Raw genomic sequence first — 72,089 nt, 5'->3', positions numbered from 1 at the left:
CGTCGAGCGTCAGCGGGCGGGCGACGGCGAAGCCGTGCTCGCCAGCAAAACAAACAAGGAGGCTTGCCTCTATGGTACGTAGAGCTAATACCAAGACTTCCAAGGGAATGGCCTCCTCAAAACGGCCAGAGCGGGACCCTACGCCTGAGCAAGCCCCGCCTCTCAGGCTGAGGATCCCTGCCCCTTCGGAGGAGGACACCGACCGAGACGGAGGCACGTGCACCTCATCACCTGGTAGCGTTGGCTTTGAGAGCGCAGCTGAATCTCCAGTGGCTCAGGCGATAGGCGACTCCACAGAAGGGATCCCTAGTTCCGCAGAGTTCAGGAGTGCGGAAAGCTCTCCACAAACTGAGGGCAGTAGGGCGCGCAGAGGTAGTGAAGGTGACATTTTTCACACCACCTCTACTCCAATTCCGATAATAGAACCTGGGACGTCACCGGCCAAGCCACGGTCGGAGTCTTCCTTGCTGCGTATCAGAGCGCAGCTGAGAGCAGCGGCTGCAGCCGAGATAGAATGCAGTGTCCGGCAAGCCGAGGAGCCGGCAGATGAGGCAAGGGATGACTCCTTCATGTCGGATCTGTCAGCCGTCGGTGGAGGGGCGCTGCATGATATGCCTCGCCTTGCTAATACTCTCCTTCAGAAAACAAAAACCAGGCTGGAGGAGAGTAGAAACTTGCATAGAGACATCAGGGAGGATGTCATTAGCGGCTTGCACGGCCTCCAAGAAATGATCTTGCGCTTGGCAGACTCTCGTAACCGACATATTGCTGAAAAAGAAAAACAGCGGGCCGGATACGAGCGACGGCTAGCGCAAATGGAGGCCAAGCACGGTGCCTCACTCCTGGAAGTAGACAAAAGACATCTGGAGCTGATGGCTGAGGCTAAGCTCAAAATAGAGCACACGTTTAAAGAAGTCGAGGCAGTCAGACACTTGGTTTATGAGTTACAGGACCAGGTAAAGAAATATAGTGTGGGAACCGACCCAACGGCGCCATGCCCCGTCCTGGAGATGCGCAGGGTCCAAGAGGACATAGCAGCACTAAGATTGGACGTGGGAACGCTCACTATGACCCTTGAGGAGAATAAGGTGCAAGAACCAAGGGTCACTGAGCAACCGCAAGGAGCACCGTGGGCCCAGAAAACATTTGCAACAATATTGAAAACACCTAAGCCGTCGACGCAGACAGGGCCGAATTTCCCTCTGCTGGTGGAGTCCGCCGACCCCCGGGATACCAGTGACGACGTAGTTAAAGCAATTAAATCAAGCGTAGACGTCATTGGACTAGGGGTTGGGGTCAGCTCCATCAGGAGACGGAAAAACCAAAAAGTGGTCCTGACCTGCGACTCAGCTGAAGGCAGGTCTAAGCTGCAAACAGCGCTGAAAGACGCCTCTCAAAAGTTAACTGTGGCGCAAATTACAACCAAACGCCCGCTCCTAAGGCTTCCAGGGGTCATTAACGACACTTCGGATGCACAGGTGGTGGAAGCGATCATGAGGCAAAATACAGGGACTCTGGGGGAAGCAGTGTTGCTGAATGAAAATATCAAAGTAGTGAGGAGAACTAAAGGGAGAACCAAAGACATTAGTAATGTCATAATCGAGGTCTCCCCTGGTCTCTATAAAACTCTCCTGGACATGAGATTGAGAATTGGCTATCAGGTGATTGTAGCACAAGACCAATCACCGATAGTCCAGTGCTACAAGTGCATGGGCTTTGGGCACTTCTCGAAGGAGTGCCGGGGTGAGGAGTCGTGCGGACATTGCGCGGGAAGTCACGACACGCGGCACTGTCCGAGAAGGGCGGAAACCCCTATTTGCATAAACTGCTCAAACAAAGGGGAAAAGCCAGAGACCTGCACCCACGGAGCGTATAGTCAAAGCTGCCCGGAATGGCAGAAATGGGACCGAATAGCTAGAAGTTCGGTCTCATATTGCTGATACGGGCAGCCAGGACAATAACGAGGGAGTATTAGACTCACAGCTCTCAGAACCTCAGAGCCCTAGCTCTACTACTAGGGGAATTGATCAACTAAAAGTAGCGCAAATAAACTTGGGCAGGGGATATGCTGCCCAAAAAGAATGCCTTCAAGCTGCTTACGACCTCCAAATCGCTATTTTATTAGTTCAAGAACCGTATGTGGGCTCGGACGCACAAATTAAATGTAACTGCAGAGTTATCCAGAAAGACACCATGGACCGATCCAAACCAGTTAAGTCGGCAGTTCTTGTCACTGACCGTAGCTTACACTTAATCGTGAATCCAGAATTAATTACGGAGAATATTGTGGCATGCAAGGCTAGGGTTAACGGTGTCCTGGTAGGCTTTGTCTCCGTCTATCTAGAAAAAGATGCGGACATTGATATGGACCTAGACTTCATCGCGACAGTGGTCAATAACCTCGGTACGCCGAATATCATCATCGGTGGCGATATCAATGCTAGGAGTCCCTGGTGGGGCTGTGAGGAGGAAGACGCTAGGGGCTCTGCTGTGATCCAATCTCTAGCTCGCTTCAACCTGACTGTCTTAAATGAAGGCAATGAACCAACCTTCTTTGCGATCAGAAACAACCGAATATACAGTAGCATAGTGGACGTGACCTTTGCGAGCCATGAACTACTACACAAAGTCAATAATTGGCATGTCGATTTACAAATGGTCACGCTATCTGACCATAGAGGCATCCAATTCAATCTGACCTCTGACAGAAACAAGTCCGGTAAGGCCCAAAGGAATTCTACCAGAAGATACAACACATCTAAAGCGGACTGGGGAGCGTTCACTGCTGCCTTGAATTCTCAACTGGCTGAAGGATCAATTAACATTGAAAATATTCAAAGGATACAAACTACGGCTGAACTGGAGGACCTAGTCTCTATCTACGTAAATAGTATTGAAAAGGCCTGTGAGATGACTATCCCCAGGATTTCAGCCAGTGTAAAATTAGGTAAGAGTGAATGGTGGACACCAGCGCTCACGTATAAAAAAGCAGAAGTTCTAAGGAGGAGGCGAAAGATCTCCAAATCAAATCCACGAAGGAGACCTTTTGTAGTGGATGAGTATCTTACAGCCCTGGCGGAATACAAGGAACAGATCCTGAATACAATAACCAGCAGCTGGAAGAATTTTTGTACTCGTCAGCACAAGGATACCATGTGGCAGAACATCTATCGTATACTCAAAAAGGATAGTAAGCACAGTGAAGATAAATTGCTGAGATCTCCTACAACAGATACAATTTTGGACCCCCAACAGTCTGCGGATTTGCTAGCAGAAACTTTCTACCCACTTGATGATGCCTCTTCAGATTCGACCGTGCAAAGTTCATTTAGAAATAAGGTAAAACAGCAGATTCAGGGGATTATAGAAAACGGACAGAAGTGCATTATCAATTTCACTGCAGAAGAGGTAGAGGGTGTTCTGATGGATATGAGTCCCAAGAAGGCCCCAGGAGAGGATGGACTCACGGCCGATATTTGTATTAAAGCATATCAGGCGTGTCCAAAGGAGCTCCTAGCAATTTACAATAGGTGTCTCCATCTATACTGTTTTCCAAAAATCTGGAAGAGAGCCATAATCAAGATAATCCCTAAACCCCAAAAAGAGGATTATGCATCCCCCAAAGCTTATCGACCCATAGGCCTACTCCCAATTCTGGGCAAGGTACTGGAGAAAATGATGGTAAACCGCCTCCTTTGGCAACTTGGAAAGGAAGAGGCCCTGAATAAGCAGCAATATGGCTTCATGCCTGGAAAAAGTACGGAGGACGCCCTTTATGACGCAGTACAAGTTGTGGAAAGTGCCTATTACAATAAAAAGATATCAACCCTGGTGTCATTAGACATAGAAGGCGCGTTTGACAATGCCTGGTGGCCAGCTATCTTGAATCAGTTGATTAAGAAGAAGGTGGACCAGTCCCTCATCCTCCTAATAGCTGACTACCTTTCGTCCAGAGAAATAAGCATTAAATATGCAGGAGCTCTAGCATGCAGAACAACAAATAAAGGTTGCATCCAAGGTTCTACGTGCGGCCCCATCTTTTGGAACATTCTCTTGGACAGTCTATTGGAAGAGACGACTGGTCACGGAGTGCATGTGCAGGCATATGCCGATGACATCCTAATAATAAGCAACGCAAAGGACGGGGAGTCCATAGAAAAACTTCTGAACGACGTACTAGCCAGGATAAATATGTGGGGAAAGAACAATAAACTTAGATTCGCCCCTCATAAGACCCAAATCATGACGGTTACCAGGAAGTTAAAATACAAGGTACCTAAGGTAAAAATGGATGGTTTTGAACTACAAGAAACTGACACATTACGAGTACTTGGACTTACGCTGGATAAAAACCTAAATTATGTACAACACATAAAGGAAGTGACGGCCAAGTCCATAAAATTGTACAAAAAGGTTTCCAGAACAGCACGTGCACATTGGGGTTTAAGTCCGGAGATCCTCAAGACAATTTATATATCAGTTGTGGAACCAACTATGCTGTACGCAGCTAATGTATGGGCTGGGAAGAGCCAGACGGCCCAGGTGAAAGTGCTTCTCGATCGTGTTACAAGGACGTTTGGTATAACTATATGCAAAGCACATCGAACACTTTCCTTGGAATCCAGCGCTATACTAGCTGGTATATTGCCTTTGGATCTGAGAGCGGTTGAGAGGTCTACATTATACAGAGTCAGAAAAACAGGAAAGGAATTGGATCTACTGCCAGGTCGGGAAGCTGAAATTACCATAAGCCCATACGACCTTCCACATCCAGCGAAAAGACGGAGCATTAATTATGGACTGGTAGAGGACCGACAGGACCTGGAGAAGCTTCTGCAGTTGAAAATGCCCATAATTTACACAGACGGCAGCAAAATCGAAGGGAAGGTTGGGGCAGCCCTATCCTGTACCATTGAGGACAAGGAAATTCTTCAGAAAAAGTTGCCGCTGGCAAGCTACTGCTCCGTATATCAAGCTGAAGCAGTAGCGCTGCGCGAAGCGGTTAAGACAATGGTAAAGGATAGAAGATTCAGAAAAGCATTCATTTTGTCGGACTCTAGAGCCACTCTGGACAGCCTTCGGAACCCCTCAGTCCTACATCCAATCATTGCGGAAATAAAAGACCTTATAAGTAAGTTGAATGAGATGGAAGGGGAGGCACAGTTCTTTTGGGTGAAAGCACACATAGGAATAGTAGGAAACGAAAGAGCAGATGAGCTTGCCAAATTGGCGGCTACAAGCTGCAAAACTGTTCCTGTGTGTGACAGATTCCCTGTGTCCTTCGCCAAGCGTCTCATCAGGGACTCCACGCTCGACACTTGGCAGGCAAGATATGCCGAGTCGAACAAAGGAGCCACAACGAAGAAGTTCTTGCCTGACGTGAGACGGGCCTACAGGATAATCCGTTCGCTTAAGTTAGACAATAAAGTTGCTCAGTTATTCTCGGGGCACGGAGGTTTTCGAGCGTACCTACATAGATTTAAACTGGCACCTGATCCATTCTGCAACTGTGATGGAGAAACTCCACAGACAGTAGAGCACGTCATACTTGAATGCCCTAAATTTTTGAGGGACAGGTACGACTGTGAATGCAGGATGGACCAGGTGATTGCACTGAGTAACCTGGAAGAGTTACTAAGCGACAAGAACCACCGTGGCGTTTTTCTCGCATTTGCCTTGGAAGTGGTGAAGAGCACTGCGAGAGCCAATGGTTCAACGTCAGCTTAGGGCTACTGGTAGATTTGAAATGTAATTGTGGAGCTGAGGTTAAGTTAAGTATAATGATGTGGGCGCAATATAATATATAGTGTATCTGTATTATGTATGTAAAATATATATATTATGTATGTAAAAATGTATATATGTATGTATACTAAATCATAGGTTTAAATTTTAAAATAGTAGTAGTAAAATATGGATGCAAAGTTGTTGCATAACTCATAGCAACAGGTAAGTGGGCCGCTGGTGGTTTTAGTGGGTAGTTCAGTTTCTGGGAGTCCCACATACCCTGCCGGGACTTGCATCCTCCTCTTAAGACGATGCAGGTCTCGACAGGGATGCGTAAATGCATTTCCACCAGCGGGATATAAAAAAAAAAAAAAAAAAAAAAAAACCTAACCTAACCTAACCTAACCTAACCTAACCTAACCTAACCTAACCTAACCTAACCTAACCTAACCTAACCTAACCTAACCTAACCTAACCTAACCTAACCTAACCTAACCTAACCTAACCTAACCTAACCTAACCTAACCTAACCTAACCTAACCTAACCTAACCTAACCTAACCTAACCTAACCTAACCTAACCTAACCTAACCTAACCTAACCTAACCTAACCTAACCTAACCTAACCTAACCTAACCTAACCTAACCTAACCTAACCTAACCTAACCTAACCTAACCTAACCTAACCTAACCTAACCTAACCTAACCTAACCTAACCTAACCTAACCTAACCTAACCTAACCTAACCTAACCTAACCTAACCTAACCTAACCTAACCTAACCTAACCTAACCTAACCTAACCTAACCTAACCTAACCTAACCTAACCTAACCTAACCTAACCTAACCTAACCTAACCTAACCTAACCTAACCTAACATAACCTAACATAACCTAACATAACCTAACATAACCTAACATAACCTAACATAACCTAACATAACCTAACATAACCTAACATAACCTAACATAACCTAACATAACCTAACATAACCTAACATAACCTAACATAACCTAACATAACCTAACATAACCTAACATAACCTAACATAACCTAACATAACCTAACATAACCTAACATAACCTAACATAACCTAACATAACCTAACATAACCTAACATAACCTAACATAACCTAACATAACCTAACATAACCTAACATAACCTAACATAACCTAACATAACCTAACATAACCTAACATAACCTAACATAACCTAACATAACCTAACATAACCTAACATAACCTAACATAACCTAACATAACCTAACATAACCTAACATAACCTAACATAACCTAACATAACCTAACATAACCTAACATAACCTAACATAACCTAACATAACCTAACATAACCTAACATAACCTAACATAACCTAACATAACCTAACATAACCTAACATAACCTAACATAACCTAACATAACCTAACATAACCTAACATAACCTAACATAACCTAACATAACCTAACATAACCTAACATAACCTAACATAACCTAACGGTCAGCCATTGGCCCTTAAGTTTACAAAGTTATATATGCTGTTTTCTTCTATAGAGTTTGTTTGCAGTAACCATCCTTCTCATTACACGTTAACTTGGTAGCCTATATCCCTTAGGATAGTTTCCTCATATGAGTCTTTTTCGGTACAATAGCAATGTTGTGCTTTGTGCTAATATACTATGACTATGCACATTTTTCAATTTAAGGGTTTAGGAGATAAAGGTGATTTAACAGGAAGTGACGTCACAGAGCCGTTTTATCCTGTGTGTTATTGTAATGGTGCTGCGATATTACGTCAAGTCTTAATGAATTTAAACTTTTTTGTTTTTGCAAAGGTTGTATTGTCAGGTATGTTTCATGATAATTCTGTGAAGATTTTATGTTAACAGGGCTCTCTCCGTCACTCGTTTCTACTCGTTTCATACAATCGTAGTTCCAATTTCATTTGAATGTTAAGCAACCAAAGTCCATGAAATTTTGCAGACAAATTCTATAAACTAATATCTGTGTCTGTGGTGTTTTAGATTTTTCTAAAAATATGTAGTTTTAAAATTACAGGGGCTCAAAGATTTGTATGAAAATTTTAAGACCGCGTAACTTTGAAACCGAAGATTTTAACAGAAATCTGGAAAACCACAGACATAGATATTAGTTTCTAGAATATATGTGCAAAATTTCATGGACTTTGGTTGCTTAGTATTCAAATGAAATTGGAACTACGATTGTATGAAACGAGTGGAAACGAGTGACGGATAGAGCCCTCTTAAACATGTTTCATAGCGAGAAGAATGATAGAAAGAACCTCAAAAGATGATAACATAAAATTACTCGTGATTAATAATAACCCTACACATTTTTTTAAATAATATAATTGGTATATACTATTTTATTTCATCCATTTTCACCCGACTGCGGCAAAGCCCCAGGGATGGGTTATAATTTTAGCAGTCTATGTATGTATGTATAGATACATATCTATGTATCTATGTTTGTATCCAGATTCTATGTTCCACCATAGTGTCTAAACTACTGGGCCGATTTTGATGAATGAGATGTCAATTGATTCGTTGTAAAGGTCTAAGTGACATAGGCTATATTTTATGCTTAAACAATTGACCACTGTCAATGTTACATCAAAAAAGTTGGGGTTTTTTGTGCTTGTGTATCGAATGATGTGTGATCAAAGAGGACAAAATTCTCAACTCATGAATAGAACAACATTAAAATATACCAAGCGACAGAAAAACAATTTTACTCTAATATTTCAGCGTTTATTAAGACGATCGCAGTCGGGTTTCAGTTTTCAACTTTATATTGTAATAATAATATGAGTTCGATATTTAAAAAAAAAAAAAACATCTTGGTACCTTAACTAAGTACTCATTGCAATTCTTCGAATAGGACTCGGCATGGGGGAATAGTAAAAGTCATAGATTGTAAACAAACGAGTTTATTTCGTCTCTATCAAAAGAAATTCGACTTATCTTCGATCACGTTATTTCGTCGTATAAACTATTTATAATATAATATAATTTTATTTACAATAATAATATCAATATGGTAGTGTCCGTGTGTGTGAGGGTGTGTGAGGGTGTGGGAGGGTGTGGGAGGGTGTGTGAGGGCGGGTCAGCGCGGCGGCGGGGGGCGCGGCTTGGCGGCCGCGTACGCGATCTCGGAGAGGCGCACGTCGATGGGCGCGCGGTCGTCGTACAGCGTGGGCGCCTGCAGGATGATGCCGGCCGAGCCCACCAGCACGGCCAGCGTGAAGATCCACAGGAACAGCCGGTCCAGCACCATCGCCACGTACTTCCAGTCCTCCTTCACCTGCAGAGCAGACGGACGGAGCGTTAGCGCGCGCGGAGAAGCGGAGCGGAGCGGCGCAGAGGGCGCAGTGCACTCACCCGCGTGGACTCCTCCTCCTTGAGTGTCTGGTCGGCGATGTAGTTGATGCCGTCGATGGCCTTGTGCAGCTCGGGGCAGCGGTGCCAGCGACGCAGCGCCTCGCACAGCGCCGGCGCCGCCGCCGAGTGCACGCGGCACGCGCCCGGCGACGGCGAGCGCTCCCCGTCCGCGCCGCGCGCCGCGCCGCTCGCCGCGCCGCCCGCCGCGCCGCCCGCCACGCACACCACCGGCGACCAGCCCTCGCTCGACACGAGGCCTGCACTGGAACATCGCCGCCGACTTAACTTCCGCCGCTTCGAAATGGCGGACGTGATGGTGTCGATCGGCGAGTGGAGATAATTGCTATGCAATTAGTTTCATAAATACAAACTTGCTGAAGTAAGAGGAGGTGGTCGAGATCTGAACCGGAAACGCGTTTTCAAACCTTTTATTGTAAAATGAAAAAAAAAAACTATTAAAAATCATATTTTTATTACGATTCAAATTTCGTTTATTCGTGTGTTTTCGCTACAAGTCCTGAAAATAATTAGACAGCAAAAAATTATCAAGAACTATGCGACTCCTCTTACTATCATCACACTAATATTATAAAGGAGAAAGTTTATATGTGTGTGTGTGTGTGTGTGTGTGTGTGTGTGTGTGTGTGTGTATGTTTGTTACTCCTTCACGCAAAAACTACTGGACGGATTGGGCTGAAATTTAGAATGGAGATAGATTATACCCTGGATTAGCACATAGGCTACTTTTTATCCCGGAAAATCAAAGAGTTCCCACGGGAATTTTAAAAAACCCACATCCACGTGAACGAAGTCGCGGGCATCAGCTAGTATTTAATAAATCGCTGGTTGACGGGGTTTTCCCTACGACATGGAAAACTGCTCTTATACAACCTGCCTTTAAAAATAGGCATAGAAGGGATATCACTAAGCTGCGGGCAATTTCTAAGTTGCCTATATCACACTAATATTATAAAGGCGAAAGTTTGTATGTGTGTGTGTATGTTTGTTACTCCTTCACGCAAAAACTACTGGACGGATTTGGCTGAAATTTGGAATGGAGATAGATAATATCCTGGATTAGCACATATATAGGCTACTTTTTATCTCGAAAAATCAAAGAGTTCCCACGGGATTTCGAAAAACCTAAATCCACGCGGGTGAAGTCGCGGGCATCGGCTAGTTTTCAAATATTTGAGTATCTTGTATACCTTCACATTAACTGGCACATAAAATCTATTTCAGCTGCGAGACAGCACGGCTTCTATGAACATAGATCCACTTCAACGAATCTAGTCAAGTTGAAATTCAACCTTCTCAGGTTCATTGAAATATGCAAGTAGACTTTATATGGACTTCTCAAAAGCGTTCGACCTAGTCGACCATCACCTTCTTATTATTAACAAGCTAAAATATAATGGTTTTATAGGTAAAATTCTTAATTCGTTTGCCTTTTACATAATAGACTTATGACAGTAGTTTTGGGAGGTTTTGAATCTTCTATATCGTATACTCACTCTGGAGTGCCCCAGGGTACTATTTCTTTCTTAATAAACTACTTAATTCTAACTAATTCTTTTTTAACATATTTATCAATGGCATAGCAAATTGTTTAGTCAATGCGGAAGTTTTATATGCCATGGTGTGTGTCTGTGTATATAATGTGTGTGTGTAGTGCGATGTACGGTGTAGACTTACAAGCGGCTGCGGTGCGGGTCGAGGCGGTAGTGCGGGCGGCGCATGACCAGCAGGCGCGGCAGCACGTGGATGAACACGCGGCGCACCCACGGCGCCATGGTGTGCGTCTGCGGCGAGCGGAAGTGCACGTTGAGCACCACCACGGTCACGCAGATGCTGAAGGTGTCCAGGATCATGGTGAACAGCACGAACTTGCCCAGCAGCGGCACCACCAGCGACGTGGGCGGGATGATCTCGGCCAGCAGCAGGAAGAACACGGTGAGCGACAGCAGGATGGAGATGGACAGCGACACCTTCTCGCCGCTGTCGGAGGGCAGGTAGAACACCAGCACGGTAAGGAAGGAGATGCCCATGCAGGGGATGATGAGGTTGACGGTGTAGAACAGCGTCTTGCGCCGCATCGTGATGTTGAACGTGATGTCGAGGTACGGCTCGTCGCAGCACGTGTAGAACTTCTCGTTCCTGCCAACATTCCTCATCCGAAACTATTGTCTAACAACATGTCATTAACGCATTTTTATACTGTTGAAGATTTCTTTATGGCCGAGTTCCATAGAAGCACAGTTGCTTTTTTTTTTCTTTCGAAAAGAGTAAATTATACTGAGAATTAGTAAGGTGTCAAAAATTAACATATCTATTCAATATAATATTAAATATAAAAAGGTAAAAATATTTGTTTGCATTAAACCCCATATTGCCTATGTAGAATTGCTATAAAATTATGACAAGGCAATTGCTAGAAATTAGATACCCACTAAATTGTCGATGTAAATTGCACATGCGTTGTTTAATATTACCTACATCATCATTACATACATACGATATCATCATTGATTGATACGTAAATATTTGAATTCGAATATTGACGTATTGTTGTCATATCATTCATAGGTTGCTATTATGTTGTTTCCTGATTTATGTCAATAAAATCGAAAATCGCTTGCACGCAAAAATATTAAATATTTTTCTGTAATAAACAATACTAAGATATACGATTCTAACCATGTTTGACACCTCTACTGAGAATCTCTTCTCAGTAGGATCTACTTCCACAGGCCAGTGTAGTGGCACAGACTCCAGACGGAGGCTAAGAAGTTGTCCTAGATGAGTTAATTAAGATATTTGAATATGATTATACATATGACGTGTTGAGTTTCCGTTAGTCAGGATGGCAGGTATGGTGGCGGCGCAGCGCGTACCTGACCGCGGGAACTTCGAGTATGTCCCACTCCACGGAGGTGTAGAACTCGCTGAGGTCGACGCCGAGCTCCACCACGTTGGTGCCGCGCGCCTCATCGATGTGCCGCAAGTCCACCTGCCGACAGACAATCGCAGTCCTGATAACCGATATACAACTACAGAAACCGTTATATCATATTTTTCATGAATAACGATGCTTAAGTGATGACTTTGTCGCTTCAGTTTCACAGCTTAGTTCATTAGATCTCTTTCCCTCGCAACATTTTTTTTAACATAATTAATTTTTGACATTGTACTATTTGACTAATTAACAGGGCTCTCTCCGTCACTCGTTTCCACTCGTTTCATACAATCGTAGTTCCAATTTCATTTGAATGTTAAGCAACCAAAGTCCATGAAATTTTGCAGACATATTCTAGAAACTAATATCTGTGTCTGTGGTGTTTTAGATTTTTCTAAAAATATGTAGTTTTAAAATTACAGGGGCTCAAAGATTTATATGAAAATTTTAAGACCGCGTAACTTTGAAACAGAATATTTTAACAGAAATCTGGAAAACCACAGACATAGATATTAGTTTCTAGAATATATGTGCAAAATTTCATGGACTTTGGTTGCTTAATATTCAAATGAAATTGGAACTACGATTGTATGAAACGAGTGGAAACGAGTGACGGAGAGAGCCCTCTTAATTATTATATTAATTACTATATTTGCATGCCAGAAATGATTGAATACATTGGACTCATTGTATGCTCTTTGTACCACCTTTTTTACCTGTATTCAGCAAATAAAGAATATGATTATGATTATGAACAAAGGTGAGCTGAACGGTGAACATGAGGGCGGGTACCTGGAAGCCGTCGTAGGTCCAGGAGCCGAACTTCATGATGCAGGTCTGCTGGTCGAAGGGGAAGTACTCCACGTCGATCTCGCACGAGGACTTGTAGATGGCGGGCGGGCGCCAGTCCACGCGCCCCGTGTAGTTCAGCGTGGCCTTCGTGGCCAGCGTCACCTCGAAGTTGCCGTCCGCGCTGCGTCGGAAATTGTAACGGCTCAACCAATGCACGAAATGGATCAAGTGGCTATCTAAAGGTCACAAATAACTGCATTTAACGGGTTAAAATGACTGTTTATCCGTACAATTCCGAAATACTTGAACCAATTTTGACGTAGATTTTTGTAAATATGTTACGCAAGAAATATAATCGCGTCGAATGAAGCTTGCTCGCATAATTTGGATCGAACTTCACTTACAGGTAAGTTCGTTTGATCATAAATTTTAGTTTACTTTTAGCTGAGGTAGCAAGAGATTCCTTGGGAATTAAAAAAAACCAAAATCCCAGCTGACGAAGTTACAGCTAGTAGCTGATTTGAAAATAAGAAAAGAGATCGACAAGACGACATGGTAATAAAAGCAGAAGTTAGCGATGAGTTTTCTTTAACAAGTATTATCGTAAAAAAACCTACGTACTTAAGTCTGGCAAAGTGTAAAGTGGTGGTACGGCTGCCAGAGAAGTATGAGTGAGACAGCAGAAGTCCTTTACAGCTCTTGTGGCGAGTGCGTGTGACCATTGCTTGTGGTCGCGTCACATACATATTGTTTAAGTGTGCGCGCCTCGCACCAATTAGTCGGACCAAGCGCTCCCAATTATTAACTTTACTTATACCGATACGACAAAACAAGCACGAGCCACGCGTACTGCAAGAGCTAATAGTTACTGTCCACAGCAAGATGTCTCTGCACACACATACTTGTTGTACAGCACGATGTCGGGACGCCAGATGTGGTCGGAGGGCACGTGCAGCATCTCCACTCCGCCGTACTCGCGCGGCTCCCACGACAGTTCGCAGTCGTACCGACTCTGCACACACTTACTTGTTGTACAGCACGATGTCGGGACGCAAGATGTGGTCGGAGGGCACGTGCAGCATCTCCACTCCGCCGTACTCGCGCGGCTCCCACGACAGTTCGCAGTCGTACCGACTCTGCACACACTTACTTGTTGTACAGCACGATGTCGGGACGCCAGATGTGGTCGGAGGGCACGTGCAGCATCTCCACGCCGCCGTACTCGCGCGGCTCCACGACAGTTCGCAGTCGTACCGACTCTGCACACACTTACTTGTTGTACAGCACGATGTCGGGACGCCAGATGTGGTCGGAGGGCACGTGCAGCATCTCCACTCCGCCGTACTCGCGCGGCTCCACGAACAGTTCGCAGTCGTACCGACTCTGCACACACTTACTTGTTGTACAGCACGATGTCGGGACGCCAGATGTGGTCGGAGGGCACGTGCAGCATCTCCACTCCGCCGTACTCGCGCGGCTCCACGACAGTTCGCAGTCGTACCGACTCTGCACACACTTACTTGTTGTACAGCACGATGTCGGGACGCCAGATGTGGTCGGAGGGCACGTGCAGCATCTCCACGCCGCCGTACTCGCGCGGCTCCACGACAGTTCGCAGTCGTACCGACTCTGCACACACTTACTTGTTGTACAGCACGATGTCGGGACGCCAGATGTGGTCGGAGGGCACGTGCAGCATCTCCACTCCGCCGTACTCGCGCGGCTCCACGAACAGTTCGCAGTCGTACCGACTCTGCACACACTTACTTGTTGTACAGCACGATGTCGGGACGCCAGATGTGGTCGGAGGGCACGTGCAGCATCTCCACTCCGCCGTACTCGCGCGGCTCCACGACAGTTCGCAGTCGTACCGACTCTGCACACACTTACTTGTTGTACAGCACGATGTCGGGACGCCAGATGTGGTCGGAGGGCACGTGCAGCATCTCCACGCCGCCGTACTCGCGCGGCTCCCACGACAGCTTGTAGTCGTACCAACTCTGCACTCACACACACACACACACACGCAAAGATTGTATTATTGTTTATTCAATGACAAGGGCTATCTGGACTTCGTCTGTGGTGGCGTTTGCTGGCGCGCGTGTTGTGCTTTTTTGGAGTGTTTTTTGTTAGAAGTGGCCGGTTTTTGTGTTCTGCTGGTGTTTATTGGTGGTGGAACTGACTGGGGAGCGCTCTAAAGGGGCACCGCATGTGTGTCGGCGGGCGCCGGCACAGACAAAGTCCATACTTATACATATAGTTTCCCTAACTTGTAAATAACTAAAAACTTGACATTGACTAATCAGTGTAAAGCCAGACGAGAGAGAGAAAAAAAAAGAAAAAAAAAGGGCTATCTAGATTGCGACCTCACCGATGCGAAGAACTAGTGTAAGATGAAAGCGGGCTAACCTGGAGGCAGTACGGCAGTTCTGACCGGTTTGAACATGCTGGTGTCGTGCTGGAGCAACATCGTTTTGCGATATCTCTTTGCCTGTCGGCTCGTCGCTATAGCCTCGGCCCGAATCGAACCAGATCAGATACTGGCATTTCAAAATACAAATAAGTCAAAAGACAAATAGTCAAAAGTGATACCTACAGTTTTTTAAGTGGTTCATAAATAGTTATAATCAATTATTGTATTGTTACATCTAAAATAAGAATTAAATATTTACCTGTTCCACCCACAGGTTTGTGGTCATAATCTGATTTTTCAAATTCTGCAACAAAGTTCTTTGATCGATCATCGGTTGCTGAATACAAAATGGCGAGCGATAAAGTACATAAGTTTGTTTCGCATTTTTAAAGGAAGCCGTACTTTATTGCTCGCTAGATTATTTAATTTGTGTTTTTATAAGAATTTAAATGAATAAGTGAACGATAACTCGTTTATCTCAGAAGGAAGGGACGAGGTTCATTTCTGCCCTGAATATGGGCAGCAAATTCATAATTTGGAATATTTTACATTAATTAAATCTAGATTTTTGATAATTACTTACTAGAACTAATCAAAGCAAATGCATATCTGTGGCATAGATCTATAATGCTCAGCAAACGATTATAATTTAATAAAAAAAAATTTTTTTTAGTATATAAAAGACCTGACAAAAATTATTATTATTAGCCAATACTTTTGAAAAGTATCAAAAAGTCCGTCTGCTATTTTTTTGCTTGTTTTGTGTTAAGAAAAATAGTTTTTTTATTCTTACAAAATCCGCTTCTTTAAATGAAAAACGAAGTATTAGTTCAAAATATAGGTCTTTTAAGCTTTGGAATGAACTGTATGCAGATGTCGGTGGCGGCCGTGTCTGGTGAGGGCATGCCTCTACACTGCGCCGGTCTTCGTCCTCTGCGTGGTGCAGTCGGCAAGATCAATAAGGAACAGTTGGCGTTCCGTGGATCGAGTCAGCGGCTGTTGTTCTTGCGACAGGGCACACACTCACCACGTCGATGAGCTGGCTGAGCTTGAGCTTGATGCGCACGGTGAGCGCGTCGCTGACGTTGAGCACGGGCCGCACCAGCTTGTTGTAGTTGCTGAGCAGGTCGTCGTACAGCCGCTTGGCGTCCGGGTTGCCGGCGCAGCCTGCAACAGGGGTGCGGTCAGCAGCGGCGGCGGGGTGGGGGGTGCAGCCACGCCACCCATGCGTGATGCGCGCCACTCACCGGCCAGCAGCAGCGCCAGCAGCAGCAGGCGCGCCGCGCGGGCGGGCACCGCGCGCGCGCGCATGGCGGCGCGCGCATGGCGTCAGCGCATCGCGCGTCGCGCGCGCGCCGCACGCCGCCGCCGTCCGCGCCGCCCGAGCCCTGCGCACCAACCACCCGTCAGCGACGCCGAGCGTTGCGACAACTATTTCCTCTATTTCTTATTTCACATACATTTGGTGCGCGAGTCTGACTAGCACTTGGCCGGTTTTTAAATTGTTGTTTTCAGTATGTGTTGTTTAAACGCGGTATATGGTACGTAATATACCGAAATTTCCTATTCCTAACTAGTTTTGTTTTGAGATAGCCCCCTTCATAAAAATGGTCTAAAACTGACAACTTGGCGGCCTTCCATTTCCTGATTTTTTAGATTAAAAATAAAAATATGTTCGTACTCTTCTTAATGAGTTCTAAACAATGATACCCAACATGCTAGGGCAAGAAAAAAAACTTCCGGCTCTTTTTTCATGTATGGGAGTCCTTCTGGGAAATAATTTGATTGAATTTCTAATTCAATATTTGGTTTTGAGTTAACGTTTTACACCAATTATGCCAAATTTCAGGTTTGCAAGTCATTTAGTCTGTGAGCTAGAGACCTGTGACACGCAGACATACGGACAGACATACATCAGAGTGACATCAACAGGGCTCCGTTTTTACCCTTTGGGTACGAAGTTCTAAAAACGCGCTAAAATAGCTAACCAAATTGGACTATACAGCACTGTAGGTTCGGTTAGCCCCTGATAGTAGATATTGTTTGTGTGTGCCTCGCCGGCGTGCTGCAGCTGCAGTGCGCGAGGGCCTCGCCCGCGGGTCTAAGTGCTTGTTACAAATTGCAGCAATCGGTCTATGATCAGTTCATTAATGATACAGATTCTTTGAAAATAAAGCCAATATTCGAGTAACAACAAGAGGTATACATAACAGGTATATTTGAACTGACTTCCGCATTCGAGCGAAAAAACAATGTTTCTTTTTCACTGACTGCATGACAGTAAGCACAGGTGTTGCGCCTGTCGTCTGTATCACCAGCGGTGGGTGCGGTTCTGACAGGCTGGCGCGACGACCCCGCGCAGTACACGACGCCGAGTGAGTCGCAAGAATGTGACGTGGGAAAGTGCCTAGCCCACGCCCAGACGTCTCTCGCCTAAAATGAGCTTTTATTACTTAATGTTAGTTTCGCGTGTGCATCCGCTGTTATCTTAATATATCAACACCACGAAAATGGAGAATTCAGGTCACGCTCATAATAATAATTATAACGATGTTTCTTGAACTTTTAGAGGCCGAGGTGAGCTTACAGTGAAATATAAATTGTTTTTTTTTCAAATAAACTTTTACAGGTGCTTTCGAATCTTCCAAATAATCTGCCACTGGGTCGGAATGTCTTTTCTACCGTGAAGAACCAGCGAGAAACTCGGCGGTTGCTCTTTTTGAATATTCAATAAGTGCACTACACAATAATGTCATACATAAGTAATTGTAGTTCGGCGCATCGCTGAAGGAGTCAAATTAATTATCATTATTCGCATAATTGTTGATTGTATCATAATATTACTATGCCTTTTAGGAGCATAGTCTTATACTTGATGTTATTAGCAGTTTATATCCGCCAACGTAAACTCAGCTCGTTATCGCCAAACGATGATGAACGGGCGAGTCGCGGCAGATGCTATGGCATACGTTCACTACAGATCTGTTCGTATTCAATTGTGGAACAATAAATGGTATAAAAATCATTTGATTTGGTGAACTCAGCAACCGTTGCCTTGAAAATGGGGATTGAAAATAAGTTCAGCAGCTAAATTATGGAGAACCCTCTATCTTTATGAATCAAGCAAATTGCGGCGCGGTGATACCACGTCGGCCTCCTGTCGGGAAGGCGGGGGTTCGATTGTGTTTTAAGCAATAATAAAAATAAAATATCACTTTTTAGGGTTCCGTACCCCAAAAGGAAAAACGGAACCCTTATAGGATCACTTTGTTGTCTGTCTGTCTGTGTATCTATCTGTCTGTTCCGTCCATCCGTCTGTCCATCCGTCGTGTCTGTCAAGAAAACATATAGGGTTTTTCCCGTTGACCTAGAATCATGGAATTTGGCAGGCAGGTAGGTCTTATAGCACAAGTAAAGGAATAAATCCGAAAACCGTGAATATGTGGTTACATCACAGAAAAAAAATTAAAATGTGTTTAAATTTTCAAAGTCAGATAACTATACCAAGTGGGGTATCATATGAAAGAACTTAATACCTACCTGTATATTCTAAAACAGATTTTTTTTTATTTTTATGCATAATAGTTTTTGATTTATCGTGCAAAATGTCAGAAAAATACTCGAGTACGGGACCCTCAGAGCGGTCTTTCTTGGTCGGTTTTTTTACAGTGAAGGAATCATCGTGACGGAAGCTGCATACTTGAGATCGCCATACCTAATGTTCTCAAAGATAAATATTATGTGGTTTTGCACTCGGCCAGCGCGTGCTAGTCTGTGGTGAACGCTTCTTCATTCTGAGAGGACAGCTGTGCTCAGTAGTGAGGGCGACGACGGGTCGATGCTGACAATGATTACGTATGCGGACGCAGTCGCGGGAAAATGTGAGTAATTATAATAAAACTTATGGTCTGTGATTGTAGGAGTAATTTATCAGGTGCTGTCATTGTATAGTGTGTTAAGTTTATCAGGGGGCACGGCAGTGCCCCCGCCAAGACGAGCCAAACGGCGGCCGGGGCGCTACGTACCTTTTTCTCGAAGTGTTTCGCCGTATTTTCGACCCGTCATAACTTCGGTCTGGATGACGCTAGAAAGCTGAAATTTTCAGTATAAGGTGTCCTTAGCAAATTTACCAAATATACCAAGTATCAAATATCTAGCTTTTATGGTTACGGATTTATTGATACCTAAAATACGCCGATTTCGTCCCTCACTGATGATCATCAAAACCTCTACTCAAAACCTCTAAGGTACTTCCCGAAGTCCTAGAAGACTGAAATTTGGTATGTAGACTAGAAATTGACTACAAACTACAGGAAAATTAAGAAATTGGAAATGCCCCCCCCCCCTCTACGCCTCTTATGGGTGAAGCAAATCTGTAAATTCTGTCGTTAGAATGCTGATATTTTCAGGATAAGATGTACTGGGCAGATTTATTAAACGCATTGAGTATCAATTGTCTAGCTTTTATAGTTTCAGATTTATTGACAGTCAAAACTTCTAGTCTGTAATTCTAGGGTACTTCCCGAAGTCTTAGAAGACTGAAATTTGGTGTGTACACTAGAAATTGCATACAAACTACAGGAAAATTAAGAAATTCAAAATTTTCCCCCTCCAATCCCACGTATGGGGGAAGCAAATTATTTGTAAAGTCTATCGCTAGAATGCTGATATTTTCAGGATAATATGTCCTTGACAGACTTATCAAACGTACCAAGTATCAATTGTCTACCTGTTATGGTTTCAGATTTATTGCCATTCAAAACCCCTCTAGTCAAAAGTTCTAAAGTACTTCCCTAAGTCCTAGAAGACTGAAATTTGGTATGTAGGCTAGGGATTTCATTCAAACAACAGAAAAATAAACTTTTCCCAGTCTGTACATTTAAAAAATGTGTTTCCTGAAGTCCTAAAAGACTGAAATTTGATATATATATCTGCTTTAAAATTGAGTTGCAAGATTCCACCCAAACAAACATAGTTACATACATTGCAAGTGGAATAAAAGCTTTTAAAAAAAGAGGTAACGATAGAGAGCGGGCCATGAAAATGATGTAGGTACCTACAAAAAATAGATCCAAAAAAAAATCTAAGGCACCTGCCAAAAAGAAATGAAATCGCACCAAAAACATTTCATGTATAATGTTGCCAAGACTCACAAGTTCATAATGCTTTTACTGTTAAAAATTTATGAGATCTCTAGTAGAGCCAAACCCCTAGCTGAGCTTAGAATTGCGCTGCCCATGGGACCTATCCCAAGTCCAAAGTATATAGCTCTTAAATGCTCTTGAGTATATCACATTTATAACAATAAATAACAAATAACTCTACTTACAAGCTCTGATTTTACAAACCCTAAATCTTGGTTAAAAAAGTACGGCTTGGCCGTTTAATGTTCGTGAAACTATTACATGACATAACATATTATATTAAGGTCATAAGGAATAGTTTGTTCGACAATCACTAATTTTTATTATACTTCATGATTGTCGCACAAGCTATTCCGGGCTTAAATGTCATATCAGATAAAAGTACCACGAAAATTAAACGGCCAAGCCGTCCTTTTTTAACCAAGATTTAGGGTTTGTAAAATCAGAGCTTGTAAGTAGAGTTATTTGTTATTTATTAGAGATCTCATAACTTTTTAACAGTGAAAGCATTATGAACTTGTGAGTCTTGGCAATATTTTACATGAAATGTTTTTGGTGGGATCTCTATTTACTAAATAACGGAATACTTGCAGCACACAAGTTCCGAGTGCGCGCCACTCGCTGCCCGAGCGCCACAATATGACGAAGTGAGTCTCTACTTCTAATACCCCTTTGAAAAAATTAGTTCAAGAAGAATCAACTGATTAAAAACCTCGTTCGCTGTTCATAATATTTGAACATGCTCAATTACATTTCCCTTTACGAGCGCGACTCACGATTACCTTAAATACCTTTCATCCAAGGGAGCCAAATATAGTGCTTTGCAGTGTTTGTACGTGTGTATGTTTTTGTTTAACCGTTTCCCTTCGTCCATGTCATCACATATCTATGATGTCATCACATCCGATTCAATAAATTGTTATTCGTATGATTACGATTATCATCTCAATATTGAGTTGAAATGATGTGTATCGCAGGTACGCGTTGTTGTGTATCGCAGGTACGCGTTGTTGTGTATCGCAGGTACGCGTTGTTGTGTATCGCAAGTACGCGTTGTTCACGAGAGTTTCGGTATCATCTACTCGATAGTGCTCACGACTTCTTTTAAAATTGATGATTTTATATTTATTTATTGACTTAATGTAAAGTGAACATGAATTTACACCGCACACGCACCGCACCGCAAATATAAAGTCGGTTAAAAGTCAAGTTTTAAATGGGCTCGGCCAGAAGACTCGCTTCGTCGTCCCTTCACTCGACTTCTCTTACTTGAGCTTCGGACGGCGACGTTGGCTCGCTTCATCCAGAAGCTGCGCGAGCTTCTGGCTTCACAAAAACACTACGAGTAGGGTAGACGAGACTACTGACAATCCGAGCGATGTGTTTTCGTGTTGGGCTCCTGCAGTCGACCCGTCGACTATATTACTGTCCCCCTGACAGTTCGACTATAAACAAGCCAAACCCAAGCACTCCAACTCCACGCGAAACCAAAAGCTCACGAAGGAGACTTTGAATAGAATAATAAGTCTCCGAGGCCGAATGAAGCGAAGGGAAGTGGTAGCGAGCGCGGCGAGCTGGTGGCATCCGCAATGGAACGCAGGTCAATTAGGTAAAGCTTCATTAAGGGGACAATCACATCTTCTGGCGTAGCTTATTTAAAAAATTTGATTTTTAACCATCACATTTTTGGGAATGTCCACCGATCCAAGCCCACATCCTCACCCTATGACACTTGCGATTAACGCGGTTCACGCGAGCCTCGTTCAGCCGGTTTAATGAACGTTGCGGTCAATGATTTGTCGACGAAGTTTCAGATTTCCGGCGATGTAATAGCACAGGTAACAGTCCAGTGCGTCCAATTGAAGTCAGCGACATTTTGAGCGTTACATTACAAGTTACAACTATTTGGCGATAGATATAATATTATTATACGTGGTTCTTTTATGACTTTATAGTATTAATAAGCGGATGCCCAGCGTGTGCTAATACGCTAAAAAAGGAATGTGCCTAATGTAGTCGAAAACCATTTTCGGCTGACGGATATGACATTTTTTGTGTTTTATATACGAGTGTATTGGGATTCGGAATTTATGGATATTCTATTTTAGCGTTATTTAAGTCAGAATACATTTCATTAACGGAAAATATGCTCGTATAGAGTACGAGGTATTAATCTTCAGTATTATTTAATAAAATTATTTTGGGCATTCGCCCTTTGGATTCAGCGAGAGCGTTGCGTAAAATTTTAACCGCTCCCAGTTTAAGCGGGAAGCAGCTTTTTCTCAGGAATCCTTTTGTGCCGCGCGTCTCAGTTTCTTTTTATTTTGTACTAGCCGATGCCCGCGACTTCGTCCGCGTGGATTTAGGTTTTTCAAAATCCCGTGGGAACTCTTTGATTTTCCGGGATAAAAAGTAGCCTATGTACTAATCCAGGATATTATCTATCTCCATTCTAAATTTCAGCCAAATCCATTCAGTAGTTTTTGCGTGAAGGAGTAACAAACATACACACACACACACACACACACACACACACATACACACTTTCACCTTTATAATATTAGTGTGACAAGACGATGCAGTTCTCATGTCGAGAAGGAAACGACTCAGACAATATTAGGCTAACAGAAATAAAACGGGGTCTTATTTAGCTACGAAAAACAAATCGGAGCCGACTCTAAAACATCATTGTGACATAGAAGTCGACAGATCCTGGGTTCCTTGAGATCCTGGGAGTCCCGTCGCGCTAGGGGTCAGGCTGGCGTACGAACCCTGTCCCTTGAGCAGCGGAGCGACGAGCGATATCACAACAGCATGGCGGCACGCGAGCACTGGGCACTGCACTGCACGGCACGGTGGCGGTCGCGGCACTGCGGCTCGGCGCCGCGCACTGCACGGCACGCGCGCTGCGGACGGGCGGACAGTCGCGCGGCTGGCGGGCGACTGCGCCCCGCACGCGCGCCGCGCGCCGCCCGCCCTCCGCCGCCCTCCGCCGCCCTCCGCTGCCCTCCGCCGCCCTCCTCCGCCGCGTAGCCCGCGTAGCGCTGCTACGCCGCGTGCTACGCTGATCCCACGCCCGCAAGTCGCTCCGTGTTCACGATACATCTTCTACGCGAAGTAAGTTGACCGCGACCGTCGATTAAGTAGCGGAAGTTCCCGACCCGATAGACCGATACATAGATGCCTTCATTTTGGAATAAGTACATGATTATATCGGAGACTGCGTTTTAAGATCGACCTCGGAACTCGGATGGGGATTGGTGACTTCGAGTTTAACTTTGATCACGGGATTAAAAAATGGACGTGATGAACTGGTATTAGATATACCTTTAATACCAATAATGTAACACTGGTTCACAGGAGCGCAAGCGCAAGTTTTAAATCAAGAATTTTCAGCGAGAAACGAGCTCAGCTATAACAAAATTTTGTATTTTATTAACCCCCGACCCAAAAAGAGGGGTGTTATAAGTTTGACGTGTGTATCTGTGTATCTGTGTGTCTGTGTATCTGTGTATCTGTGTATCTGTCTGTGGCATCGTAGCGCCTAAACGAATGAACCGATTTTAATGTACTTTTTTTTTGTTTGAAAGGTGGCTTGATCGAGAGTGTTCTTAGCTATAATCCAAATAAATTGGTTCAGCCGTTTAAGAGTTATCAGCTCTTTTCTAGTTTTCTTATAGAAAAGAAGGTTAGATAACCGTTAGGTTCATAATATTATGTCAATTGACAAATGTCAAGCTGTCAAGATGGACGTTGCCTAGATACATAATTATTTATTTCAAAATGATGTTTTGGAAAACTCAGATACTTTGTCGGGGGTGTTATAAATTTTTAATTTACACTTGTAGTACTTTTTAAATAAATAAATTACAGTGGGATGAAATCCATATCCCTACTAGTTAAAAATGCGCAGCTGCACATCTATTTATTTTTTACAGCTCCTGCACAGAGGAGGCTCCCATCGACGGTAAACAACAACCTAGGCTACCTAACTTTTATCCCGAAAGTGAGCGCTTTTTTATATAATTAAGCATCAATAATACATTTCAAAAATAATTTTGCTTTAAATCTGGGATTTCGAAAGAGTGGAGGGGAGGTTTGGGTCCCCCACTCCAATCTGGCTACTGGAACTGCCACGTTCATAACGACGCTGTTCAGCTCAGCAAGGATCGCCACTCCCTGTCGACTAGTACAGTAAGCCAGAGTTAGGGTAATTTTCATACAATATATTATTTTATATTAATTCCCCCTGGAAATTGTGTTTAAAATAAATATTGCTAAGAAATAGAGCTAATGAATTTATTACGAACGAGTTTTAAGGTAACGATACTTGTGTATGGTTAACTATGCTCGAAATGTGAAACTTATTACATCGCGCCTCTTGCCTGCGCGACGCGCGGCGAGCGTCCCCGGCGGCCTCCTCTGCCGTGGCGACGCGAGGAGACCGGAGTTCGCAATACTAGCTTTCAATGATGGCAAATTCACGCACGACCAGCATTCAATACAAATGTTGCATTGGAGAGTCATGTCTGGCATCGGGGGCACGGCGCGTGGGAACCGGCGAGTGGCATTGGCAGGATGGCAGTGGGGCGCCGGGTCTTGGCCGCGGGACGGCGATGTAGGGTGCGGAGGGATGGGGGGGGAGGGGGAGGGCTCTGACCCTCCAGCGGCGCCCTGCAATATCGAGGCACAATAAACACGCGAGTGTCAGTGTGTCACTTTACTACCAACTCACATATCAGTCTCAGCACTTTACGCCTACACCACTTAACTGTTTGTTAGATAATAATCTCTACTATTACTAGAACTCGTAACGGTCTGTCTGTTTTTAGGGCTCTGTAGTAAAATAAAGGAACGTTTCGTCCAGTCCATATGTCGGTCTGATTCCGGAAAATCAAACAGTTCCTAAAATCCCAAATCCTCACAATGTGTGCATCATCAAGTTCAATATAAATGACAAAACTTTATCATTTGTTGCTTAGACTACACTCGGCTGCAATCAGTCACTGCTGCATCGTCAAGTTTCACGCCGCACCGCACCGCACCGCACCGCACCGCACCACACCGCACCGCACAGCACCACACCGCACCGCACCGCACCCGTCGCCCGCGTCTAATGACTGGCGCCTCCTCAGCAAAGTCTCGGCGGGCAATTAATTAAGTAGCAGTTTTGTCGCCCGCACCGTTCTGACGTTAATGATATCCGCCCAAAAAATTGGCCATTTTAAAATCACTACTGTAACCTACTATATGTATATTTTGGTTACTTTACACCTTAGATTATTACATTCCAGGTTTGGTCCAGCGGCGACATCATGTCTGTAACTGCTTAGACGGGACCGACTCCTCAGACATCGGCTGGTTCACCGGAGAGCCGTGAAGCAGCCGTCTCTGATCTCCGCGATTACAACTACAAAGTTAGTATATATCTGATAAAGTTAGTTAACCGCACAGTAACAATGGGGCGATCAGAAAGGGTCGGAGGTTATCCCACTAGATCCACTTCGCTTCATTCATATATAGATACAAGTTAAAAGATAATAATATTAATATAGCTGTACCATTATCATCATTAATGAGCTGCTCATTAGCTCCAAGCGTGCGACGCATGAGCGTGTTGCCCCGAAGTCACGTGTTTCTTCCGCGTACACTTCGATTAATGACTTGTATTAAACCCGTCAATCTCTACCCCGTTTGAGCCAAATGCCGCGGAAAATCGCGTGCCAAATTATTTTAACCCTGAAATAGATATCAGATACGCGCCATATCTGCCCGATAAAATGCCAAAGAATCGTACAAACGGTAGACAGGCAGACATCCGCGAGTAAAGTCTGCCCACTAAATAAGTCCCCGACTGAAATCGAATAGACGCCATGAGCTAGCTGCTGATGTATCACTAAATTAGCATACACTACCGGCTGACTTTAAACTGCAAGGGAATTTGGTCAGTTACAATTTCGAGTTACAATTTGGAATTCGCACACTTCCCGAAGTCTATTTACAGCAATTAATCTTGTAGGTAATTAGTTAAAAAGTACAACGCGCCTCCACTGTTGCGGTTAAGGACGCGGCTCTACAGACACACGCGGCATCGTCCGTCGCGCGGCCGCGAGGCGGTGCAGCGCAGGTGCGACGTGACGAGCAATGACAACACTACGTATGAAGAATCCGAAGGCGGCCGGCGAAGGAGGGAACTTGACGTTTGACGATACGTTTCAAACAGCGGTACCGTTCAGAATAGCTGCCGCCGCTTGATCTGATTCGTGGGTAGATGGTGTTCAATCGGGGCGAGTGTCGGAATCATCCAATTAATGTATGCATGTCTGCGGTGCGGCGGAGGCGTGCGTCCCCATTGCTGCCCTGATGGCTGTGAGGCCGCCATTAGCGACGCGACGCTCCAAATTCCCGCGCGTTTGAATAATTGACAGTTTTTTATATCAGCCGCGAGAGCTGACGCCCGGCGAGCGGAAGGAAAGTATAGATCTTCGCTTGGATCCCTCGCAACACGCGCGGGCGATCGCTTCTACTTCATAGGCCTCTCTATGACTAAAGGTCTTTGTGACTTAATGATACACTGCGTAACCCGCAGCGCAAAATAGTTTACATTGATTTCGTAACCAACGGCCCCTGCTGCGGCCGAGCGAGCCTCACAATCGAGCCGATTTCCACAAACAATCAGTCGTATAGTTGTCCGACAATAGCATCCGATTTGCATCCGTGTAAGTGATCTCCGCGCGCTTTGTGCGGCGCGCATTGTGTCGCCGCACAATGGCGGACTTGTCGCATTGTGGCGGCGGCGCGTTTGTCACCTCTTCCTGCTTCACTGGCGGGCAGAGGCCTCGGCGACACCTCTCACAGCCGCTTTGTTCCTTTGACGAAGACTCCTTCGACACGGAGACTTTGTAAAGTTACTTACGTCATTTTAACACTACAACTTACATGAACTGCAACCTAGCTGCTACTAGAGGGCGGCTATGAACATTTGCTCAGCCGGAGAACGGAACTCCTCGATGCGCTGCGGCAGGTGATCAGTACCGTGGTTAAATGAACAGTTGTATCTGAAGCCGCAAAAAAGGCTAGAAATGAAAGGAAAGAACCAACAGGAGCTCTTCACTTGCTGGGCTCGCGGTGCGTGTTCATTGCGTCGTCGATGCAAGTGAACGACACAGTACAATATACTGTGACTATTTCTACAATGTCTTAATAACTTTGGATTTCAAAAAACTGTTCCATTTGGAAGTTGGTATGTTATTTAAGGGTGCTCGTTTCAGCAACTTTTTCCGCATAGTTTAGTTAAAAAATCCGCTGAAAATTCATTTTTATTCGGGATTCACGTTACAAAAAGCCTACGTTTCTTAACGCAGCACAGCAGTATAAATTTAGCCGTAATTCGCACGAGCGTTAAAAACGCGTTGCGTCAAAACCCGGCGTTGCGCTGAAAATACAAAGTGCGCGTTAAAAAAGCGTTGACGTGTGAACACTGAACAGATACTTGGGAATGCATTTGTTCTATTTGAACGCTTTTTTAACGGACGTTAAAAAAGCTCTTGTGCGAATGAGGCCTTACTGTAGTTAGTACGTTAGTTAGTTTATTCTTTCATATGTATACATAGGAAAATAACACAAAAGACTTGAGACAAAGATCAAGAGCTTTATTAGCGCGATAGTCTTCTTCCCACCGGATGCCGCTACAGAATCGCTACGAGCTAAGAGCTACGAGCTAAGAGCTACGAGCTAAGAGCTACGAGCTAAGAGCTACGAGCTATGTGTGCTACGAATGCTACGTAAATTTTAGATTCTGTATAAAATTTTACATGCTGGCTGGATCCCAATAATATAATAACATTTTATTTGGTTGCTCGCCCGAATCCGGATACCCGTATGAATTGTTGTATAAGTTACATATAGAACGTTAGCGGGAGTGGCTGCCAGACAACGCACAGCCTGAACCGCACCACCTAGTGATCCTAAAGGAGGATCATCAAAAAAAGTAAATTTAAGTCACAGGAATACGTTAGTTTATTAAATAAAAGTTTCATTAAAACAAACCGCTTTGCCTGTCGGGAGTCAAGTTGTTCATACTCGTATGTCATGAATCCATGAATGCTCCCAGCCTCCCAGCCCTTCCTGCGCCGAGGTGGCTTCTACTACTCAATCTGTGCAACTTTCAATTTCTACAGAGTAGAATTCTACCTATGTGTGTCCATTGTAATTTGTGAAGAAATCGCATCTGAGCATCAATGAAATCTGTGTCTGTTGATTTGAGCATGGAATCAGCTTAGCTTTTCACTATCGTGGCATATACTCGTAGTAGAGTCGCCAAGGACATTGCTCGTCGAGGTAAGAGCCGAGTTGCAGGAAGCTGAATTGATACGCTCGCGGAAGATTTCGCGAACTGATTTATTCCACGTATTCTCAACAATGGAAACTTAGTTGGCAGTCGCCGCCGCGTCGCGCGTCGCGCGTCGCGCGTCGCGCGTCGCGCGTCGCGCGTCGCGCGTCGCGCGTCGCGCGTCGCGCGTCGCGCGTCGCGCGTCGCCGAGACTGTATCTGCTAGTTCGATTTCAAGTAAATTCTCGATTATCCGTGGTCATCGAAGTAGATACGCTCTACTGCGATGACCACGGATAAATAATAATTAAATAATTATTTTCATTTAAAAAGAGAAAAATACAAGAAGATTTATTTTATTTATTTATTTTATTTATTTATTTCACTAAGACTTATTTATATAAAAGAACATTTTACACCAATTGTTGTAGACCAAAGCACTAGACAAAAAACCGAGACTGGTGCTTGCAATTATGCAGCCCAAATAGATCGTAGTCTGTGCTAGGGCTGACAAAAAAAAAGTTTGGAAAAAAAAGATAAAAATCGAGAGTGATAAAAAAATTAAGCCTATATTTACATTTTTTCAAAAATATATATATGTATTTTAATTTTAGTTAACAATAGTGCATCAGTGTTAAATATATAATATATAATAATATTTCAAAATATATAAGGATAGGATAAAGTGTTTAAGTAATTTCAACAGATCTTGTCATAAAGGCATTTAAAACTTTCAAAGCCGGATTCTAGCAAAAATTTCTTTATATAGACTTTTAGTTTTCCCTTTAAGGATTTACGCTGGGCATATAAAAGCAGTTTGAATATCTCCAAAGGAAGATTATTGAACAGTTTTGGCGCCGCAGCTGTAAAATGCCTAGTCGTGAATGCAGATTGCAGATGTTCGTCGGGGAACTGAACATCTTTGTTGCCTTTGCCTAAGGTGACCGAGAGCTTGCTCAAACGTAAAGTCGTCTATATATTTTGCCATATACATTGTTAGTTGCCATATGTATATTTTTCTTGGTGTTAGTACTTTACTCAGCTTAAATAGTTCTTCTGTAGGAATTCGACGATTTTTTCTTAAAATAATTTTGAGATTGAGTTTTTGAGCCTTATTGATTTTGTCTAAGTTGATCCACATGAACCCCATGCTATAATGCCATACAATATTAACATAAATTTATTTTTTCATTTGCGCTTGCCTGTCATAATTAATAGGTATTTTGCTGTTACTTATTCAATCCATCGTGATGTTAACCATTGCGGTAAACATCACACAGCCAGCAGTCTAATACTCCGCCGTATCCTCCCGCGGTCGGCCAACGCATCGCGGCCGCGAATTAAATGTAAAATGTAGACTTTGTACCGCTTTCGCTGCTTGGTGTTGTGCGGACAGAGCTTGATGAGCGGGCGAGGGGGGGGTGCGGGGGGTGCGGGGGGCGCGGGGCGAGACAGCAGCGCTTATTACATTCCTGTCGACGACGCGCGGTAAGCTGCTTATGCGCGTTCCATCTCTCAATCCAATAACTGAATCACCCCCCCCCCCCCCCACCCTCCCCCCTTTGAGCTCTTCCCCCACACCACATGTGTATAATGAAGCTTATGCTTAAAGAACAATCCAATTGTACATGCAGATTTAAGCGGAACGAGCCGAAGTCCAGTTTTACTCGACTTGTGACTTTGAAGCTTGTGAGTGAGCTTTGAAGCCCAGGAGGTAGGTAGCGGGTGTTGCAGGACGAGACCTTGCATCTCGGAGACGTACAAAGGTTACTTTTGTATCCCAGGAAATAACACCAATCCCACAGGAAAATAGCAATTACATGATTAAAAAATTCATAAACACACGGCACAGTATGGGGCGACGGCTAGTAGAGTGTACATTAAAAATATATACCTAAATAGGGAAAAGCGTTTGTATAATAGGTAATTTGTTTTCGTCGGTAAAACTGCGAAATGCAATAAATACTGAAACCGCAGCGCGTCGCCCGACGCGCTCGCTTGTCTGCATTCAAACTAAATCAAACAAAACATTTGCTATTCCATAACTTAAGAAAAAAATTTAACGCCGTTGATGCGCCGATGTTAAGGTGCACTAAACGAGTCTAACTGCGAAATTCAAAATTAATTTGATTTTTCGCAATTCGTAAACTAATACGACAAAGTAGGCTTATGACATTCTAATTGCGCCAATGCATCTTCACAGATTTATAAAAAAATCTTCACTTGAAAGTGTTCAGTTTAAGAAATTTCAACTTAGTCAAAATAATGAGTTTACAAATTAGTCGATACTCTGACTGATTTCTTAAACGCACGGACATGTCGAAAAAAGGAGTAGGTACAAAATATTTTATTATCAGATCATGACTCGGCTGGAAAATCCCTCGCGCGCCACAACAGCGAGTGATCCGTCAGCTGTCAGCGAGCCGAGCGATGCTATCTGCAATCCCGTGACGAACGCCCGGCGATATAATGGCAGGCTATAAATTGTGCATTTTATTGCGCACTCGATGCGTGTCAAACGATATCGTCAATTTTATTGTTTAAATAATATATTTATTTGTTTTCCGCGCACAGCAATTGTGTGATCGACGCTGGCTGGTAGCCGCGGCGCGCGCGGGCGCGGCCCTGCCCGCCCTGCCCGCCCGGGCGAGTTTAGTTGTTTGTTGCACAAAATGAGTAATTCCGACCCTAGTTTTTTTCTACCTATTAACAATAAAGTTGTTTTAAATTAAATTAAATTAAGTTAGTTGAGTTTATTGTGTTTTTATTATTTTATTAAATTGCTTCGTTTTTTCGCAACTGTATTAATAGTCGTTCAGTACACGTGCGGAACCGTCATTGCAACTTGTGCTGACTGTCAACCCTCGCCTTCGGCTGCGCCTCGGCTCGGGTAGACATTTGTCGGAACTCTTTGCATTGACAGCCTTTCCACACTTGTAATTTTGCTTGTTAGAGAGCAGCCGCCGCCGGTGTGATCTGTATACGACCTTCCACTACATCGTCAGGTGTGACGTCACGTGGGACGGACGACGGCAGTCAAACGCCAACTTGTCATCCAAAAAAAAAATGCAATCCTTCACAAAGTGACAGTAGATAAAGTGACGAAGGTAAAGTGACGAAAGAACTTTAAGGTAACGAAGCTAATTTAGCATCAAAGCCTCTCGTTGACACTGCCCGTGCCTCTCGCGGAGAGCGCAGCTTCCGGAGCGCAACAAAAGACGCTCCACACGAGAGCCGGCACTCACATCAGTATCAAAGTGCGAGTGAAGCCTGTCTGCACGAACACTTGGCTTGTAAACTCACATGAGGACGGGTTTAGTTCCTCTTGTCTAAGTGTGAGCTTTGATCTCTTTGGCGGAGGTGCTCGTGAAAAGCTACGCATGAAATGCATTTAGTCATTTGTGTCGCTGAAGCACGTCTTTTACAAACAACAGCTTCAGCACTGCCATGAACAAACAGACTGTGATATTTCATGTTCAAAGCAATCAATTGCATGTTGGAATAGGTCGTTGTTAAGGCATGTCATTACATTTGATTTAACTCACCTGTAATTTTGCTGATGCTCACGACAACTGACAAGGGAAAGAAGGATTAAAATATATTGTTGTTTATTTATTTCGGGTTAACATCATCGATGTATAGAGATTAATGCTTCCATAATTTTCGATGATCACGATTGACGTTGCATTTGTTTGACGCAATATTTACTGGAATTTTAAACGCATAATTCGGTATACCGAATTATGCGTTTAAAATTAGAATTTTTAAATTAGAATTTTAATTTTAAACGAATTAGAATTTTAAACGCATAATTCGGTATACCGAATTATGCGTTTAAAATCACTATAGTGATGTTATGACCACGACGCGTGACGCGCGATCTGTACATATTGGATACGCATAGGTGTAATTGTGATTGGTCATAAGAATATTACATATATGTAGGTAGTTATAATGAATTATAGTGAGGACATCGTTTGATGGAGCTCGGTACGCCGCGCCGATACTACAACATGTTCACACGACCTTACGAATGTATCTGTGACAATCGTTTCATCTCGATAGCACCTTCACTTAGCTACTTAGCCAGGCGAACCCGCAGGTGGGGTCTACCTTGTATCTGGATAAAGAGCGCTTCATTATAATATTATGGTTTATGGCAAGTGGATATCCCACATCTTTTAATGATTCGAGTATTACTTACTGTAAGGTCTTTACTTACGGAACGAGCCGGCTGACAGCATGATCTCAGTCATAAAACAATATTGATGCGAAGGAATGTTGGCGACGCGGGGCCGGGGAGCATCTGCGGACGATCGCGAGCAATCAAACAAGTTTTGTTGTGAAAGTGCCGGGAAATGTTCCAGAGCAGTTTCGCGACATTTTTCCTCAATTGATAATATTCGCAATACTGTATAGCTACGCTAAATGAGCCACTCGGAAATAGAAACAAAAACTCACAATTGCGTTATGTTTAGCTATAATGTGTTGGGACAGTTACGAGATGATGTGCTAGCATCTATTTGTAAATATCAGGCTACTGAACAAACGATAGTTTATTTGTAGCTTCATACTGACCACTGTGTGACTGGTAGAGTATAGCCTAGAGATTTCAATTTGAGAGGATAATATATTCCTTGAGTTCCAATGTATCCCAAGTTGAGGTAGGATTTTAAGAATTTTGAAAGTTGGAATTTCTCCGCGTGAACGAAATCAAAAGAATAGGCTGTAGTCTGACAGTGACTTTGCCAGCTAGATTGTTCCGCTTCCGAAAACTGCTAATCCCTCAAACTCCCAACGGAGCCGCTGTCCTCTGGAACTATGGAGCGTTTAGTGAAAAGTGAGCAGAGGTATGCAGCGGGTATGCACGTGCATTGATTTGTATTGAAATAGAAAAGTAGGTCGTGCGCCGCTCGCCGCTCCCGCCGCCGCCCGCGACGCGCCGGCACCCGAGGCGGTCGGTGCGGGTGCTGATTAGCGATATCTGCTCATATGATAATACCTGAATGCACCACATCCGTTGCTATAATTTTATTATCATTGTTTAACATATTTTTAAAATTTACATAAGTACCTACCAGCTCTTGGCTGTCATCGGCCAAGAGCTGGCAGATGACGACGCGGCCTCAGAACATATCGCCCGACGATGCTACATTAACACGATGTCTAAGTTCCCTCCACTACCTTTTAGTTTACTTCCTGTAACGGATTTTTCGAGTGTAAAATCTATTTCAAGTTATTATGAGTTAAATTGCAACATTCACTATTTCTAAGACAATCACAATACATATTGTAACCAAAGAATTCCAGAGCACAAGTTTTCCAGGCGAGAACAACACAATGACCACTCCATAGTTTTTTCTTTTGGCTCATGGCTGTGATAAACAAGATGAATAGATCCAGCAATAGCCTGGTACTGTAACATAATAATATCTACCTATAGGTTCCGTGTTCTGGGACACAACGTTCGCCCGTACGGCGAAACCAAGTTAACGCCGCAAAAGGCTCGGCCTCCTCTCATCCGGCGAGCGTCGCCGGGGCCGCTAATTATATTACGGCTCATTGAATTTCCGCGAGAGCCGCAAACGAGCCTCACCGACGCTGACTGACGGTGATCTTGTCTCGTTATTCAATTTGTGTGGGAAAGAGTTAAAAATCTTTGGAATTGATACAACTACCTATCTAACTTTTGAAAGAGTGACTCGCCTGCTTTTCTTCATAAAATCTATCGCCTCCAGAGAATGAAAACGTCAAATTCCCTAATAGAAATGTCAAGTTTTGGCGGCTAAAAATTTTTATTTAATAACCCGTATTTTCACATTTAATTAAATATTCAATGTGAAAATACGGGTGGTGGCTCTCCCAACATCAATAACTGGTCCGATGTTCAGCTGTGTTATCGATAACCTGTGTATATGTACAGAGAACGCAAGGTTTTAATTGTTAAATTAAACTGAGCTTTTATTTATTTTCGTATTATACGGTTGAAAATTTTATAGAGAAAAAAAAATACGAAAGGGACTCAAAGGCAGCGCTGCCGTCGTCTAGCAAAGTAAATAAAGCTTAGTTTGAGTCTTCGCCATAAAAGCGCCGTGCCCCGGCTCCTCTCGCCTCTGCAGGTATGCGCTGCACCGAGGATTGTCTGTGTGAAATGTTTATATTTAGGTATGCGATATAAATATGAGTTATCGGCCATTATTGCTGCGGTTATATCAGCTGGCAGCGCTTAATGCACGCTAACGAAACGTTTGCAGTCACGGCGCGCTATCGCATCGCTCAAACGACACTCGTTAGGCGACGCAACGCGCCGTGCGCACATCCCGCTCGCAACATCAACACGTGTATAATGTTGCCGGAAATGTATGTAATCCGTCATTGTATACAATTCCTAGGAAATGTATGTAATTCCTAAAATCGCACGGAAATGTTTAAAATAAATTATATTAGACACATTTCCTAGAAAATCTATACATTGTCTAAATAGCAGTCGGCAATGTAAATATTTGAGATATCAATGAGTATGCCAGGTAACCTCCCAGTGTGCCTGGATGCTGATGGTCCCTTTCGGATGCGTCCGAGGGGAAGAGCAGTGTGCGGGCCGGTGCGCCCCGGTGACATGGCTAATAATTTCTCTTCGGAGATATTGTTGGCTATGGCTAATGACCTGGCAGGGGGGGAGGTTTCTCCGCGTGTCCCTCTGACTAGCAGAAGGCACAGTGGACGAAGCGTAGGACGGGACGTGGGTGACGTGCGCGCGTAAATTGCATTCCCCAGCGTCAACAAAAAAAAAAAAGGTTAGGTTAGGTTAGATTTTTATACATTTCCTAATACGATATTGGAATTATATACAATTCCTAGGAATTGTGCACATTTCCTAGGACATTTATGTATTAAATAGTTTTTGAAACAATATTTTATACATTTCCTAAATAGCTTCGGAATTATATAAAATTCCTAGGATTTGTATACAATTCCTAGATTTCATACATTTCCGGTACACCATGAGGTAAAATGATGCCGGCTATTTTGTACACAAGAAGTTGGAGTAAAATATTATTAAATATTCATCTTTTTACTTTCAAATGCAAATAGTACTTAATTACTTTATGGGTATAACCTTTCCCGTGAATAATTATTCCCGTGAATTTAAAAGTAAGTTCAAATATTTTGTACGGCGTTCGTCTGCCTTTCCACTAGGGATTCAGCAGGGATTATGCAGGACACGCGTAGCGAGGCGCGTGAGACATTGGCATTATATCTCTCTGATGTGAGACCCACATTATAACATCAGTTTAAATTCAGACCGAGTCAAAAGTGCTCCGACCAACGTTACCATGTATTTTCCTTTTACGCTTACGCCTGAAGCGATCGCCGTTCGGGATAAGGCCGCCTGTGGTTCAAACATCAGTATGTACCATCCAGAATCTAGTGTCTGTATTATGGCGTACAATAAAGTATGCTTTCACTTTTTCTTTTGTTTACAACATAGGCCAGTCATTAAAGCCAAAACCCGAAAGTAATTAGTAACTAAAATTTTAGGGGTTTTTAAAGAACAATATACGTTACAAAACGGTAAAATCAACTTAATTATAAATTTGCAGCGTGTTACTACTTTTTTTACCCCTGTTATTAACAAATTTCATTGTTTTTTAATAATAAACAATGTTCCGTACGTTGCAAAACGCTGCAAATTTAAAACACGTTACAAAACGGTAAGAACAACCTAATTCCAAATTTGCAGCGTGTTAATATTTTTTTTACCCTTGTTATTAACAAATTTCATTGTTTTTTAATAAAGAACAATGTTCCGTATGTTGCAAAACGCTGCAAATTTAATACACGTTACAAAACGGTAAGAACAACCTCATTATAAATTTGCAGCGTGTTACTATTTTTTTTACATTTGTTAATAACAAAATTTGTTTTTTAATAATAAACAATGTTCCGTATGTTGCAAAACGCTGCAAATTTAATAAACGTTACAAAACAGTAAGAACAACCTTATTATAAATTTGCAGCGTGTTACTAATTTTTTTGGCAATGTTATTAACAAAAAACCCCTTTCAACCTTTTCCGTACACCCCACAACGCTGCAAAATCACACGGTAAGTTATTTTACCTTCTTTAAAAACCCCCTAAAATTTTATCAAGTTACTAATTACTTTCGGGTTTTGGCTTTAATGACTGGCCTAACAGAACATATAATAATAATAATGACAAGTTTGTTACTCAAAAGCGCGCTGTACATCAGCTCTCTCTCATAACGGAAAACTTAAACTCTCGAACGTTGTCTACGAGCAGCGAGAGCGCGCGCCGGCAGCGTGAGTTGCGAGAGTTGTTAGTTGCATGTTTGTTGCTAGTTGCGAGTTGCGAGCGCGTAGTTAGTTGCATGTTTGTTGCTAGTTGCGAGCGCGTAGTTAGTTGCGAGTTAGTTGCGCGGCTATTTGTCTGCAAGTTGCGGCGAGGGCGCCAGTTGCGCGGCCGGCGACTGCGACGCCTGCTTCCGGCAGATACCATTCAGAATATCTCCACAGAACTTTATTGAAGAGCAATTACTAACAAATAGCTATCACGTTCCGTACACAAAGGGTATCAAGGAGCCCAGCTTCCGGCGGCCGGCGGCAGCGCGGGTGCGGGCGGCAGAGGTCACGCCGAGGGAGCCCGGTAAGTGGTAACGCCTGCCAAATGCGATCGCTAAATGAGGCTCTTTATGAAATAATAAATGCAATTATTTTCACGAATTAATGTAACAAAAAACTTGGAAATTTTAAATATTCCTCGACCAAAAACTGTCATGCATACATTAGCATCGAATTAAACCCGAACTGCGAAAACGTCCGCCGTGGAAAGTAACAATATTTCACACAGAAAAGAGAACCATTTTAATTTTTCACGAAGTTTATTTCTAAAATTCATTTAAGAGCTGGAAATTACACGTCCTCGTAGAACGCAGAGACTCGTGAACGCGTTTGCGGATCGCGGGCCATCAACAGACTGAACCTGCCGAGTGCCGACCCGTTCCTCTTTGTACACGAAGTTACGCGTCGGCGGAAGCGAGTATAAAAAGTTAAAAGAAAAACGGGGTAAATAATGTGTTTATATTTTATCACGATGACTCCGCGATGTTACTTTTCTAAAAACTTTCACATCCGCTTTCAGTAGTTTCCGCTGCTTTCCTTTCGTTTGTTACAGCTCGATCTATTCACAACCGATTCGATGAAAGGAAAGGTTCCAGTTCGCCACGTCGAGGTTTTTTATTCAGATGCAAGTTAACCCTCGACTGCAATTTAACCTGGTGGTAAGTGATGATGCAGTGTGATGCAGTCTAAGAAGGAAGGGGCCTTTCAAACATTTGTTGAATACGATTTCGCTCGCCTTTCCAGATCAGGAAAACGTGTCATTCGGTCGCGCCAATCGCGATTTTAAGACAGAATAAGTTAAAATTCCATGCTCGTCTGAAGCTGGGGGTGCCGAGGGGGTGCGGAGGGGGTGCGGGGGAGGAGGGGGACGTGAAATATGTTAAAAAGCTCGAGGCGTTTTAACGAAATTTGAAGGGGCCGTGTGTTATGAATAACTGTCAGCCACCGCGCCGCCGGCGGTGCCGCGGGCGCGCGCGGGAGCCGCCGGGCTCCGCAATATTTATAGAACACGTTAATATTCAACTGGATACAACACCTATCTGTAGGTATCTTATGTCAAAGGATGAACTGCCGACTGATATATTAACGTACAGCTCAAATGCCCGAGTGCAGACATTTCAAATTTTACAGGTATATTTATATAACGAAGACAACCTCAAAAAAGGAAAGTAGATTGGAACTACTTCTCAATCAACTATTACACATTTAACAATCTATAACAATTCAGACGATCAAAAGGCGTACCAGTAGGTACCTACTTTGAATAAATTATTTTGATTTTGATTCGTATTTCTGTTAACTTAAAACTGTCTCGTAGCTAATATAATAACTAGGAATAATTCAGAATATCAACAAAATTCACATACAGAGCTACCACAACAATCTCATCAACATCAAAGAACAACTTGAAGCATTGCCACGTATTGTAAACTAGCTGAATTAGGAATGTATATTATCAAGTAGGTTATGAGGTTAGACGTGCGCCTGCGCCGCGCGCCGCGGTCGGCGCGGGCTACGTTCTGTGGGAACTTTATCAAAAACCACTGCCCTACTTCCCACGTATAATTTATAATAATAATCTCAAAGATAATAATGTTATATTAAAATCAAAGAAGAACTGGCAGATATCATTGCCATCTCGTTTCTTATCACGTTTAGAAAAAAGTTCGCGAGTTTAATTGACTTTTACGACGTAAACAGTTTCTATGTAAAATCAACTGTAAAAACCGCACAAGTCTAGTATTAGGATTAGTCTGCCTCAAACGTGCACTTTTTTGCAAAAAAGTGCACTTTTGAGGCACAAGAGAAGAACTACGTGTAAAGGCTCTATTAATCTTCGTAACGGTAATTCGGCGTCCTTCCTCTCGCCGAAGTGTCCTAAGAGATGATAAGAGCTTGAATGATGGCGCAGTATAAAAACTGTCAATTATACAAAAGCTCGTGAAGTTGGGGCGTCGCTAATGGCGGCTGACAGCGACTAATGCGGAGCGATGGCGGAACGCGGCGGCCGGTGGCGGAATTACAAACCGTCTTCCCCGCGCCGCGCTGCGCTCGTTCAACTACCGCTAACAGGGTTATCGGGGCGGGCAGGCACTTTTTTAATTTGCCATTGAAACCACTTAATTTTCCCCTTTTTTTCTTTTTAGTGAAAGTCTTTTAATTGTTGAGCCAGGACCCATTTTCTTAATTCTAATCTTCCATTGACTTATCGGTTAAATGTCAGTTCATTGCAACGATCTGCAAGAATATAATTTCACTTCAATAAAATGCGACTCTCGGTCGACTGTAGCTTTTGTCGTCTTTGCATTTCAAATTTGGGAAGTCAGAAATAATGCGCTGCAATTTCTGTGGTTTTCATTGAATCTTTTTCTGTTGGCGCGAGGGACGTACTGTATCTACATGCGCGGATCGTTTTCAGTTTTCTGTTTTCCTGTCGGACGAGTCGCTCGAGGGACTGCGCTGACTGGCTATCTTCACTAGTAGCAGATACGACTGCAGTCACTTTTCAATTACGAATATGACTTACCTATCGTAACATTCATTATCTATTATTTTTTCATTTTTATTCGTATTTTATCCACAGTATCGGAGGCTAATTTTTGTAGCAAAAAGTCGTGCCTCGATTTTCATTCTTTGGCAATCTGGGCATATCTCCAGTGTTTATTTGAATATGAATGAGGATCTGGATGCCAGAACATGAAGGCGCGCGGCCGCGAGCCAGCGCGGGCGATACTATCATGTTTTCAAGAGAACTAATTGTCGTGTTATCATTGGCACCGTCGCGCGTCGCAGTAAACGAACGACTGATTTAAACACTCGTTTTTAAAACACTAATGAATTTCAAGGCTGTGCATTAAACTTACAAGAGAGTCACTTGTAATTTTCAAGTGCAGAGTAAAATATCTTAATCAATTTACTGTAGCTGCTATGGATTCGATTCGGTCAAATGACATGCGGAATGTGGAATGCGGATGAGATCGGCTCACGTCGGCTGTGGATGTCACGTTGCTCCCGGGATAGATTCCTCCGACGTCGACGGCCGCTCCCGTTTCGCGGCTCTGGCTATACACTGAACTGAAAGTTTGAATATGACATTCAGCCACATTCAGCTACGTTCTGATACTGTCGCGGTACTCGATAATGACCTCATTACGACAGTAATTGTGCTTACATGGTCAATGTGGCGACACTGAAGTATGCCCGCAGTGACGCAGCTCGCCCACGTTTCTTTAGTAGACAATATTTCATACAGGACAATTCCTAACTGGATCTCTCACCGGTCCAGATGTGCGGAACCAGACGGAAGACTCGACATTTATATTTTGCAAGAACAGGTAAGGCGTAAAAACTTGTTGTTTTGAAAGCTTATGGATGTGAGCAAGAGGTAAGATGACGAGCTTCTCCTCACTCCGCAGTCAGCTGACACAGGCCAATCATTTTAGCGTTCCGTACCTCAAAAGGAAAACGGAAGCCTTATAGGATCACCTTATTGTCTGTCTGTCTGTCTATCCGTCGTGTCTGTCAAGAAACCTATAGAGTACTTTCCATTGACCTAGAATCACAAAATTTGGCAGGTGGGTATAGGCCTTATAGCACAAGACGTAAAGGAATAAATCTGAAAAGCGCGAATTTGTGGTTATATCATGTAAAACAAAAAATAAAATAAAATGTGTTTCAATTTTCAAAGTAAGATAACTATACCAAGTGGGGTATCATATGAAAGGGCTTTACTTGTACAATGTACATTCTAAAACAGATTCCTTTTTTTGTTTGAGGTACGAAACTCTAAAAAGAGCGGAAACTGTCATAAAGGTGGAAGGCAGGGCGGGGTGCACACTGCACAGTGCACATTGGTTTGGAACAGATTAGGTATTGATGATAGGTCTCAGATGGAAAGGTTATGGCAGTTTTGTTAGTGTCAAGTGTCAACTCTAACAAAACTGCCGTAACCTTTCCATCTGAGACTGCACTGCTTTGTCACTTACCATGAGTGAAATCAGAGTTAAACTGGATATTAAAGAGCACAACGCGTGCTCCGCCGCGCCGCTCTGTGAGGAAGTGGAAAGGTCGCAGTTTAATGTGATGTGAAACTATGTAGTTAACACAATCGCTAGTGAGTGCGTATCTCGATAGCTCTACGAGAGGGTCAGGGGCCCCCTGCCCCCTTCCCCCGCCCGCCACCCCGCGCGCCCGCGAGCCGCAGCGGGGCGCGCGTCTCCGCTTTTTCCTAATTTGCACTCACATGATGTGAGTGCAAATTAGGAAATGTGAGTCACATTACATCACAGTGGGACTGCAGCCGGACAAGCGGATCACTTCTCCGAAAGAGAACTTCTTTTTATTTTATAAAGTTTTCGATGTTATCACTGCTGACACGAGTTAATAATAAATAACTATAACTATGAAAATACAAACAAATATAATTTCACCTCGTCTCTATAATTTATAAGATATCGAACTATGACAGACGTGGCGACAGCCAGACAGACATAAAGTATAAGTCATTGTCATCATTATCAATCGAGAGATTCCACAACAGGACATAGGGTACGTTGTAGGGAAGACCGCACGCCACGGTGCACTCTGCGACTCGTTTGATGTCGTTTGTCCACATAGTGGGCAGTCTTCCAACGCTAGGGTGCCATTCTAGCATTCGGGAGCTCAGCATCTATCGGTCTGTGGAACTGTATGCTCTGCCTCTTGCCACTTCAGCATCACAACCGGTGAACTGTCGGCTGATCTGGTTCTCCAATGTATTATTGCTCAAATAATCATAATTGCAAACCCACTCGTCTCACAGCAAGAGCGCCACAATGCCGGAGTAGTTGGTGACATACATTAATTACAAAACTCATTAGTCAAGAACCCCCCCCGCCCCCGCGCCAGTCCGCGTGTACTCGCCGACCTGTGACTGACAGACGTGCTACACTGTACTACGTATAGCTTTGCTTAATTATTTAAATTAGATTAGCTTTAACAGGGCTCTCTCCGTCACTCGTTTCAGCATTAAGCAACCAAAGTCCATGAAATTTTGCAGACATATTCTAGAAACTAATATCTGTGTCTGTGGTGTTTTAGATTTTTCTAAAAATATGTAGTTTTAAAATTACAGGGGCTCAAAGATTTGTATGAAATTTTTAAGACCGCGTAACTTTGAAACCGAATATTTTAACAGAAATCTGGAAAACCACAGACATAGATGTTAGTTTCTAGAATATATGTGCAAAATTTCATGGACTTTGGTTGCTTAATATTCAAATGAAATTGGAACTACGATTGTATGAAACGGGTGGAAACGAGTGACGGAGAGAGCCCTCTTAATTAAGAAATCTCATCCTTACTTAAATTCTAGATGCGATTGGTTTTGTGTGAGTTGACACGGTAGAGCCATCGATGGGTACAGCCAAGGGTAGAGCATATTCATATTTATGATGGGCCTTGTTTTTTATTGCTACATATTTTTCATACCACTTCACAAGTAATTTATCTATGTATAAACGCAGATATATTTCTGTAACGAGAAACTGACTGACTAACATAATTAACGCACAGCTCGTATCGTCCGGTCTGGAAATTTTTCATGTAAACTCTCCTCAACGTAAACTCACTTAAGAAGAGATTTTAAGAAATTTAAACCCATGTGGTCGATTGTTAACATATATTAGAACAGAAAATAAATTGTATTAAAATAAACTTTTACAAAGTGCTTTTGAACGGTCAACTCAGGCTCCCACTGCTGGTTCGGAATGCTCTTCCACCGAGAATAGCCAGAAAAAACTCGGCGGTTGCCCTTTTAAAAAATTCAATTAACAATATTAGGTACGCCATGTGTATTGTGTAGGTAGGTACACATAGTTAATTGTTAACAACTAGTTGTTATTATAACTTTCTTTCCAGTCGGAGCTTTCCTAATAAAACGTTGCGGTCAACGCTTAGTATTTTTATTCCGTTATTTCAGCTAATGAGGATCTTAGGAACTTTTGCAACTCCTCAGTAGTTCGTAAGTAAACCGTTCAGCCGAGCACATTAAACGTGATTGTTTGTTAAAGTATTTCCGTGGCGGAGTGTTCCGCGCGCCGCAGTGTGTCGCGCCGGTCGTGACGTCACAGCGCATCAGCGGGCGACGCGAGAGACGGATGGCGGAATGTTTTAGTTGGAGTCGATCCCGCTGATTGACATGTTCACTCCGCGGCGACACTGACGCATGCCTGCTGGGGAGCAATTCACGTGGTGGAGCGGAAACATTGCTGCGGTGTGTCCACTGCGAACGGTTGCCTCTTGATTTTAATCTGGGCTCAGGTTTCACGGCAACTTAGCTGGCACGTGCGAGATACATATAAACTGTGTATCGTCACCATCACGCTGTGTATCGTCACCATCACCATTCACGATCAACTGATCGATCCATCGTAGGAGCACACTCACAGGTATCTTCTCAGAATGAGAAAGGTTTGGCCGAGTGGTCAACACGGACCGACTGCGGAGGCATACTTCACACACTTGCGAAAACATTATGAAGAACGTTAGGTATACAGGGTTCTTCAATTGTTTAAAATTTAGTTTAATTAAAATGCACATACTTAGCTGTGGAGGGTGGTCGGGAGAGCGGCGCGGCACATCTATCACTATCGGATATCACTGCATTTTTTCGCAATCATCATGTTGACAGTTCAACTTTTTTAATTGCTAATTGGTTATAATACATACATTTTGAAACCTCTCTCACCATTTTAGCTCTATGTGTCAACAGTCAGTCAGTCAGTCAGTCATGGTGAACCGTAGTTTTGACATGATGAGTTAGATCTCAAAATGTATGCATTTCATCAGTGCTGTGCACGTGTCAGCACATCGCAGACGTGGTGTAAGCCACATGAGTAGACGTGGTGTAAGCCACATGAGTAGACGTGGTGTAAGCCACATGAGTAGACGTGGTGTAAGCCACATGAGTAGACGTGGTGTAAGCCACATGAGTAGACGTGGTGTAAGCCACATGAGTAGACGTGGTGTAAGCCACATGAGTAGACGTGGTGTAAGCCACATGAGTAGACGTGGTGTAAGCCACATGAGTAGACGTGGTGTAAGCCACATGAGTAGACGTGGTGTAAGCCACATGAGTAGACGTGGTGTAAGCCACATGAGTAGACGTGGTGTAAGCCACATGAGTAGACGTGGTGTAAGCCACATGAGTAGACGTGGTGTAAGCCACATGAGTAGACGTGGTGTAAGCCACATGAGTAGACGTGGTGTAAGCCACATGAGTAGACGTGGTGTAAGCCACATGAGTAGACGTGGTGTAAGCCACATGAGTAGACGTGGTGTAAGCCACATGAGTAGACGTGGTGTAAGCCACATGAGTAGACGTGGTGTAAGCCACATGAGTAGACGCGGTGTAAGCACTCAAAGCGAGCGTGCTGACAGTTCCTCGGGGAACACCAGCAGCCGCCGTCTTCAAAGCCCATCGCACTTGTTATAATTAATGAGACGCTCAACACTAATACATAGACCGAGAGCCGGCGCACGCAGCTCACGTCCATCGAGTACATTATTAAACAAATCCTCAATCAAAGCTATACGCTTACGATCGACGCTCGCAAGTCATACTACGGTTACTCAGATATGGTCACCTGATGAATTTCCGTTTTGCATCATCTTCGATCAAACTTGTTGACAAGCATCAGAGACTACGTACACCACACTTATCTAAAAAAACAACTACTAAAAGTTAAAGAAATAACAAACCTACGAATTAAGATTAAAGAGGTTTTCTATAAGCATAACAATAACTTAATCTACTCTAATTGTTGGGAAATGACATATTTAATTACATATTGTGTTGTCTTTTGTGTATGTAATTTTCACTAGCTCCGAAAATCTGTTATAATATATTATTTAAATCATTTTTGTGATTATTTGTATATATCAGTAGCCGGGGCGGGGTTGCTTCGCGCAGGTGGATTTTTTGAAAATCCTTTCGTAGTAAACTTACAAAGAAATCTCAAGTTTTTCGAGACAACAGATTATTATTATTTTATATCAAAAATAGATTTGACCGCGGGCTCTCAGACTAATGCTAATGGTTCAGAACATTAGACGCATTAGTGAGAACGTAGTGTTATGAGTTTATGTTTTAACATTCAACACACTTGTCAGTGTTCGAACACAAAAGTTTCCAGAGCCGGAATATCGGAGCTGCAAATGGATTCAGTAAACAGTTAAGTGATTCAATTGAATTCATTCAAACGTTTGCGAATTAGATTTAGTAGTTTATGAAACTAGCCGATTCGCCCGTTATGTATACAGGCACTATATGATATTTTCGAAGGACACTTTTATTTTATTTATGAGAGCTTCATTAAAGTCGTCCACTATATACACGTACAGTATGAGATCTCTACCGGTGGCTCTCGGCAGTGGGAGAGGTTGTAAAGGAGGAAGAATGGGTACAACAAAGCCAGTGGGTATAGATATGGAGTGCAAATGAAACAGTAAAGTAAGAATGCTATTATCGGTCTATTGTTATTTCGAGATCCAATATTAACACTAATCCCTTAGCGAGATCCCGAAGAGGGCCGCGTGTGAAGACCGAGCGGCGGGAGGGGTGAAGAGGGCTCGAGGGGTGGGGCGAGGGGGAGGGCGGAGGTCTCAGCCCGTTATTCATATCTGAGGAAGGGACCCCCGCTCGGAACAAGCTACATTTATTAACGCGCTTATGTTCGGTTTACGATTTGCCATAAACCGACCTTCTGTCGTCACTTACACTCAAATATTGAAATTACATTTCATAGATCTTTTAATTCGGACTTGCTCATCGTCTTTCTTTTCTACTCACCTATCTACGAGTCCCTATCTACGCACATAAAGAATAAAGCCGACTCCATTTCGGTGAAAACCCCTTAGTTGGAGAAGAGGCGGGAAATAGTGTTTAATTTAGCTTGCGAAAAGAGATGTGTAAAAGCAAATGACTGAAGCATTGCTTCAGCGCGTAGCGAGGGATAACCGCGCTGCAGTGGCGGGCTGGCGGGGCCCCGCTCCGGCCGCTGTGCGTCACTGTCAGGGTCGCGGATAGTACGCCGGGTATCTGTTGTACACATCGCCTAACATCTCCTTACATTACTTACATTTCCACTGATAGTTCTGACCCTATTCCAGGTTATCAAATAAGTGTCTCGTAAGCTTTACGTGGCTCACCAAACTTTCGCCCCGGAGAAGTGGTGAGTGCTGTGGTTGTAGTGGTGTGAGTGCTGTGGTTGTAGTGGTGTGAGTGCTGTGGTTGTAGTGGTGTGAGTGCTGTGGTTGTAGTGGTGTGAGTGCTGTGGTTGTAGTGGTGTGAGTGCTGTGGTTGTAGTGGTGTGAGTGCTGTGGTTGTAGTGGTGTGAGTGCTGTGGTTGTAGTGGTGTGAGTGCTGTGGTTGTAGTGGTGTGAGTGCTGTGGTTGTAGTGGTGTGAGTGCTGTGGTTGTAGTGGTGTGAGTGCTGTGGTTGTAGTGGTGTGAGTGCTGTGGTTGTAGTGGTGTGAATGCTGTGGTTGTAGTGGTGTGAGTGCTGTGGTTGTAGTGGTGTGAGTGCTGTGGTTGTAGTGGTGTGAGTGCTGTGGTTGTAGTGGTGTGAGTGCTGTGGTTGTAGTGGTGTGAGTGCTGTGGTTGTAGTGGTGTGAGTGCTGTGGTTGTAGTGGTGTGAGTGCTGTGGTTGTAGTGGTGTGAGTGCTGTGGTTGTAGTGGTGTGAGTGCTGTGGTTGTAGTGGTGTGAGTGCTGTGGTTGTAGTGGTGTGAGTGCTGTGGTTGTAGTGGTGTGAGTGCTGTGGTTGTAGTGGTGTGAGTGCTGTGGTTGTAGTGGTGTGAGTGCTGTGGTTGTAGTGGTGTGAGTGCTGTGGTTGTAGTGGTGTGAGTGCTGTGGTTGTAGTGGTGTGAGTGCTGGGGTTGTAGTGGTGTGAGGTCTTGGGTTTGATCCCCAGCAGGAGCAATTTAAGGATTTTTTTCTTTCTAAATTATCCCTATCTATAGTTCGTACTATATACATATATACGTTCCCACGCAACGCGTGATGGTGTGGAAGCACCCGGGGGAGGTAAGCTTAGCCTCAATAAACTGCACTCCGCCTGCCAGGCAGCAACCTTTCGTCCTACACTACACCATTACTTACTACCGGTGGTTTTTAGGAGGCAATGGAATTTCCAAAGAAAATAATATTTTCATAGCGTTGTTTTCATGTTGAAAGTAGACCACAGTGGTCTGTGAAGTAGACAGACGCCTCGGCGTGAATTTTTTTCGGGCAAATAATTTTCAAGCTAAAAACCATTTTCCGTTTTTATCCAAGTCGATGAGACATGGAGAGTTTTTTTGATTTTCATTGCGACGGAACTCGTTCCAGTCTCTATTGGCTGTGTACTTTTTGCAGAGAACTAGCAGACTTTTGCTGATAAAGAATAAAGCCACTGTGTGTTTTGTGCGAGAATGTTTTTCCTGATATATATTCTAGTTGGGTGTCGTTGGCACGCAGCGGGTGATGAGCGTAATTCCGCTGGTAATGTGCGCGAAGCGGGCGCTCACTCTCGCCACTTCTCATTACTAAGTAATCTCGTGCATGATATTCGTTTTTGCTCAATATCTCGCCAGATTGCGTTGTCAATCAGTATCATGTAATTATTATTTATCGAAGGATGGAATAGCATTTACATTACATACCAACATGATTAGTTTTGTAAATGAATTAATTAAACTACATATCTATGATTAAACCTAACCGTAGTGATAGATGGTGATAGGGTTATAATGCGTACAAATTAGCAATGAAATCACCATTGGCATATTATTTGATCTATTTGTCACTGTCATTTGAAAAGTACGGTTAGCGACTTGGTTTATTGTTAACCAGTCAATCATTCACGATTGAGATGCCGCAGGAACGATCGCGGAGCGCGCGCACGACTCGCGACTCGCGACACGGCAAACACTAGCACATGAAGAACGTAGCGAATGACTTGGTGAAATTTAGATCGGTGTACATAATGATATGTTATGTTCAAATCCGTCCAGTAGTTTTTGCGTGAAGGAGTAACAAACATACACACACACACACACACACACACACATACATACTTTCACTTTTATAATATTAGTGTGATAATGTTAATGTAACACACAACATTGTCCACTCTGAAACACGAAAATGACTTCAATATGACGTGACAGAAAGTGTAAGCTGGCAGCGAACAGCGTACAGCGTACACACAGTGCAGGTACACAACTACAATCTCCGAGTGGAGCCTCACTTCTTCGCACAAATCCCGGGACTCCGAGCCTCGAGGCCGGGGCCGGTGTGACAGGTGTGACACGCCGGAGAGGGCCGGAGAGGGCCGGAGAGGGCCGGAGGGTCGCGCAGACAGCTGCAGCTGCACTTGGTCGCTTCACTAGCTTACCCGCTAAGAGCTGGCTGAATAATGGTCCACTTTTAAACTGCAGAATTTAATAGTAACTGTTAATAAAAATGAAGAATACCTCCTAATCAATTTAATCTGTTGTAATTGCTATTTGTTATAATAAAAATGAATTGGTATTGTTAAGACTATCAACTACTCAACGTACTCATATATCTCTGTAAGCTATCGTATGTGTGTAGAGGTACTCTGGACTGAATGTACGACTAATTTAAGATCTTTAGTATTTTAGTACTAGTAGTAACTAACAGAACAAATGCATTTGTAATAATAATCGAAATCGTATTTTTTAAATTAGTTTAGACACTGTAGCTCTTGTGTTTGTAGCACGTAGTCCGCTAAAACTCCGATACTTAGTTAGGAACTACACTCACTGTTTGCGAAGCTCTTAAACAAGCGATACACATTAAGGCAATAAGTTACATTAAAATAGCAAATAGTGAGTTTATACTGAGTTTAATCTCACGAGAATCTGCTTCGATGCGGTGGTAGGTGTTGACATGAGTGGCTATGAGTGGCACATGCTACATTAAATAAATAAACTCAGCGCTTGAGCCTGAACCACACTGAACTACGACTCGGTGGAAGTCACGCGTGACGTGTACTTGTCTCAACCATGTAATATTCATATATAGAGGAATGTGCAGCACCCAGACAAGTCGACAACACTTAAGGGCGTTAACAATTTATGTAAATAGCTAAAGGAGTTATATTGACAAAATAAAAAAATAGTAAAAAATGTGCATGTGTGTGTGCACTCGCCACACCTGCACGGCCGCGGCAGTCGCGCTGCTGTCGTCTTGCGTTCATACGACGCGCGTTGTATGCGAGCAAACATTTCATCATGTGCGAAGTCCAACGTCACGGAATACATGATTTTCGTGTGAGTCAGGTACCGTAGAGAATCGGACGCGTCCGGTCTGTGATATTATTTAGTAGTCGAGCGGGCTTCACACGTCGAGGGCGAGTGTTCGGAGTCAAAGCGACAGCAATGAGCGTGAGTTATTCAGCGCGTCGCAGCGCGCGGGCGAGCCTCTCTGCTGCATCAGTATTCGGGGCTCGTCGAGAATGAGCGTCGAGCGCACGAGCGACTCCTAAGGGCGTTTTACACAGGACCCAACCTGCCGGGGACGTGGACTGCCAATTAATATTGCCTTTTACGCCGGCCTGCTGTGCATTGGGAAGTAGAAACAAGTCAAAGGCTTGATGGTCAAAATACTAAAAATTTATATTTTTGTAGTATTTTTACAGAACGGTCGGTGCAGCTCATACACGTATCTACTCATGTGCTGCCGGGGGTCTGTCATCAGTCGTCATCTAAATTGGTACATGAAGTGTAATTTAAAAAAAAACATGTGTGTGTACTTGTAGGTGCAAGAAATTGAAAAAGATAGGAAATTACACCGCCGGTCGACACTCGACCAGACTCTCTGGTTGCGGAGGTTTGGCTGCACACGCTTTTTTTCAGTACCTATAATTTGCAAAATTTTAGAAAAAACACGCTACATAATTTTTTTCTGCGTCAATAAACGATCTTTTGAAAGATCACGACGCTGCCACACCCGCGTCACACGCCATGGTGCGGTTCTGTGTAACTACTCCCTTAGGGCCGACCAACACCAAGCGATAACCTTCGGTCTAATATTATGCTACCCAGAGCGCGAGGCTTTCGGCTCAGACGACTTTTATTATCATAAGCCGAGCTCTAAAAAGAAACGCGTTTTCCTATACTTAAGGCTAAAGCTAAAAGCAATAAACCCACGCTTGTGTAAGAACAAGTACGTAGAGAATATAATGCTGAGATTTTAAGTTTAATTTAAGCGAATTAAAGGAACAGCGGCCAGAAAAGGGATACCTAAACATAATATCCATTTATTCTCAAGTGATTTCTAATTCGACAAAATCTTCTCTCTAATTATAATAAAAAAAGTCCCTCCCTCCTCGGACGTCATGAGCGATGGACGTGTTTTGTGGTGCAGTGTGCGGTTAAAAATAGTGATTTGTAAAATAAAAATCGTAACTGTGAAGTCTCGTATGCGGCCAACGCGATATTGTTATTACATTTAGCGATTTCCGATGCAAAATGTCCACGAAAAATTCACCTACACGGCACTCGGACACAGATATCCGTAAATTGTGTCATAGTGAAATACTACCGGAATTCAGTGCAAAATCTCAACGAGCAAAACGCCGCCGGTCGTCTAACGAAGATTTTGCCGACGAGCTGGCCGATTTCAAGGATGAAATAAGGGACTTAATAAGCGGTCTACTATCCGCACAAAACTCGCGTCTGGATAAGCTGGAAAGCCACATTCTTGAAATAAGGAAACAATACTCTTATATTGAAAACTCCAACAAAGAAATCGAAAAATCTATGACGTTCGTGTCTAACCAGTTGAGTTCCTTGGAGGCAAAGATTACCTGCTTAGAAAAAGAAAAAGCTTCTGTTGCAAGCCATCTATCCGAAATTGATGAAAAAATGGACATTTTAGACCACAGCCTCATCAAAACTTGCATCGAGTTGCGCAATATACCCAAAAACCCGCGAGAAACCAAGGAAAACTTATATGCCATGGTCCAACATTTTTCAAAAACTCTAAATATTGATTTGCAAAGATCGGACATCCGTGACGTGGTAAGACAACCATCAAAAAAAGAATACAAAAATTCCAGCCTATCGGTTGAATTCTCGAATTCCTTGATTAAGTCGCAATTTTTAAAGTCTTCAAAGGAGTTTAATAATAAAAATCCGTCAAATAAACTGAACTTATCACATGTCGGCCTCAGTGACACCAAGGCTCCACTATATGTAGCTGAGAAATTGACTTCAAAGGCAAGGCGATTATTCTATGTCACCCGCAATTTTGCCAAATTACATAACTTCAAATACTGTTGGACGGCCAATGGCCGAGTAATGATAAGGAAAGACAGTGAGAGCCCTTATATCATTATTAAAAACGAGCCACAACTCCAACAACTTGTTCAGCCGCCTCAAAAAATATGACTAGAAGGATATCGATATAAGTTATTCTCTTTTCCTTCTTTTATTATATTGCATGTTGTTATTACTTTGAGCTGTACTATATCAAGAAATCTTAACTTACACTATACATATTATACAAATTCCAATTACAACACTTTTATACTCATACAAAAGTTACACACACAAACTGAAACACAAAAGCAATTATTATTATTGTTATTCCTCAATGAGCATACCAAATACATATTTAAAACGCCTGCTATGTATTATTACGTATTTGGCATAAACCGCACTTATTTTCTCTCAATTCATTATGACCAAGAAATTATTATTATTCCTGTTCTACATCAACCTTCTACCCTTAAATATTATATCTGTTCCGATGCATAATCAAATCAATAATTTAAATGAACATGTTGACGTATTTTCTGTATCGGATTCTTACACATGTACTCCTGAAATAGCACATACCTACCTACAAACCCCGGAAATATATCTAAAAGTTTTAACTCAAAATATTAGATCTATAAGTTGTAATTTTAATAGTCTTCTAACACTTTTAAAGCGCTTAAAGTTTGATAACGACATCATAGTTTTAACGGAATGCTGGCTGCAGTGTAATAATAATCAAATTATACCACTCATTCAAAACTACTCCATGCGTCACACAACTAAGCACCGCAATCAGAGTGACGGTGTTGTCGTCTTTGTTGACTCAGACATACGACATAGCATTGAAGAGCCGGATTTTCAACTTTCAGCCTCAGGATTAATTATTAAACTAAACTGTGACGTAGCAATTCTTTGTGTTTATCGATCTCCCTCGAATAATAATATTGATACGTTCATTGTTGCTCTTAGCAACATACTTAGCTCACTTGCTAAATTTAAAACCGTAATGATTACAGGTGATTTAAACTTAGACATCAAGCCCGGTTCTTTAGATTCTCGTTCTCAGGATTACCTTAACACACTCGCTTTCTATGGCTATTTGCCAGCCCACACATCACCAACGCGAGGCAACAACTGTCTAGATCATGTCATATTACGTACTAAATCGCCAGCTTTAACGCTTATTCTAGATACTACTGTTACTGATCATTATTCAACTTTAATAGCCCTTGAAAAGCATATTCACACATCTCCAGTATATCATACAGTTTCAAAAGTCAATTATGAAACACTAGATAAAACTATCGAAAAATTAGATTTATCATATATTAATAATATCCTAAATCCTGACATAGCTACTGACTGTCTTATAAATTCGCTGACCCAAGCTATTACTGAAAATACAACTATCTTAAAAATCGCCAATAGAAAGAGAACCTTAAAACCCTGGATTACCCAAGGGTTATTAAGATGTATGCGTAACAGAGATTCGATGCACAAACAAGTTAAAAAGTTTCCAGATAATGAAGTCCTTAAACTTACATATAAACGGTACAGAAATTTTTGTTCTAAAGCTATAAAAAAAGCAAAACGGTTATATGAATCACAAGAAATAGATAATGCAGGAAATAACATGAAACAGTTATGGGACACGCTCAAAAAAATATGTTTCACTTCAAAACCTAAACAACACAGTCCACAATTATTAAGGTGTGACTATACTCCACTACAATCTTGTAATTATGTTAATAGCTTCTTCGTAAACGTAGCCAAAGATCTTGCTGACAAAGTAAGTCAGAATTCAGCAACTACTACCTTTACCACAGTCTCGACTTCTGCTGCTTGCTTGTCATCATTTGTACTTGTTCAAACAGATACTGAGGAAATTATTTCTGTTATTAAATCGTTAAAACCTAATGCTGCCACTGGTTGGGATGGAATTTCTCCAACAATACTAAAAAGATATTCACAAATTTTGGCGCCTATTCTGTGTCACATTTTCAACCAAAGTTTTTCTTTAGGTCTGTTCCCAACAGCCTTTAAAAAGGCGATTATAATTCCAATTTTCAAAAGTGGTGATGATAAATCTATAAATAATTACCGGCCGATTGCTATACTTACGGCATTGTCAAAAATCCTTGAACGCTTGGTTTGCAAAAGACTAGTTCATTATCTTGAGCACTTCAATTTAATTTCTACCCAACAATTCGGTTTCAGGAAAAATAAAAGCACAAATGATGCTGTCCTTGAACTAACAAATAATGTTATTAACCACTTAAATAACGGTGATAAAGTTCTAACCGTATTTTTGGACCTTGCGAAGGCTTTTGACACAGTACCCATTCCTACTCTCCTGGTCAAGTTAGAAGGAATGGGTATTCGTGGTAATCAATTAAATTTCTTCCGCAGTTACCTTACTGGGCGAACACAAATGACCAAAATTGATAATAACATGAGTGATGAGTTACCAATTTTTTATGGCGTTCCGCAAGGTAGCATACTAGGCCCGACTCTCTTTCTCGTCTTTATCAACGACCTCTGTAACCTTCAAATTCCAAATGCCCAGTTAGTCTCCTTCGCCGATGATACAGCCATTACCTTTTATGCTAAATCTTGGACTGATCTTAAAAAAGCCGCCCAACTTGGATTTGACACTATGTACGATTGGCTACTTTCTCACTTTTTAACTCTTAACATTACCAAAACCAAACTTATGACCTATTCAATACGTACAAATACTCAGCCTACAACTCCTTTAACCATCAAAGTTCACTCTTGCTCAAATAGGCTAAATACCAACTGTAATTGTGATTGTATAGCTCCTACTGACAAAATTAAATATCTCGGTATTGTTTTGGATCAAAATTTAAACTTTAAAGACCATGTCGAATTACTTACTAGTAGAGTGCGAAAATTAATTTTTATTTTCAAAAACCTACGAAGCATTGCAAATTCCACTGTAATCCGTAATGTGTATTATGCTTTATGCCAATCAATAATTCTATACTGCATCACTTGTTGGGGTGGCACTGCTAAAACTACTCTAAAGCCCCTTGAAATTGCTCAGCGAGCCATACTAAAGGTGGCAACTTTTCGGCCTATCCTATTTCCTACTACCATACTGTATAAAGATTGTGGCGTCCTTAGTGTCAGAAAGCTTTTTATTTTAAATATAATTTTACATCAGCATAAAAACACACCATATAGACATATTGAAAAGCGGCGTCAAGATAAGATCTGCACTTTACGTGCGCCTAAATTAGCTTTTACCAAGCGATTCTTCTATTATCTTGGCCCTTTTTTATATAATAAGATTAATGCAGAATTACCCATTTATAACTTACCGCTTACTCAGTGTAAAAAGAAAGTTACATCCTTTTTGATGAATAAATCTTATGAAGAAACAGAAGATTTCTTACAGTCTATCAGTAAATCTACTATATTCACCATAAAAAATAATAATTAACGTGAATTAAAATAAGAAACCTATAAATTGTTTCTATTTTTTATCTTAATCATTTTACAGATTTCTAAATTTTTAACTTTTTAATTAATTGCTTTTTCACGCACCCCTACACATTTTCACTCTCTTATAATCTCGCTCACACACTCTCTCTATCACGCACACACACTCGCGCATACACACACACCCACACACACACACACACACACACACACGCACGCACGCACGCACACACACACACACACACACACACACACACACACATACACACAGAAACTCACATACAAACACACACCCACACACTGTGCACCCTACTTTTTTATTTCCCTATTTATTTTTAGATAACTGAGGGAGAGGGCTGGCTATCCTTAACACAGATGTAAAAAATCTAGCTAGGATAGCCAGTCCTTGATTTTGCAACACTCAAAAACAAAGCTATGTTACTAATTACTAATTATCTTACTTTGTCATCAAAAATTTGTTAAGTACCAAATTGTATAATAATCTAGTCTTAGTACATTGTTCAACAGTGTTTAAATTTGTGTGTTTATGTGTTTATGTTTTGCTCAATAAATTTATTTATTATTATTATTATAATAAAAAAAGTGACTGACTGACTCATCAACGCCTAGTCTGAGCCTAGAAACAAATTCCTGAAAGGCCGGTAAAGTCAAAAGTTTCCAGACCCAGGTATTAAAGCCATCGATAGGTTTTCTGTAATCGCTGGAGTGCTGCGTGGCCGGTGTGAGCCCAGCGTCACAGCGCTCATGCGGGCCGCCTGGATATTGTTCACAATCGCGTAACATTGCTCACTGTAAATACATTTATCCTAACACTGCCCTTTGCCCTCGACTTCGCCCGTCAGAAATCGTACAGAAAAATTTATTATTAGATAGTCAATTTTAAAAGTTGTAGGGACTTTGAGAGACTACTATATGTACTATGACACGGCGGAGGGCTCGTCAACGGCGGAGAGCAGGCTTCGGCAACAGCAGGGAAACATTATCAAGAGGGTAGGTATTATGAGAAAGAAGCCGCGATCTTCAGTAACGAGGGAGCGACGCGAGGACGAGGAGGACTTCGAACCATGAACTAATTCAATGGTTTTAAGTAAGAAATCGTTCACAGATACAAAATGAAAATAAATAAAGCGAGCAATTATTATTATCGACTCGGAGCTACGCAGACGCGGTAGACGGTAGGCAGACGCGGTTCACGACATAAATAAGCCATGAAAAGGAATTCAATTTGCCTCGCGAATTATTAATAGAGTGGGAGTGCATTCATTTATTTGCGAAATTATGAAAATGCGCGTTCGCCAACCATTAACATTAATAACACTGTAGCGTACCGACAATAACAGGTACCTACTTCATGTACAGTTGCAAATAGTACGGCGACACATTCACTCACGAGTGTGTACAAGTGTGTGTGGTGCGCCGTGCAGTCGCAGGGAGCAGCAGTAGAGTTTGTACAAGTGTGTGTGGTGCAGTGGGCAGTGGGCAGTGGGCAGTGGGCAGTGGGCAGTCGCAGGGAGCAGCAGTAGAGTTTGTACAAGTGTGTGTGGTGCAGTGGGCAGTGGGCAGTGGGCAGTGGGCAGTCGCAGGGAGCAGCAGTAGAGTTTGTACAAGTGTGTGTGGTGCAGTGGGCAGTGGGCAGTGGGCAGTGGGCAGTGGGCAGTCGCAGGGAGCAGCAGTAGAGTTTGCGTCAAATTACACTTGGAACTTTTTGTATCAAAACTTTTCATCCTGACGCAATGACGACTTCCTGCAATTTGTTATCTGACGAAGATACTAAAATGGTTGGAATCGAAATAAAGTAGGTACCTGCTAACAGTCAGCAACGAAGCTAGGTTTCACCCTAGCTCCAGCCACTACGAGCCACTATGCGCGCCCGCAAACCTAACCTTGTTGCTGACTTGCGTATACAATTGAGACTGGTTGTTTTGTCCGCACGGAACGTGAAGGTTTTGTCTTATTACCACCACACATGTTGTCGTATCATCTGATGTCGACGATGAACACGCGTTCGCTTTATTTTTATCACAAAGATTGTATCGCATTAATAAAATGAAAACAAATTGGTAGCTTGTGTGTGTAACACGAACATACGTGTAGAGACTAGTATATGTTGACATAATAGATAGGTGCGGGGTTTCCGCACCTTTTGATACCTATGAGCGTGTTTCAAAAAGTGGTGGACCGCTACCAGGGTTGATTGATCCACATGCATGGATAGTACAACAACAACTGTACGGAGCGGCATGTCGCTAGTGTGCGGACGCGTAGCAGCTAATGTGCTCGTGACGAATGGCGGCACACGTCCGCCCTGATATATACGACTTTGTATAAAAAGCGGCTTTTCCCACTGCATACACATTAGCGTGCTCACGTTAGTTCGGGTAATGTTATCTTTTATTTCGTTTTTCTGCCATAACAGTCTAGAAACCATTAGGTACCAAATATATAGCAATGTATATGCACAAGTATGCACTAGCCATATTTTTAACCATATAAAGCAGTTATTATATCTAGGTCAGTTTGTAACAATGACCCTACGCAATAGATGGGTTCACTCCACCGATCTGAAACGTCGACTGACACACGACATTGAAGATGGAAATATTTCCGAGTTTGTTGCTGGTTCTTGTCGGTAGAAAGAACATCTGTGTGTTGAACTCATTTGATATTTTTTAATTTAGTTTATTTCAATAAAAACTATTTTTTCATCGGGAAACATACATTCTTTACAGTAACTTGTAAGGAGCGGTGACCGTTGTCAATCGGCCGATAAGGCGTGGTGCGCGCTCACACACAGCCGTGTAGAGCGAGGAAAGATGTCGAGCTGCGACGCGTCAACATGTCTGTCGAAGCAGCCGTTTCCCTCGGCGGAAATAATATAAATCCTGTTTATTCTGTTTTCAATTTTAAAAAAATCGGCTTTGTTCCTCGTCCACATAATAAAGGTAACCTCTGTGTAAAGTTTCAGTTTTGTAGGCCCGAGAGTTTGAGCTGGGTGGGTTAATAGAGACATTTTATATTTAGATCAGAACACAAATGCAAATACATAAATATCTTATGATCATATAAAAGTAAGACTAGAACATTTAAAAACATAATATTAACAGACCTCGTACAGCCGTTGGTACCTAACGTACTTCAATCAACAGCGGCGCACTTTTACGCGAACGACGCAATGAGGCCGAATATTTTCTCATCAAAATATTAATTCAACACATTTCAGTCCGCAAGGCCGACAACATCGAAATTGGAAACAAAAGATAATAACATTATAAATGCGATCGATTTTGGTATGTAAATTGTAATGAAAATACTCGTAGCTCGTTCCAGCGCTTTCCACACAGCGTCACGGCGCGGAGCCCGGGCTGCCCCGGGGGCCATTGTTTGATGTACCTACAGCGTCGCTGCTCCGACCCACTGCCGGCGACGCGCTCATTTATTACTTTGACACTTATTGTAGCTGTGTTGTGCGCACACATTACGCAGGTGTGGAACTACACCTGCCCAAGTACCTAGTTTTGTCGGTCCACGTTGTATTGTAGCGGTCCTCTCCATTGATCACAAAGGAAAGTACGGATTTTCTTGGCATAATTATGCTATGGGCTCCCGGGTACTTTCACAGAGGTACACAAAGCAAAACAAATCGGTAAGCAGGCAACACAACGAAGCATTATGTGTGTGCATAACTCGTTTACTTATTATTTTACACCTATTGTTAACAATTAAACTCTCAGATAGTAAAATCAACCCGTATAATGCAATGTAAATCGGTCGGAGCGCAAACAGCAACTGAAGCCTGTCGTTCCACGCCACGTCCTCGCCCTAGCGCCATCTTTTCCGTCTCGATGGAGGGGGCTCTGACGTCACGACCACAGCATAACGACCAACACCAAGCAACACCGAACGTGAGAACGAGTTGTTGCCAACACGGCCATGCTGCATGGTGCCCGCCCCGGGCACCCCACGAGTCGGGATAAAATTACTGCAAAATAAACAACCGTTAACACCTGATTCCCATTACCTACTTGTAAGGATCCTTCCTAACTTCCTAAGGAATATTGCCCATTCATTGTCACTTATCACTTAACAATCATACGACGCTCGCAACTTAAGATACCTCCACTATGTACTCGTAAGATCCAGGAATATTGTCCATTCGTTATCACTCATCACAACAACAGCTTTCAATTTAAAGAACAAAACAACCGCATCTAAAGGGACTTTGCCACACTTAGGGGACCAGATTTGTCGTAGTTGAAAACCAACTGCACTTAAAGAGCGTTTCGCTCACTTAAATGCAGCAAGTTGGTCAAGACCACTTGCACTTAAAGAACATTTCGCTCACTTAAGCGTACCAAGTTGGTGAAGACCACTTGAAGATCACTTGCACTTAAAGAACATTTCGCTCACTTAAGTGTACCAAGTTCACCTTCAAGTTCCAAGCATCATAGAAGACCACTTGAAGACCACTTGCACTTAAAGAGCATTTCACTCACTTAAGCTTACCAAGTTCGCCATCAAGTTCTAAGCATTATAGAAGACCACTTGAAGACTACTTGCACTTAAAGAGCATTTCACTCACTTAAGCGTACCAAGTTCGCCATCAAGGTCAAGTATCGTAGAAGATCACTTGAAGACCACTTGCACTTAAAGAGCATTTCACTCACTTAAGCGTACCAAGTTCGCCTTCAAGTTTAAGCATCGTATTCCAATGTGATATTTTATATTCATGGTACAACATTCCCAATTATCTTTCGAATATTTTATCAAAGTTCAAGCTTCGTATCCCAGTGTGATATCTTATATCCATGGTGCAATATTCCAACTAATTAATCTTCCAAAATTTTATCACGGCTCGCTGTATCAATTATGTTGCTATACATACTTAATTTTAAATAGATTACTCAACATAATACACAAGGTAGCCTTGCCAACACGGTTTTTAATACTCCATGAATATTCTTTAAAGAAGAATGCATTAGCACTCACGATTAAAATCAGATCATACCTCTTTACTAAATCTCAAAATTCTTTACTAAATTCTGAACACATACTCAATGCCATAGCATCGTGCACCCACACAGTGCTCCGACACTATTCATCCACGTATGCAATCACCACACTATCTTTATCTACCGCGCATCCACGCAAGGGATCACCGGTGCCTAGTTCACCATAATACAAGGTATTTGATCTCATAAGAATCATATTAGATCTCATCCATTTTATTTTAACTATCAAGGCTTTATTATTATAAACGGATCATTTGATTGTAAAGCTGGTGCTATCAAAGTTAACTTTAAATAATTATTATCATACTAAAACTATCACTTTTTAAACTAATCAATATCTTAACTGCAGTTATATTAATGATTTCACTAGTTCACTGCATTATTAATTACGAGGGTTGGTCACCAAATATAATCTTATAACCCACAAACTATTTTAATTCATGAATTACTGTAGTATCAAACAATAATAATAATTGGTATTTCATATTCCATATATGCAAATATTAATTACGCTATCTCAAATAATTATTAGTCTAATTAAAAATGATAAACAGAGAGTCATGGATTATGAGCGACACCGATGCATGCCACTGCCAAAACCAAGACTTTATTTTTAACTCATTCATCTGTCCATTCACGCAGGGAATTCATCTACTGCCACTGTATGCTATCTAATATTTCTATTCGCACAATATACTCTTACTGTCACTCTTTATTATTTTCGGCCTGTCCTGATTATAGCACAGAATTGCAACTGAGAGCATAAAAATGTTGCATTTGTCTACCCTCTTATTGTAATCTTTTAAATGAGAATTTCTCAAGTTAATAATACCCACTTAGCTATCCGAACAAGAATATTTCTTTGTTCAACGCAAATGTGAAGCTTTTACCCAAATTTGTAATATTAGGTATTAACTACCAACATAAATCATAGTTATTTTTTTTTTAATATTATTCTAATTTGCATTATTAATGATATACTATGACTTTACAAACTAAATAAAGCTTCATTATCATATTATACACACCACAATCCGTAATTATTATTTGTTTTTGAAGCAGGTACCCAACAAATGCAACAAAACTTTTGAATTGAACAGACTACAGGCAATAGTTCTAACTCTGAAGAGAAATATTACTTTCATCGTTACTAGTCTGTCTGTGTCTATTTTATTAAAATATAATGTACAATCCTTTTACCTTCGTTCTAGTTCAATCTAATCGACTTGTACATGTATACAAAACGGTTCTCTGTTTGGATGGACAAAAAATAGCTAAAATGCTTTCAGAGGTCAATGTGTATACGAGTCTACTACTATTACATTACTTTTCCCGGGGATAAACCAAATCGGATCACTCTGTTACATTCCGTCCAAGCAAGTTATTACTCCCTAGTACCCAATAGGTACATACCTATAACGTAAAAATAAATTCGCTGAACGCAATTGAATCAAAAGGAATGTTAACACATTTTTTTTTTTATTACCTTTTTGTAATTCTGCTAAAAACCCTTGTATCAACAAAAAAAATTCAGCTTTATCTTTAAATAGAAACCTTACGTAAAATTATTCATCTTGTATGCCAAAAGTACGCCCTAATATTATAACGATCTAGTCAAACATCATATTGTAATGCATGGTAAATTATTTTGACGATTCAAAGCATTTGTAAAAGTTTACTTGAATTATTATATCATATTCTATTCTAGTCTAGTCTATTCTATTCTATTGTATATTGAATAGTATATCGAAAAGGGGATGCCTATGTCGATGAGCACGCAGAATATAAAAAATAAAACTAAAACTTCATATGTAAATAATCTTTACTGTAATAATTTAAAGTTATTATCTATCTAATTAATTATTTACTTAGGTAGCACTAAGGTAAACCTGTACAGTACTTATTTAAAATTGCAACAAAGGCTCTTTTTTAAATATTTACTGATTTAAATAACCTGTATAGCAATAATAATAGATGAAACAAAAGAAACAATATTTAAACAAAACTAAAAAATGGCTAATCCAAAAATGTTACTACAGTGTGCATGAACTATTGAATGAATATACCTCAATAATATGATAATACGATATAAGAAGATTGTAATAACTTTGTTAACCACTTTTTATTTGTAAGTACTTTTTTTTTTAAAGTCTGATTAGTTATAATAGGACATAATTTGAAAACTCCCATAATCTTTATTTATATGTGACCTTTTTATTTTATTTTTATTTAATGACCATATAATTAATTCATAATTTTTGCTATTCATATTTCATATTTCATAAGAATTGTAATATTACCTTTGATTATTTACATATGTTTTACTTTGCAACGCCCCAACGGGGCTTCATGTTGTAATATTATGATATTTTTTTTATTTATGATGTAAGACATGAATGCAAATAAAGAAAGAATAAAGAATTACCTCTATAAAGATACGAAAATTCTAAATATAAGTCACTCGTACGCGCTTCAAACTTGTATTCCTATCAGGAAAATAATAACAGGATATATACACTCCCAATTATGCTTTAAAAGAAGAACAATTACGAAAACTTCCCTAAAAACTAGTATTATAAACGTATGGATGTTATTACTTACCCACACAATTATTCAATGTAGATAATATGAAGTACTAAAATGGATACTTGATATCATGTGCGTAAGTACCTACCATTGTAAATGTAAATAGCTGTAATTCCTGATATCTAAAAGGACTGTTATGCTCTTTATTGATAAATAAATGTTTTTAAACTGAAATCCCTTTACTAACGATTTTGATATGCGCGGACAACTACTTCCGATATCTATAAACGCCTCGTGACATGTATCAAAAATATACACTTTTTAACCCCATATATTATGTAACATTTACTTATAATTAATATAATAACTTATTATTATAATATTAATATTGACATTTAATTAAGAGACATGTTACCATAGAAATTAATTCACTTTTTGGTCTCATCAGGATTATTTGTACGGATTATTCCTGATGAGTATTAAATATTTGCATGCTTATGAAGTAGAATATGAAGGTCGCTACTTAGTTATAATTTTGAACTCAACAACTGATATTCAGCAAATAAATAAATTTCATTTCATTTCAGTATACGAGTTCGGGATTGGTTATCATGATTTATATCTGAGCTAACATTTCACTTGTAAAGTTTGACTAACCTAAGACATTCTTCGATTACTTTTACCACTACCACTATAACATTTTAACTTGTTCGTCACGTATACTACCCACATGTTTAATATTTTTATTATAAAAAACTTCTATGTAAATAACTAGCTCAATCGTCACACGTTTTTAAATTATTATCTTCTAAGGACGTATATTACTGATGCTACTATAATAATTGACCCACTATAATTTAAATAATATTTTGTTCGAAAAAAAAAGTTGAGACAAACGTGAATTTAACATTAAGTTCCAAAATAAAATTCGAACAAACTAAAAATTAACCATTTTAAAAACATATTCCCTTGAATTTGGAACTAAAAGACAATTTCGTTTACCGATCACTATTCCCACGAGGACCACTTATAGACTGTACGCAATATTAAATCGTGCCAGACTTTTAGCTGATACCTTCAACTTAGTTTAGTAATGAATTATCTCACCTGACTATACAAAAGTTTGAGAATACGATTTAGTAATTTAAACCATATTCACTTAATCTTTAATAATTATTCAAAGTACTCACAGTTTCGGTATCTTTACGAGATACCTTATTACGTTTCCATCGCGGCCGACGGTGTCCTGGCACTTGAAGACCTCTAGGTGGAAAAGTACGTTTGCGTTTCGACCGATTTTTCCTCAAAGCGTAAGTTACTACACACTTCTGATGTTAACAATTAAACTCTCAGATAGTAAAATCAACCCGTATAATGCAATGTAAATCGGTCGGAGCGCAAACAGCAACTGAAGCCTGTCGTTCCACGCCACGTCCTCGCCCTAGCGCCATCTTTTCCGTCTCGATGGAGGGGGCTCTGACGTCACGACCACAGCATAACGACCAACACCAAGCAACACCGAACGTGAGAACGAGTTGTTGCCAACACTATCTCTCTTTAATGAATTGTCGGTCTCTTTTCACCATACCTACTTGCAATAATTACAAATTACATATTTCGCTGATTTCCCCACAGCAGGCACTAGGTAGTATTGCCGCTTACCCACGCTGATAGAATCCGATCGTCGAAGCACAATTATGTCAGAGTAAAATGGCCTTAAACCACCTTGAGATAACGTCTAAAATTCACGACTTTAATTAGCAGTTTTCACTTGCAGTGCTAGCTGTAGATATGTGGACGAATTTAAGCTTTAAAACAAGTCAGTTAAGGTCTATTCATCACTGAAATGTTTCGAACCCACAAAACGATAAATTATGCGGTGTAGGTATACCTATAGATTACAGAATGGCAATATCAAGTTGATGTCCCATTTTTTAAATCTACCCTACCTATTTTATAAATTATTGTCAAATAGAACTTGAGCACGCGGATTAATAGATCCTAGTAGTGAATTCATTTATGGTGTATTGTGTTATTTTTCACACTGAATAGTTGAACTTCTCAACTGAACTTCTCACCACCATGGAACATTTATTTATCTTTGTTTAAAAAGCAGAGATTGTTATTTGAGCGGAATATTTCGATAACCGAAATCGATGATATCGGTAAGTAAACAAATATAACCTACTCGTATTGAAATTATGTTTATGGTTTTACTTATGTGCATTTAGTATTTTCTAAATGTTAGCGTAATGTTTTTAGTCCATTTAATACTTTTAATCAGACGCATTATAATATAACAATGTAACCAATATACTAAATACTAGTTGATGCCCGCGACTTCATTCCCGTGTATATAGGTTATTAAAAATCCCGTGGAACTCATTAATTTTCCGGGATAAAAAGTAACCTATGTATTAATCCAGGATATAATCATTTACAGATGAATACCGTGCGCTTGTGGGTCTGTCACTACGGTGAAACGGGGCATGTAGACAATTGTTGACCTGGGCCCAAACCATCAGCTTATAAGATGGAGTCACATCACCACCAAGAAATCGTTGCAATGCATAGCGTGGATTCCTTTTTAAAAATTTGGTTGACAGCGACCAAGCACAATGTAGTTCTACAAACTGTGCGGAAGCATTTGCGTGCGGCCGGAATACATTACGAAGAAAATATTACGAATGGTTTGCACCAGGACCATAGACTTTCATTTTGCAATGAAATATATAAACTTTGACTGATGTAATTACGTTGTTATTTTTAATAATGAAAAATCTTTTGAGTCGGACAAGGATGGACGTAAAATACTATAATAATAGAACAACAGGTAAACGATATATTATACTTTGAATAAAGTGGTAACTTCAACCTGGGAGTCTCTGTGGGGCAGCATAGACTTGCTGGAATATGGTTACTAACATGACGAGTCGATTACAAAAAGTAATAGCTTACGAGGGTGGCCTACCTTTATACATTATTAAATAAAGTATAGGTAATTAATTTAATTCTATTTGTGAGTGATGTTATTGTTATTGCAGTTAGAAGTTATAATTGATTTTGATTTCTAACTAAGTAATTAACATGTTGATTCATCTCACAAACCTAAAAGTAACCCAAAACGTAAATAAAACATTACGTTCATACTTGACCGACTTTTAGCATACTTCACATCGATATTGGTTTTAAATTACTATAGGAGTAATAGCAGTAGATAAAGTATGTCAATTTTTTTTCCTCTTTTGTATACCTTCTGTTAACTTGATGTGTTAATTTTTTGACAAGCGTCTTATTTATTTCTTGCTTATTATAATAATTTATGAACTGCACAAAAGACAAATAAATAACTTCTAAAATAGAAAAGTGTTATTATTTTTGTTTTTTCTTGCTTATAATTATATTGTTTGAAAGTATGATAATTTTGACTGTATAAAGAAGACAAAATAAATAATTGCAAAAATAAAAAAGCAATCCCCCACTAGGATTAGAACTCACGCCATATTTAAGAACTTCAACACTATTACCACTCGGCCATCAGAACTATGTTGACGAATGTGAAATTTGCAACCCTATACGACTGGTAAGGTTATCTAGAAGTGTGAGTGAGTGTAGTAAGTGTGAGTGTATCTATTATCGGATAGCATCGCGTCGTATCTTTGTGTGTTATACATACGCGCGCATTAGTATGCTCTGCCAAGCGAATTATTTTTCCGAGTGTACGATTTCGGTTAAGAGCTCGTTCACACAGGCTGCGTAAGCGTAGATGTAGCGCGTACCATTGTGTTGTAATGTATGAAACTGTATGAAACATGGCATACCGCTTGCGTCGCGTGAACCTTCACGTAGACGTAATGCGTGCAGTTACGTGTATGGGCTTACGCGCGTCATTACGCACGTGTCACGTGTACGTGCTGCATACGCAATTGATGTGAATCGGCTATTATCGTTTTTCCACACAGAGGAAATGAAAAGACCAAAATATGAGGATCTCCGTATTCGATCACCCATATTCTGTACTACTCGGTTTTGTCAGCACCGGCGGCAGCGGAAGTTATTGAACTGTATGACGTATCTTTCATTTTGAACTGCATTTTATCCTTAATTATATCACTTACCAAAGTAAGACCGCACTCTTGTTTATTTAAGAATAAAAACGTTGCCAGTCCATTGCTTCACTACAGGGTTCACACAACTACGCTGAGCGCTCATTATTTTCGACGAACCGCTCGCGACGAGCGAAACGTCCTAATGTTGCGTTCACAGCTCGTCTTTAATGTGCGATCAGTATTTAATACTTTGGATTAAAAGCGTAACTCACTGGTAGGTTTATCTGCAGTTACAAACTTAACTGACTGCTGCCAAAAAGCTACAAAAGCTTTTCCTCTTTCATGTTTGCCTTTTGGTTGCGTCACAAAACGCGTTTATTACTTAGTACTTCACCCCAGTGTTGATTGAGATAAAAAAAGAAGATATTGCAACTGATGTCTGAGTCTACTATCAGTACGACACATTTTGTCCCTCAGGTTTCGCATTGGAAAATCATTTGAAACCACGAGAAGGCCTTGTTGTTCGACATGGATGGTGCTCGCGCCGCTGCACGCTGCCGGCTCGCACCAAGTGACGTACAATCCGGCACACAGCGGAAATACCGCCACTACGTAAACCCAACACAGTTTGTCAAAAGAACGATTAATGCGTGGACGAATTTATTTCAGTAAATACCGAGCCGACAAATGGAGAGTTTCGCAAACAATTCAAATTGGAAAATGAAATGTCTGAACCGCCCTGGCTCGCACGAATGCTTTTAATTTTATTTAAAAAAATATGTAACGTACGACTGTGTAACGAACCTTGCCCGAAAACCACTATATTATCTACCGGTGAAAGATTATATCACAAATCCGTTTAGCGCTGGTTATAAGTAATGATTTAGATCAGACAGGGCTATTGTTATGTCATTCCTAATAAACTGATTTTATTTATTTTGAATAATGTAGTATAGTGAGAAAATATATGATATGAGATGAGATGTTTTATTTAGATTTTAAACGTACCGAAATAGCAGACTCCCCGCGTTTTCGCTCGGGCAGAAATTCTGAAAATCCATTCGTAGTGAGGGTCTCTGTTAGAAAGAAGTTTTTAAACCCAAAGATTTGATATTATGTCAGTCAGTAATTTTATTCCTTTACATTATTTTAATAGATTATTACACTATCTACTGCACTCATAGATTTGTAACTGCACTGCGCTCAAATGCAGCTTCGATTCCGTTATGATAGTGACAAACCATTTTTGAATATCCATTTTATATAATATTTCGTGCAATCACAGAATGTGTGTTCATTGTATTGAAATGTTATATTCGCGAACATTGTTTGAACTTCGGAGCTCATAAAATATGTGCAAATCGGATTGTATGTCGCAACACAGTTTCTAAGTTCCGACATTTCACATAATGGCTACACGCCTGGTATTTCTTTTACAAGCCGGGGAAGGTACATTAAGAAATAAATCCAAAATTTTCTTAATCTGTTTATCGGTACAAAGAAACAAAAAATTTAAAAAAAGTTACATAATATTTTCACAGCCTATCCTGTTTAACGGAATTTTGAAGACAGCAAATTGTTAAGGCACCAATCTAATGATAACGGATGCAAAGTAAAGCACAATAAAATTAAATGACGAGCATCCAACACCATGTCGTGTCGTGACTAGTGCAAGTTATAGTATAAAGAGAATTTGCCAATATCTTACAAGTTGCATCATCTGTTTTTTGTTGAAAGCCTGGGAGTTTCATGAGATGGCGAGTCTTGCATTCTGCCTACAACATCTATATCATAGCTTGCATGCTAACTGGCAAGGCGCTCATAAACTTGTGACAGCGAGGGAGGCGAGCTATTACCGCGATGTATTATTGACTAATGTCGAACTACCAACAGCTATAAGTCGTACCACTATTTGTGCTACGACTAACTTTTGTCAGCGACTTTATTCGCGTTGATTTAGATTTTTAAATCCCGTAGGAAGTAGAATTTTTTGTTCTCCTGGGATAAAAATAGCCTTTTTTTTATTTTTTTTATTCACTATAGGCAAGCGCTTGACCACAATCACACCTGATGGAAAGTGATGATGTGGTCTAAGATGGGACGCGTTTACCTAGAAGGTGCCTATTCACTCTTGTTTTAAAGATACCCGGATTGTAATTGGTAGGAAACACAGATCGCGGGAGAGTATTCCAAACCTTAGCCATGCGTATGAGGAATGAAGACGCAAAACGTTTCGTGCGTGTAGATGGAATGTCGACGACATAAGGATGGAAACTCGCCCGACGTCTTGCGGTTCGGTGGTAAAATGGTGAAGGGGGGACAAGATCGAAAAGTTCCTGTGCACACTCTCCTTGCTTTTTGCTTGCCTTGGTTACTCCTAAGTCCTAGCGTAGTCCTCCAAAATCTACCTAAATGCCTCTACTGCTATGCTATTCGTATAACAGCCAGAAATTAAAATTAAGAAGTAATAAATATTCCAATTAGCTTTAATTATAACTATTATTAATCAAATAAAGCATGTCATACTGCCTATTTATACTGTTTGAGTAGCCCGTGTGCGGTCAGCCTAACGCAACTGAAGCTTTGAGCCACACAAATTCCCAACGAACGTGAATTATGTAAATCTAAAACCATATAAGTACATAATATTATGGAATTAGTGTAATTGTTGGATTCAACTATTTTGTCGACTTTTGCATACCTACATAATATGCGAAATTCCACGGATTGGTACGAAGCGATTCGTTTCCTCGTTTCTAATAGCACTGCTAGAATATGGGATGTCCTTTTGGTTCCCGTTGTCCTCGTTAGCTATAACGTGTACCTTCGAACGAAGACTCAATATTATGCACCTTTTAGCGAGGAGCGTTTCGCCTGACGCTGCACCATCCTACCTTTGAAATTAATTTTGTTAACGAATAAAAGACGAGTTAAAGATATGCTATTTTAAAATAGATTTTAGTAGGTAAGTATAGTGAAGTGAAAAAGCAAAGAACATAGTTATGCAAACCTTCTGTATATATATCTGCAGTGAGTTGAGTAAAAGTAATGTTCAGTTTTTTGTCGTCGGCGGGTGAGGCTGAGGGTCCTCGCGTGGCGCGAACAGCGATGAACACATTAAAGTAGAACGGCGGATGTATTAGTGATGAGCGAGTGTGGAGGCGCCGCGTCCTCGCCTCTCTCATCGGGCCGTGTGTTGTCGCCTTCAATATTCATACCTTCCTTACCACACCTTTCGCCAAGAATAGCCACAATCCACGAAACAAGGGCAAAGACTGGAAAAAACACTCACACACACACAACGATGCACGATGGAAACTGGATGGCAGTTTACATCCTGACACACTCCCGACTGACTCACCGACGTCCAGCACACACTCTCGGTGCTAGAAATCTGAAATTCCCCATATGCCATAGAGATTCCCTATACAATGCAGATAAGGAACAAGGTCGGATTCCTCAAAATTCCTACGAGAGCGAAGGTGAGGGCGGGCGCTAGTTGAGCTATAATGGCACGTGCAATGTCATGTGATTGTGCCTGGGTCGTAATTATTCACTCGTCTCGAAGCAGATAGCGACATATACTCCTGTGCAGATACCGCGCGGGGGTGGCGGGGGTGGCGGAGGCGGCGGGGGTGGCGGCGAACAAAAACCTTCGCGTCGATATCCGGGAACGATCGGGATAATGGGCGGGCGGCAAAAACGGGAGCTTTCTTACATTCACTTCATTTGCTCCGACGAGCTTCCGGCGCAGCGCTGAGTGCCGCGGCCTCGGAACTTGCCAGTCTCGGGTTGGATTTAATAATAATAATTATTATTGTTACAATTTTTTTTTAATTAGTGTTTTTGTTCGGTTTTTATTTGCATAAATGTGGGTGTTTACAACATTCTTAAATATCACTACAAATAGGCATAAGTATTATGGCTTGCAAAAACTAAAAAACATAAAGCAAAATACATTATTTAATCATATCCAACAAAAATGATCATAGAACATTGAAGTTTAACTACATATAAGAGCACGTACGAAAGAAAGTAAGATCTGCAAACGTTTCTTCTCTGTCGATTGAATATTTGTTGTGTGATGTTCGCACGAACAAACAAACAGACAAATTATTGCAATTAAAGAGTAGCAGATGTTTTGAATTATAGAGATGGATGGATTTGATGTACTTAGTTAGGCAATCGTGAAAACTTTTATTGTTACTACAAGGAAGATGTATACGTAAATGAGCCAAAGTGTTTGTTCAAACTTAGTTCGTCGGTGGCAGTTCCACAATCCGCCAAGTTCGCCTCCTCCCCTCCGCGCGACCCCGACCTCCGACCTCCGACCTCCGACCTCCGACCTCTACGCGATCTGCGCACAGATGTCCATGATAACACAATATCACGACAAGAGATTTGTCTTTTACTGAACCACTAAGTTTTGGAAAGGGTTTTATCCATCAGTTTCTTTTGAAGTATAACTTTTTGTCAATGCCAGAGTGAAGTAGAGTGAGGGAACTCTCGCAAGTTTGATCCTGAATCGACGATATCTGAAATATTATATTAGCCTATGATGACGTAAAATCTTTGTTAGACGTTTAGTTAGAAGTTCCCGAAGCCGAAAGACAGATCGACATGACTTTGATTTTTTAGATTGGCGAATAATAGTCGTTGTCGTCCAAAGCTAAAATTAGTGATGGCATTGAAATAAATATTCTTCAGGTCAATTTTCACACATCCCTGGATGAAATAATATCACATTCGGCGGTGGAATCGCAACCTTAGATATTCGGATCGCTCTTTCTTACTCAAAGAACCAGCATCCAGTGAAGGCATTCGAGGAAAGTCCATTACATTTGGCCGTCACACGAACCCCATGGTCCGGAGACAGCGGCCGCTACTCACGCACGATAAAACGTTAAGGCTTTTCAAATCATAAAGACTACTTTCAACGTAAAGGTTTCTGCGTAGCGTTAAATTTTATCGCAGCTTCGAGCCTAGACGTTCTCTCCGGAATCTAGAATCTTTTTTTAAGCTTTTAAAAGCAGTGGTGAGCGCTGTGGCCTTTGTAGTGGGAGCCCCGGGTTCCATTCCCGGCAGAGCCAATTTGGGCATTTGTATCTTCGAAATTGTTATTAGTGGAATCGAGTAAGAATAATCTTTTACTTCGTCTCTGGTCTGGTCTAGTGAGAGGCTACGGCCATGGCTAGTTACCACCGTTGCGAGAAAACGATGCCGTCAGCGACTTGGTGTTCTGGTAAGATGGTGTGTCACTTGTATGTGACGTTAAGCCGATATCGGATATAAGATATTGAAGTAGTAAAAAG

The 72,089-nt window shown here is 41.6% G+C and overlaps 2 protein-coding genes and 1 long non-coding RNA gene across 5 annotated transcripts in view; 1 reads left to right on the top strand and 2 right to left on the bottom strand.

Annotated features, from left to right (window-relative positions):
* Positions 1–1,940, top strand: part of LOC123867724 — a 1,956-nt gene extending 16 nt beyond the window's left edge. Inside the window, exon 1 of the mRNA XM_045909900.1 lies at positions 1–1,940. This exon is cut by the window's left edge and continues 16 nt beyond it. Within this exon, the coding sequence (XP_045765856.1) occupies positions 1–1,940 (1,940 nt within the window).
* A 6,724-nt stretch (positions 1,941–8,664) lies between these two features.
* Positions 8,665–16,612, bottom strand: LOC123867324 (acetylcholine receptor subunit alpha-like). Of its 3 annotated transcripts, XM_045909313.1 has the most exons (9): positions 16,534–16,612; positions 16,314–16,453; positions 15,546–15,590; positions 14,764–14,873; positions 12,874–13,054; positions 12,020–12,135; positions 10,821–11,282; positions 9,126–9,387; positions 8,665–9,048 (listed from the first exon to the last, which is right to left on the bottom strand). In XM_045909313.1, the coding sequence occupies exons 1-9, from the start codon at positions 16,595–16,597 to the stop codon at positions 8,851–8,853; spliced, it is 1,578 nt and encodes a 525-aa protein (XP_045765269.1). In that variant the 5' UTR covers positions 16,598–16,612; the 3' UTR covers positions 8,665–8,850. The 3 variants fall into 3 exon arrangements, with proteins under 3 accessions (XP_045765269.1, XP_045765270.1, XP_045765271.1); XM_045909314.1 differs by lacking the exons at positions 14,764–14,873; positions 15,546–15,590; positions 16,314–16,453; positions 16,534–16,612 and adding an exon at positions 14,024–14,197; XM_045909315.1 differs by lacking the exons at positions 14,764–14,873; positions 15,546–15,590; positions 16,314–16,453; positions 16,534–16,612 and adding an exon at positions 13,776–14,001.
* A 26,118-nt stretch (positions 16,613–42,730) lies between these two features.
* Positions 42,731–49,551, bottom strand: LOC123867587. Its single transcript, XR_006796448.1, has 4 exons — positions 49,448–49,551; positions 47,529–47,533; positions 46,528–46,535; positions 42,731–42,741 (listed from the first exon to the last, which is right to left on the bottom strand). It is a non-coding gene; the product is annotated as an uncharacterized LOC123867587 (long non-coding RNA).
* Between the last annotated feature and the right edge of the window lie 22,538 nt (positions 49,552–72,089).

Source organism: Maniola jurtina, chromosome 8, assembly GCF_905333055.1.
Source record: "Maniola jurtina chromosome 8, ilManJurt1.1, whole genome shotgun sequence".
Taxonomy (NCBI): Eukaryota; Metazoa; Arthropoda; class Insecta; order Lepidoptera; family Nymphalidae; genus Maniola; species Maniola jurtina.
This window is presented reverse-complemented; position numbering and strand designations above follow the sequence as displayed.

What these genes read in the sequence shown, in the direction of transcription:
- LOC123867324 (XM_045909313.1), bottom strand. Translation starts at nt 16,597, where the DNA reads ATGCGCGCGCGCGCGGTGCCCGCCCGCGCGGCGCGCCTGCTGCTGCTG. An exon ending in GCTGGCGCTGCTGCTGGCCG is followed by an intron (nt 16,454 to 16,533) that starts GTGAGTGGCGCG and finishes CCCCTGTTGCAG; the next exon opens with GCTGCGCCGGCAACCCGGAC. An exon ending in GACATCGTGCTGTACAACAA is followed by an intron (nt 13,055 to 14,763) that starts GTAAGTGTGTGC and finishes TTTCCGACGCAG; the next exon opens with CGCGGACGGCAACTTCGAGG.